Raw genomic sequence first — 69,985 nt, forward strand, 5'->3', positions numbered from 1 at the left:
GTGTGAGAGTTGTTGACTGTAGGAGCAAAATGAGAATCATGCCTGTCCTGAAAAAAAAAGTGTGGCGTATTCTTTGGGCATTGGAAAAGTTTTGACATGCCTTTTTATAAATTATCTAAATGGCACAAAAGTTTTGAGGTATTTTTAAATTTATCCAACCTTTGAAACATAAAGGATTAACATAGAACCATTTTTATTCCTACAGGATATCTTTTATCATCTGCCTCCCATTCAGCGACACGAGGCAATAATGAGTGTACGCATTTGTAGATCTGAACAAGTCACGCGAGATGCATGCAAAACTGTCTGCGAGATCCAAGTGCTTGCTCGTCAGACGGCAGGAGGAGCTCGAGAATCAAGAATTGATTCTTGCCACACAAGCCCGGAATCATGCGTATAACGTGGAATCATGCGTATAACGTGGATCCTCACTATGCTTAGATTTGAATATATATGAGTGCATGGAGATTTAATTCAGTAAATTGTTAGGGCTGTTTAATTTCTGACAAATTATAAGTCGATCTGCCAATATATTAATTAAGCTCGAAATTTAATTTTAGTTAGTGGGATAGACACGAGTCATTTAAGTCCAGCTCCTCCACTTGATAGAGCTATGTTTTGTTCGTCGACGTGAATTGGCCTGAAGGAAAATCAGGGATTCATTTCCTATAGGATAATTCAGATTGTGATGTGGTTGGGACAAAAGTGAATAGGATCTTGAACGTGTGCTCAAGTAGGAAAGCAACTATATCCTTGAATTCGACCTGGGGAGTGGAAGATTGTAAAATGATAGGCATATTTCGATCGTAAGAGGCAAATCTTTCTACATTTTGAATGAGAAATTATATAGTAAAGAAGTGAAATTGCGTAGTAGAGGAGTGAATTACATAGTAATTATTGACTGTTTGATTGATTATCTGATTGACTATCCGATCGACAAATCCAACGTCATTCATGACTATTGTTGAGAACCTACAATTAAAGAGGTATTGACCTCTATGCTCTTGTTTAAGTTTGGCTGAGTTGGGAAGCAACCTACTGGGCGGATCTAAGTGGGTTAGAGAAGAGCATTTGTGTTATCTTAGTATCGAATGTGTACAAGGCTCCGCTTCTATGCTCTATGCTGCTAGCCATTGGTTATTTAAGCTGACGATCTGAAAACGTGGTGGAAAGAATCCCAGAAGATTGTAAAAGCTTTGAAAAAACATCAAAAATTTTCTTCCAGAGCGGGATGGACGTTGGCCTATGCTATTGTGCCACTGGGTTAGTTCTGTCAAGTCACCTATCGAGTACTGTATATACGTGGCACCCATCTAACCGGGAGTTAACCCTAAGGGTTGGGGTATCTTGACGCTACAAATGAATGTGTTGCCACACTTTAAAAGACACACTCTACATTTTCATACCGACTATTCACCTCGCTGTCAGCGAGACAGTGAGCTCACCATGCTGACAGAGAAAACAACACTTCTTCTTAAAAGACCTCCCACAGTAAAACCTAAATATTTTCTACTCATCTATTAATCAAAATATATGTCTAAGGGGAAATTAAGCATGACTTCCAAAGCAAATTGTTTGTAGTTGTTGGATTTGAATTTTGCCAGTCAAAAGCAAGCCACACGTTTCAATTTACCATGTGATAACGCAGATAAGAACGGTACGGTGTTCCAGTAAAAACACGTCCCTGCTCTGTTTTTTTTTTTTTTGCAAATTCAATATGATTTAAATTTTGTAATTATGTAGTCAGTTGCACATAAATTAAATGCGGGTATCTAGTAATGTATATATATATATATATTCTGTAACTCTAATTCTCATCTGTTTCACAAAATCAACATATTATATATATTACCGATATATTATGTTGATCTTGTGAAACAGGTGAGAATTAGAGTTACAGAAAATTAAGAAAATTCTGTGCATATATTTATGAATGCTACTGAGAATTGAGTTTTGTAATATTTTTTTGTTGGTCCAAAGATATGAAAACTGTCAACGCTGCAAACACACTGCTCTTTTGGATTCTGGGAAGATGAGCAATTGACGTGACGAACAGCTTAGAAAACTGTGTAAAGAAGAGAGCATGATTCCATTTCGTGGCCAATGCAGCCACGATTACTGAAAATAATACAAAAATTAGAGGAGTTGTTCAAGCATCAGCATCAATCTGCAGTTCTGACATCAGTCTTAGCTTCAAGTGTCCCTGTGATCAAATTGATTGAAGCATGCTTTTATTGGGCCTGATGATCAGTTTCTGTCAATGTAAAACCGTGGCACTGAAAACCAGGTAAGGGAGATGCAAGCACGATATCCGATCCACTGGAGCTAAATATATCGGTGATAATTGACAGTTATAGGAAAGTGGTAATTAGGCCATAATTAATTATGCTACAGTGAGTAAAGATTCCATGCTAACCTCTATCTCCGAAGAAATAACTAAAAGATATAGTCGACAAATAAAAGCACAAACTGGCGAATGATAATTTACGTCCTTATAATTGTGAGCAAAGGTAGATTAATTTACAAGATGGATGTTCCTATATGATCGCGGTCTGATAAGAAACTAAATAGAATATTGGACGATGTTGAAGGTCCTATAGAAATAGAAGACGTCAAAGATACCTGTAATACTTCGATCAAAATTAAGATGAGTACTAAAAGAGTTCAGTATGATCACTGTGACATTTAAATTAGCATAAGGACTTAGAAAAAGTGCAAACAACATAACAATGGAGGAAGAAAAAGAACATAATCACCTCTCCCTCCTATGTGTTTTCTCCGAGGTTTATATATTTTTCAAAAAGAGTATTCCTATTTCTACAATTCCGAGAGACTAAATTCGGTAATCATTATTTGCTCCTCTATTTATTGCATGTCACGTGTATATAGGAGAGCATTTTGGGATCAAATCTGACATCATATGATTGTTCTTACGTTCATTCATGGTTAAAAATATTCGTAGTAATCGTCAGTAGACCCTTATAGGATGATTAGATTTTAAAGGAGTTGTGAAATCTGAATAATTTAATTAGGAGTAACCGAGTCGGTAAGATAGTCGAGGAGAGGCTATATCCTTTACAATCGATGTGACCTAGTCGGTGAAATAGTTGAGGAGGTTGTGTCATTTGAAATTGGAGTGGCCAAATCGGTGAGATAGTCAAGAAGACTGTATCCTCTAGAGTCGAAGTGGTCGAATCAATGAGGGAGTAGAAAAAGTTGTATCCTCTAAAATCGAGATAGTCAAATCGATGGATGAAAGAGTCAGAGTTCTGATCAGTTTTATTGCCAAACTCGTGCCCGAAGATCTACTTCCTCTAGTGCGTGTTTTTTTTTTCTTAAAAATAAATAAATAAAATGTGTGAATGATAATATACAAATTACTGACATGGATAGATGGCGAAATTTATTAATCACTAGATAGGACGACAATTCAACCGGGTTGACCTTGTAATGTTTAAAGCAACAGGAACACTGATATCAATCACCATAGAGAGGAAAAGCGCTAAGATTTTACATAATATCATTCGTAACATGATTGCAAGCTGTTTCACACGGAACGGAAGGGGAAAAAAAAAGTTAAACAACGAGAAGAAGAAATCTCCATAATGCTCTTATTTTTAACTGGACTCCATGCACTGCGTTAATTACCACACTCTCCGCAAGTAAACTTCACTTTCTGCATCTTTCCCAAACACTGCTCTCTTGGAGTTCAAAGCATCCTGAGCTAGAAAATGCAATCTGCCTCCATTTAACTCATCGAGTGGCTGCCGCCGCCTTGCATCCGCAGAGTGTATAGTCTGATAAGACGACGACGACCTCGATTTGGCCTTGAAGGAGTGCGTGTTGGCCATGTAATTGGGCGAGCACGCTCCACTCAGGCTCCTCGCCGGCGTTGCTGCCCCACTCCGGGATGAACCCCTAACGCACCTAGACGTCGCCGGCGCCCTGCACTTCACGCCGCCGGCTATCCACCAATCGTCGTTCTCCGGGAAGTGGCGACGGTCGGGAAAAGAGATTTGTGTAGGAATTGGTGAGGAAGGAGCTCGAGTCTTTGACCGACACGTGTCGATCTCTATGATCTTGGGGCTTGATCTCTCAAAATACCTCTGGCTTTGGATTGCATGCAACTGCTCGCTTTTGGTATCGGTGTACCTTTCCTGTACTCATCAGAAAAGAAGACCAGTCTAAGCAGAGAAACAATAACAATTTTGAACTTCTTAATCCGAATCCTTCATTTATGATTCTAGAGCGTACAAAGGATCTCCGGGGTCGGACTTCAAGTCGAAAGGTTTCGTCTTTTAAGAGAAGGTTGCGAGCTCTGTGAGCTCGCATGGTGGCCTGAGCTCGGAGGAGAGATTGCATTCTGTGAAGAGCTGAAGCTGCTTGCTCACGGACTAGATAGCCTCTGATGAGAGCTTGCAGTTTCACCAACGATTTCAAAGCACGGCGTGCTTTCCTTGCCTAAATTGTAGATGAATGCAAACCAAATGTGAGCTCAATCAGAACAGATACCAATTAATGCAGAGCATTTATGGATATAGAACGCTGAACAGATCAAATTCGATCGACTTATCGTAACAAATATCAGATTTCATGAATGAGAATGGTATGCCCTCTGCTCAATAAATGGGAGTCACGGGATAAATGAGAATAACATATTCTTTCAGGATTAATAGTCTTTGATACAATTAGTCAACACTAGCAGAAATTCTTCTTACCAAGTAGCCTCTGAACGCCGATTGGATTTTCACCGCCGCCCACCGCTCCACGCCGCTTCCCCTCTGCCGGACGGAGATACGCACCGCCACGGCGGCCGCCTGCACTGCCACCACCGCTGCTTCCGCCGCCACGGCGGTAGCTTCTGCAACGGCAATGGAGTGATTGCTCTGCTCCCTTTCGCTGACTGAGTGGAATGACTTGAACCAGGCCGCCTCGATGGCAGGGGCGGTGGGCGCGTTACCTCCCAGCGGTGGCAGCGACACGTCGGTGGCGCCGGACTCACGAGACTTCCAAAAGCTCCACCTTTTCTTCTCCGCCAGCTCCTGGCCACCGTAACTGGAACAGTAATCCTGCTCTTTCTTCTTCACTTTGCTGCCCCCCCCTACGAGATTCCACAGCCACCGCGCCGCCCGTCCCATGTCCCCTCGGCTGGAAACCTAATTAGATCAATGTTTCCTGCACGAAAACAGAGTGAATTGCACAACGTGAAGCAAGAGGAACAATTAATAGCAGAACCAACGGTGTAGATATTTAAACGATAACAGAGGCAGTAGCCAGTAAGTGTTTGGTTTTTTTTTATTGTTATCTGCTTTCTAAATTGGAAGTGACAATCCATGGCGAGTGAGAAAACAACCGGCTGGTATTTCCGCAAGTATACTTTACGTGACAAGGAGAGAGATCGAAGAAAGAGGATACGAAACAATCTCAAACATGTTCATGAGGTGGGACTTTTTCTTACGATTAATAAGACAAGAAGAAGAGGAGGGATCAAATTTGTCCCTTGCGATCTCTACATTTACACTACGTGACGTAGCCGAAACCGAAAGCATGGAAAGTAAGACAGGATTAATGCACGAAGAACATGGAGCAGCGGAAACCAACCTCGAGAATTCAAAAAGCTCAAATATCTTCAAATCCCCACATATCCCAAATCCATGTATATATAACTACGATCTCCCCATATCATCGACTCGCTTAATTTTTTTCTTTAAAAAAATCTCTCTGTTATATGGTTTTATGCTGCTGACAGTCTCGTGAATCGCCATGAACTCTGCATTTATTACGCATGCAGATTCTCCATTTACTACTTCGTTCATTTGTCCCCAAAAAAAGTGATTTTCTATTTGCTGTCAAGCAAGTATTAAAAGGATGAATACAAGAGTTTAGGGAAGAAGAAAAAGCTCACTTTTTTCTCTGCTTCGTGGTCTGTGGGTAAAATGGCGACGATCGACGAAAGCAGGATTCGTAGAAGAAATTGAAAGATATAGAAGACAATGTTCTTGACAAATGGAGTACAGGTTATATTTTGCAAAGATGAACTATCGTATATATGCACATTGACTGGTTTGTGAATTTTAGAAGTGGAATCTTTTGGATTAATTTGTCATTCAAATTAATTACTTTCCATGATTCGCAGCGAAACGGCTCGATTTGAAATTTACATAAACAGCCCTAAACAGTTGTAAATTTGCAAACCAGACAGCGCGTAGTTAACATAATAAAGTGAGCGCATTTGTAATTTGAAGTGGATTAAATTATTCAAATCGATGTGGCAGGATCAGTGGAATATGTTTTGGAGGATTCAAAACGAGGAATTACTCTAAGAAAACTTGCAATTGGAGATGAATTAGTGATGAAAATTTAATTTTTTAATTAAATTATTGATGAAAATTTAATTCTATTATTAAATTAGTGATCGAATATTAAATTTTTATCGCTAAATTAATGATTTCATAATTTCCTAATCTGATTTTTTTTCCTATCTCATGGATATCGCTCCTCTCTCTTCGATTGTCAGCGTCATCGTCTCCAACAAATAATCTCCTCATTGACACGTAGGGAACCCTCTCCCTCTCGTCTCCCCATTCTCGTCGGTCGCAAGGCTGGGCAGCCAAGCTCGAGGCATTGGCCCTGGCCGCGAGCTTGATCAACCGCAGCTAAGATCATAATCTCAGCTGTTAGCACGAGCTTGGCCGGGTGTGGTCAAGCTAGCCATGGTTGCAAGCTTGGCCGGCCAAAAGTTTGGTATTTGTCAAGCGGGCGTGAAACTTTGATATTTATTGCTGTTTGTGCACATTTCTATATGATTCTTAACTTCATAATGTTGTTTGTGCAAACTTCTCTATTTAGTGTTGTTTGTGTAGGCTTTGGCGTTTTCTTTGGAGACACTTCTTTATGCATTAGTTTTAGGTATATAATGAATGGTTAATTAATGATGGTTATTTAATGATTTACTTATGATTAAGTTTAAATTATATGCATGTTTACGTTTTACACTTTCAATAATATTGTAAATTTATTTTCATTAAATTACAATTTACATGAATAAAATTTGAATGTATAATAAATTAAAAAATTAATTTATCATGGAAGAATATTTTATGGAATTAAAGAGTTTATGAATTTTGCAAAGTATCATCCAAATTATATAAATAATGATCAATTATGTTGTCTTTGTACTCATTACAAATATAAAAATACAACTTTTTGCAATGAAGATATCGTGAAAGTACATCTAAGTAAAAATAATTTTGTTCCAAATTGCTACAACTGGTACTATCATTGAGAGCTTTATTTGTTTAAGTCAGTTGGACCTTCTATTGCTTTATTATCTGACCTTATTGCTCGAAAGAAATCATCATCTAATGATAATGCAATGTAATCAATAGTTTATGACACGATGAATGTGATTAATCATTCAAATATAGATAAAATACTAACATCTGAAGTTCAAAAACTAGCTAGTGAAAGAAAAGTGTGAGAAGATATTCCTCTAGTCTTTGTCATGACTATCAACAGTTTTAAGGCTATTAAACATCAAGCCAGAATATCATTTCTTAAAAATGATAATCCCAGTAGCCACATCTCTGGGGGTGGTCGGCCCGGTCCCACGGAAGTTTCCCACCGACCACTAGGGTAAATCGGGAAGCGCATACGACGGCCAATCCAGATGCCCAGCATCCTTTGATTGCGTTCCCCATTTGGAGAAAAATTCCTGCAAATACGCCGTAGCTAGGGATCGAACCGCGGGTCCCTGAGTTACAATCCGGATGTCCTACCATTGCACCATTGCCCCGGGGACCAGAATATCATTTCTAAGAACAATATTATGATGATATTTGTCAATTGATATTAGAGTTACTCCATGTTAATAATATAATAATTGATAATTTTTACAGTACAAATAAATTGATTAAGGACTTAGGTTTATATTCTACGCGACCCGTGCTGCGCGATCCCGTGAGTGACACAACCGACCTATCGCCATTGCCGCCGCGCCGTCCGGCCACCGCCGACCGCCGACCCGGACGCGATCGACGCGCCACTCACTGCCGCTTCGGCCGAATTGTGGTCGGAATCCGACGCAATTTGGTCGGACTGTAACGACCCGGCCCCTCGGCCCCTTGGGCGGCCCAACTAGCGGCCCAATTGGCGGTCCCTTGGGCGGCCCAACTAGCGGCCCCCTTGGCGACCCCTATGTCGTCAATCGACGACCCTCGGCCATGTCGTTACTCACTAGGACTTTCCACCCCTGGCCAGTGGATTTTTGCCTCCCCCAGGATTCGAACTCTAGACCTCCAGGATAAGTACTAGAGTTTATGAATCCTGGTAGCCAAGTGAGAAGCTTCTCACTTGGCTACCAGGATTCATAAACTCTAGTACTTATCCTAGAGGTCTAGAGTTCGAATCCTGGGGGAGGCAAAAATCCACTGGCCAGGGGTGGAAAGTCCTAGTGAGTAACGACACGACCGAGGGTCGTCGATTGACGACATAGGGGTCGCCAAGGGGGCCGCTAGTTGGGCCGCCCAAGGGACCGCCAATTGGGCCGCCAATTGGGCCGCTAGTTGGGCCGCCCAAGGGGCCGAGGGGCCGGGTCGTTACACGGACCACAGCCGACAATGACACGCGCACGTTTCCGACCAAATCGCAGTCGGATTCCAGCCAAATCGCTGTCGGAGACCGGCCGAGGAAGAACCGACGTCTCGTGGCCAGAGACCGACCGAGAAAGGACCGGCATCGCACGACAGTCCTTCCTCGGTCGGTCTCTGGCCATGATTTGGTTGGAATCCGACTGTGATTTGGTCGGAAACTGACGCACGCCACTGTCGACCGCGTTTTCGATCAAATTGCGTCGGATTCTGATGGGAATCCAATGCCGGCCGACGCGCCCACGAGTGGCACGTCGATCGTGCCCGGGCCGGCGACCGACGGTGGCCGGCGGGGGCAATGGCAGCCGATAACGGCGGGGGTCGAGGCGGAACATTATGTATTCCCACATTTGGACGGTCAGATCTGATGTGCGATGGACAATGGATCGCTCGGCGCTCACGAGCGCACACAAAGGAGTCACACTGAATATTAAAATCGTGTATATATATATATATTTCCGGATGCTTAACCCTCAAGCGTGAGAACAAGCGGTGGGCTTGGGTCTTTATTTTCTTAATATCTAGGTGTCAAGGAGATTCCAGCCCCACATTTCCCTTGGGGCTTAACGCGGATTTTGACGGCACATTCTAGGACGAGTCAATATGGGGCACATCCCGGATGTGAATGTCAAATTATTTACTCAGGCACCATAAACATATACAAAACTTTTCAAGCCACAAAAACAAACGAGCAAACCAATTAATAAATTAAATAGATAAATAAAAGGGAACGAACAATAGAACCGTCTATAGCTCATATTATTTGGACAAGCAGAGTTGAATCGCAATCGTCGACTAATTAACAAAGCATTGAAAGATTATAGCTACAAATTGCACCCATCTTTCAAAGGCTGCCCTTTTCTACTAAAGAAATACCTTGCAATGAACAACGAGCATAATTACAACTGCTGCTGTTGCAGCCTCTTGAGCATCCAATTGATTATGTCTGCTCCAATTTCATCACGCTCTGGTTCAAACAGAAGGTCGTGTAAGAAGCCTTCGTAGAGCTTTATATCCTTGTATTTCGACGAAGCAAGGTTGTACAAATCCTGCGATGCCAATGGATCAGTGACCCTGTCAGCAGTCCCATGCAGCAACAAAAAAGGCAGAGTGATGCACTTGAGATTTTTCATCAGATAAGAGGTTATGCGTAGGATCTCATGGCCGGTCCGAACTCTGATCGGTCCAGTGTAAACTAGAGGATCCGAGTACTTGGCCAACATAGCTGCTGGGTCTCTTGATACTGGGATTCCCTTTTTGTTAGCCCCCTTGAATTGGAATTTCGGTAGTACAATAGAGATGATGGGTGCCATAGCCTACAGCACGTAGAGAACAACCCACATGAGAGCTATTGGGATAAGGGCGTTAAAGAGTACCAAAACTAGTTATGAAATTTCTAAACTAAGTAAACATTTGTCTTTGGATTGTTTAGTACCACAGCTACAGAAAATTCATGGAGATATGGTAACACTGCTTAGCTACTTAAGCAAATGAAATCTTACACCATATATACGTATCAATGGACTCAAAGATAGACAGTAATACTATGCAGCTTACCAAAATAGACTAAACGAAGAAACAATTACCCTAACTATTGGATGAGCAGGCTTTACACGTATAGCTGGAGATGTCAATATGATCCCCTCCACCAAAGCCTCAATATGAGGAAAAGTAGCGGCCTGTCATGCAACCCATGTTATTAGAGAGAGAACTAAAGGAAAAACTAAACTGAAAGGAGCCTTCAGGAAGAAACTGTGGGAAGGTGCCCAAGAAAAGCTGGAAGATCCGGTTGATTTAATCACAACTATTTACTTGCAAACTGCTGGCATTAAAGCAACTCTGGATTGTGCTAAAGGAGATTGACGTTAGTAAGTTGGTATGTAGGCTATTTTTCCACAAATGACTTTACCTTCAGAACCACCGCTCCACCAGTGGAGTGACCAAAAAGGAAACAGGGTATATCAGGATTCTGAGATTTGATATTTTCAAGGAATTTTCCCTAGAATATACAAAGGAAATTCTAATAAGTACGATCCAGCATATGACTGATTCATAAACATGAAAAATAATAATCTCTAACATAAAAAAGTTGACATACTGTGTCTTCAACAACATGATCTAGTGAAGGTACATATCCATGCAATCCATCACTCCCACCATGGCCTGTTGAAGATTCTAAAAGAGTTATGAGAGAATCATGCAGATCATAGAAAAGGAAGGCAACAACTTGATACCATCTGATTTTCCTGCATTTCTTGTAGTAAACTATACATTTTTATTGCAACCTAAGGTTTTTGAACAGTCGGCTCTATTGAGGTAGTAGTGAAAACATCAAATAGAGACTATTATTCTAGATTTAGGATACAAACAAACACACTTTTTTTATAAAAAAAAAAAACTAGAAAGAAAAACTGATGCACCTATCCAATCCATTGCATATACTCCAAAGTTGCATGCCATTAGTTGTTTAGCAAAGTGAGAGTATCTTCCACTGGAAAAAAGACATTTCTGTTATTCAACGATATTCTCAATATAGTGACAAAAAGAAAAATGACAATGTCTATTGACAAGTCATAGGGACCAAAGAAAGGATAGTGTGATAGTAAGATGTAGTAGGGATATGTCGGCAGTATAAACACATCAAGTTGGTGCCATACCTATGTTCATTAAGCCCATGTATTATCAACATTATACCCCTGAAATTGTAAGAAGAAACAAATTCTAATTAGACGCCATGATAATTGACCATGCAACAGCTTGAATAAAAATGTCACGTGTAATCAACCAATCAAGATTCAAGATGCAATTTCATCCATCAAATCTAATCTCAATATGAATTTTTGTTAAAAGTGCCTACAGGGGAAAGGAACCATGTATCTAATAGTACAAATTACGTGACTTTCGCATTAGAGAAGCAGCATATTTGATCTTTAAGCCAGCCTTCTCCTGAATATGTAACTTCTGACATGGTTGAGTCCTGATAATTTTGGTCAGTCTAACTAACTCAAAATTGTGTGTGTGTGAGTGTAGGAGGGAAGAAATCTTATCATATTTATTTGACCTAACAGGATGAAATCCACCAAACGTCAGAAAGATAAAGAGAGAAAAAAAGTAGCCTTTATCTGAATTCTTAGTGACAACTCACTGCCTTAAGCATTACAATGAAGAACAACTAATTGGATCATGGCATACAAAAGAAGATCGGATACATCCAAGTGCTATAGGAAATAGTCAGAAGAAACAAATATAACACAAGCCATGGTAGAAAATTGTTTCTGGATTTGTGACCGTAGTAAAACACAACTAAGATACCATTTCCAGACAAATGAACAAACAACCGAAAACAAAGAATTCAATCAAGAATTCATTTGAAAACTAAGATCTTATTTATTTATTTATAGTAACATAAGGATTAACTGATCTTAGACTAAACGATTAAAATAATCCTAAATTTTAATCACCTAAGATATATATCTATAAATTATAAGATTTAACTCCCCAAATTTTGTTACGTAAAGGTTAAAAAGTTGAAAGCTTGTTAAAGAATTTATTAGGAAGAAGACCAGAAGTTTCATGAATTTGACAATTATAAAACAAGCAATATGGTCTAACTGCACGCTCAAGGAAGATAAAGACCGACATTTTTCTGTATATCCTGCAATCTAAATCTATTGAAATTCACTCAAGCAAAGTAAATCATCAAGCATAGCGCAAGAGTGAATATTCCATTTTGAAAATCACAAACATGGATGATCGACGTAGACAATCCAAAGCCGCTAAATCCATCGGCACCAGAAGAAAAGCCCTAAATTTTGCCCACAGAATCGAATTGAAACCCTCACCTCAAATCTCCCGACATCGGCATCCACGATCGGCAGAAGAGCGCCCTTCTCCTCGTTCCCTCGAACACGGACGTCTCCCCGCGCCACATCATCTCCTCCGACGGGGAAATCATCTCCACCCCCTCGGCGATCTCCCTCCGCCGCCGCACGTCCTCCTCCTCCGCGGCCATCGACCACCGGCCCCTGACCGTCTTCCGCCGAGGAGAACTCGCTGCTGCCGTGCGAGAGGAGATGGGGCTACGGCGGAGAATAAGGAGGAGGAACCACATGGCGAGGGAGTGCAGCAAAAGGACCACGCGTAGGAGCGATGCGGGAGACGGCACGGACCTCCTCATGTTCCTGAAGACGGGGATAATACGGCCGCTGGCGCCGGAAGTCAGTTCCCCCACCCGCACGGCCTTCTCCATGGCTCCTCTTCGCCCTCTCCTCTTCCTTCTTCGCCTCCGGGTTGGCTTTGTCTCTCTCCTCTTTCGATTTTGTTGGGCGGCGTGGAGACCGGTGGACGTATATAGAACGCCTTCGCCGCTATCTGCCTATACTTTTTCATTTAATGGACTATTTAGGCTTTTAACGGTTACGTAAAAAACCGACCCGTTACGTTTCGCGGTAGGTGAATACTAGCGGATTAGTCCATTCGTTCCTCGGATCCTCTACGTAAAAAAGATAAATGAATAATAATCGTACATGAGAAAAAAGTCATATTAGTAGGCTTGTAATCATCAAAAATATCAAATTAATAAAGGAATTGCATTGTGATTGATGTTACATATTTACCCTTGCAGCTACGATGTAACAAAAAATATTTTCATAATTAATCAAATATTTATGGATTAATTATTAATCACAGTATATTGCAAATTAATTTTTTTATAGAAAGACAACTTTGAAATATTAATTACTGAATAATGAATAATGTATATTTTTTGATTTACTCAGGTGATAAATAAATTTTTTTATAGGGTCGAATTCGATTCGTCTGAATTATAAAAAATAAATAAATAAGATCGGAGGAGACGACGCGCATAGGTGGATTTGGGGACAACTGGTCGGTGGGTGGGGATGTGTCATCAGGTGGAGCAGCAGATTCAGAGCCAAACATAAATTGAGGCAGAAAAATTGTGTAGCCAAGAATCCGTTTATTTGTCCAAAAAAATTTACATAGTATAATATATCATGAGAATAAATTAATAAAACAAGTATTTGATATTATTTGACTGTCATGCTAAAATATGCTAACAAGATATATACTTCTTATGCTCGTGCCCGTGAATTTCATGTTAGCTAGCTAGGATTACCAAGTTCACCGTCTGGCCCCCTCAATAGATCCTCTTCTTCGTGACCAACTCTCAAGTTGTTTTTCACATGACTTTCCTAAACAATGCAACTTTAAACAATTGTGCAAAAAGATAATTCATTCACCTCCAAAGCTTCTGTTAGCCAGTCTTAGGATCAACATGGAGGAGATAAATTTAAGATAATTGAGAGATAAGATGGATGAGGGAGTGAGTTATATTAAAGTGTAGAGATTTAGCCTCGCTAGCTATGAGATTGGACTTCTTGTGTTCATTGTGCAAGTATACAAATCCATTTATCATTTCAACTAGTCCATGGGGACTAGAGATTAATTTATATAAAAAAATTATTGAACTTTAAACAAAAGAGAGAGAGAGTGAAGGAATAAAAGTATATGTTGTGCAATGGGCGAATTCGTTTACCCTTAGCTCTTCCGTCAGTCTGCCTCAGATAAATAATCCTATCCTTCACTCGTTGGACGGAATAAAAGTATATATCCGAGAGAGAGTGAGAAGGGAATAAACAATTTGCGAGAGAGAGAGAGAGAGAGAGAGAGAGGAATAAAAGCATATACTCGTTTCGTTAACCAAAACTTGCACGAATCTATCAGAGGATGTCATAGCATTCAGTTGGTAATCTGTTTCGTACTTTTATTCCACGTAATTGAAGATAAGTGTTGCCGAGCCTTTCAAAGACCCACAACCACAAGAAAAACAAAACACTTAATAAATAAATAGCCCAAAACGCAGTCAATGAATGCACCGCCTAATATATCTGCTATAAAAAATATATTAAAGGGGCATTTTTTAAACGTTCGAAAGGATGTTTTTTTTTAATGTAAAAACGAAAATTATCTGATATATTCTATCATAAATATATTAAAGACTAATTTTTTTTAGCTAAAATTAATAAATAACTATTTTAGTTAAATTTTAGATTATTAAAATATGTAGAAATATATATTAGAATTTAGAAATAACTTTAAAACAGTTGATTAATATGAGTTTAGTCTGCTGGTCGATGCCATTGACTGCATTAATTCAATTATGAATTGTGGAGTTGGATTTCGGAGCTAATATTATTATTATTATTATTCCATTACGCGTTATTGTCCGTGTGGCCATGAGTTTAGTCCCATGGTCGGTGCGGCTGACTTCATTTGGTGGTGATGCATGTATGCTGTTTTTTAATTTTAATTTTAATTTTTTAGTTGGTAGAAAGTATTCAATTAATTTTGAGAATTATAAATTTGATCAAAGTACTAAAAAAAATTTATTCGTTGATTCATCAAAAAGTGAAATTCTATCCTTACATATAAGACGTCTTACTGTGCACCATTACCCCTATGGGTGATTAACTATGTATTTGATTTTATGAGCCAATCCAATTAAGTTGCAAGTCGTCATCAGGAAGATGATGGACGTTGAACTTTAAACCCATAATTAATAGGAAGAAAAAAAGACGGTAGTTCCTGGACGAAGGAATTAGTCAGCGTCTCCCTCTCCCTTCTCGTCGCAGCGAGCAGCATCCCCGTTGTGGGCCAATTTATTCGCGAGAGAACATTAAATGCGAGAGAATATTAAATGACGGGAATAAATGATTGCCGTCACGCATTTCACGTGATCTGCTGGCAGATTTGGCATCAGATTTGTTCCACGAATCACGATAAGGGAGAAAGATGAAGACAGAATCAATTCGCGTAATGTTTAGGATAAATAATTAACCCGGAGCTGGCTTGACTTGAGCCCAACGTTGCTTAACCCAACTGATTTCCACGAGAAGGAGAAGCCATCCCTTCTCCAATCCGCCGCTCCACTCAACGCATCTCCTGACCCAACAAAAAGCCCGACTCAACAAATCGATCCCTTATCCATGGAGTCCGTCGCTTCCAACTCGCCCACTTCGCCGCCGCCGGCGCATTCCCTCTCCCTGACCCTCGTCCGCGAGCGCATCCTCCGCGCGTTCGGCCACCCGCTCCGCCTCCTTCACCGCTCTGGCGCTGACTTTTTCGTCCTCGGCTCCACCGGCAACGTCTACCAGGTCACCCTCGCTGGCGCGCCTTCCTGCTCCTGCCCCGACCGCGTCGTCCCCTGCAAGCACATCCTTTTCGTCCTTCTCCGCGCCCTCGGTCTCCCCCTTGACGCCCCCTGCCTCTGGCGCCCCGCCATCCTCCCCGACGAGCTTGCCCGCCTCTTAGCCACGCCCACCGCCGCGGCCGCCGGCGTCTTGGCCGGCGCCCGCGCGCGCGAGCGCTTCCATCAGTTACGAGGCGGAGAGCGGAGCGCGGGTACAGACAAGAGGGCGGAGGTGGAGGAGGAGGAGGGGGCGGTATGCCCCGTGTGCTTGGATGAGATGGGCAAGGGAGATAATCAGGGGTTGGTGAGGTGCGGCAGCTGCGGGAACGCGTTGCACGAGGAGTGCTGGGCGAGGTGGAGGCGGAGCCGGGGGCGGAGGATGGCGATCTGCGTGATGTGCAGGGCGCGGTGGCGGCGGTGGCGGAGGAGGGAGCAGGATGCGTACGTTAACCTGTCGGCGTACATGACCGAGGACGAGTACATGGCGGCGGAGGATGCATCGTGCACTGGATAATACCAATACAATGGGCTTGGGCTTGAGCTTTGTATATATATTAATCAATCAGCTTATATACGTAGTGTAGGATTAATTCAGTCAATCAAAGTTAATTGTAATTATATCAGATCATCAATCAATGTTCAAATAAATAGAATTGATATGATGCCGCCGTATAATATTATATTAACAATCTATTTAAAAAATATCTAAAATAAAATTTATTCAATTTCACAAATATAGTCTAACCAATTGAACTCGATACATTTACTGAACTCAATAAATTTATCTTTTCCTTTTTCCCAACCACCATCCACATTTCCACGAGATTGAATATGCAAATATACAATGAATATTTTTGGTGCAAATATATACAAGGAATGAATATGACTGCGTGAAGTTGTGATTCACTGATTCCATCTCGAGCATTTAAATGAAGAAGAAGAAATTGACAATCTCTAGGAGTGATGAACCAAAAATTTGCCATTTTCTTATCTCCTAGAATCAGTGGGACTTACAGAAGAGTGGCTGCAGCTTTAATTGACTTTTACTTTCCTACCAGTTTTGTCTGCATCACGAGGTAGCTCATGGTCCCATGCCAATGCCCAGTTTGATGTGAGATTCACCGATGCAAAAACTGGTTAACTTATACGAGAAGACTTTGGAGACAAAACACTTCGCATCAAAGTGAGAATGGCAGTGAGAGATATCCCTGCCCATTTGACAAAGAGGTCAATAAATGCCTCAGCAACAGTTAGTTGTTGAGGCATTTAAAAGTTGCAGAGCTCTCTTGTTTCAGTTAAATTGTCACGTCTTCCTCAAAGAAATGACAATTTCTGAAACAACACAAGTTTCTTGCTGCTTAACCCTACAAACCTGCCATGCTTTGTTATCTTTCTAAATATCCTTGTATTATCTAAATTCTCTGCGTTCAAAAGACTCATGGTTGGCTTACGATTCATGTGACGAAGGAAATGATGAGTAAGAACCATAAATACTATTGTTCAATCGAGTTTATTTAGTGCTGCCACACTTTTACTCCCATCATACACATTCTTTGTGCTGCAGCATTAATCATTCAGTAGCAATAATCTTAGATTGTAAAAAAGATTGTTGCAGTTAGCTTGATTCCTGAGGTTCATTTATCTCATCGAGTTAACGTATGCATTCCAGGTGAAGAAAGGAGAATTTTTTTTTTAATTTATTTTTACCAACACGTTGAGAAAATTAGGAGGAAGAAATAATTAAAGGTAAGAAGGGGACGATCACTGTTTTTTAAAATAAACGATGGCTACTATCCGTAGTAGATTAAAAAGGTCAAATCATACAATGGAAGCTAAAGAAGAGCAGGAATTGAAAATTACTAGGAATCAAACTACAGGGTGAGGCGTGGCAAGTGATAACTCCGACGAGACGACCTTGGGAGACGTCACTGGGAACAAAGGCAGCAACCGTGGCGGCTCTATGTCAGCCATAACACGAGGCGAGGGGTGGAAGTAGAATCCCTTTCCAGCAATGGCTCTGTCCTCAGCCCACTTGGCAGCCTCAGAGCTCGGGTGCAGCGACCGGCTGAAAGGACCCGGGATCAGGGGCGTCACCGGGCTCAGCTCCAAGGAGGGAAATTCCAGCATGCTGGGCGAGAGGACCTCTGGTTGCTTCTGCCGAGAGAATCCAACAGAGGCGCCGCCGCCAGGGGAGTTGAGATTCGAGCTCATGAACGTCGGAAGGAGAGGGCTAAGCATCTTGAAGTTCCTGACACTGTTCCGTCGCTCGTAGAGCTTGAAAGCCTGTTTTCTGGGGCCGGTCCTCATAGACGCTGAGGCTGCCGCGACCACCGTCTCGGCAGAGCCCGTGAACATCTGTACCACCTTCTTGAATGAGAATATGTCCGCCTGGACGAAGGTCGTCAGACACGGAGTCGCCTCGCAGGCTTTGCGAACTGTTTTGGGGGTCAGTAGCGGAGCTGGTGGAGGAGAAGGGACGGTTCCACTGGCGCAGCTGTGGTTGCTGCTACTGCTGCTGATGGCTTCAGTTTCCATGCGATCAGCGGGACGAGAAGAAAGGAGGGAGGAGAGGAGGAAGGTAGCAAATGCAAAAGAAACGCTGAAAGTGATGAATAACTAAACTGCAGGTCTGAGTTTTCTTTTTCTATCTCTTTTATGTTTTAATCCCGTGAAATAAAATATTAAAAAAACATAAAATTAGTTCGAAAAATGGGAAAAAAAATTATGAAGAGAAGAGCGATGGCGTTTCAATCTATATTTAATGGTGGAAGTTCACATGGATCTTGGGCTCAGAAACTAAGTGGGCATCGTTGAAACAGGGCTCTCACAATTATATGAATAAGTACGAACTTTAGAGCGTCATAACAAAAGAAAGTTTACATTGGATAAGAAAATTTAAAGGAAATATATACTATAAAACTTTTGAATTTATAATAAGTAAATGGTACCTAAAAGTATTGTTTATATGTAGATAAGAAAATAGTTTTAAAAAAAACTATATATAAACTATATATATATATATAGTTCCTTCCACGGCTGCTCTTCCTCCTTTCGTCAGGTTTTGGGTTTCTTCGCAGCACCAAGACCAAAAATCCTTTCGGAATTCTCAATCTTCCAGCAATCTATTTCAATTTTTAATCAATGGTGGATTTGCTTTTGGAAACCTAACTCGCCTGATCGATTCACTATGATAGGGAGCGAAAATCTCTACTCTGCAACGGGAATTGAGGAATCGAGATCTCCCCCGTCTGCCGCCTCTTCGGATACAGGCATGGAGAATTTCTGGCCTTCGTCGGTGGAGGTTGGATTTTCAATCGACTCGTCGTTATTTTCATTTCCCCTAGTCATATCTCGTTTTGGGACCGAACCAAAGGGAAAATTTTGGTTAGGTTCCACTACTTGGTTTCAGATTGCTCCGTAATCGAGGGGAAGGTGCTTGTGTGAATTGTCTGTTATTTCTAGGAAGATCATTTTTTTCCTGAGGTTTTGATTTCCAGTACATAGAGTTAAATTTCTTCTTTGACATGATAGGATTCGATACTACAATTTAATCTCTCGTTGATTTTTTGCATCCCTTTCTGTTTAGTTGAATGTAACTTTACTTCCAGGAAGATAAGGAGTAGTTGATCATAATCTATTAGATTTCATCATCCAATTGGACTTCTCCTCAACTTTAACTTTTTTATACTGTTTTTTTTGTAATTCCGATCATCATTTTTTTAATTATAGTGTATTAGATTTCAGCTTCCGCATTGCACTCCTCCTCAAGTCTAATTTTTTTTTTCATAATGATTTTTCATTCTGCTCATTTTTTTTTTAACTATGACTTATTGTATTTCAGCTTCCGATTGCACTTCTCCTCGAGCCTAACTTTCTTTTATAATGCCATTTTTGATTCTGTTCATCCCATGTTAATATAAATTAGAATTGTATTGTAGAATTGAATTAAAAAAAACAATAAATTGTGTATTTTTCTCACACAAACTATATATTACCATTTATCTTAGCTTGCTTTCATGCTGCAAAGAGAATTTAGTTGGAAACACATTACACTGAGTTGACAAAAACCACTAGTCAAATACACGAGGAATTGTTTTCTGGTTTTTTATATTCATGATTTCAGCATAATGTCACTTTTGCAAAGATAGAGAACAGCTTGTTGGAAGTTGTATATTAATTTCTGAAATCTTTAATCAGGTATCTGATCAAATAGAGGACATCAACAATGATATCTCTTCACCTAAGAGCGATAAATCTTGCAATCCAGAAGTGCTTCAATCTTCTACTCACAGAATGAACACTACTGAAGATCCTGTAGAAAGGAAATCAGGCAAATATTTCTATTATGATTCGCCGCTTTATGAAGAAACTGGCTTTTGGATACCTGTGTCTGTCCCTCCCATGCTTGAACATGACCATGATGAATGGAGCAAGGGATTTGGTTCCAATGGTGGGTACTTTCCTGAGGAAGAATTCAATTGGGGCCAATTATCAGAAGATAAGGAGATGACCATATGGGATGTGGTTTATGAAATGCTTCATATGGCACGAGGCAAAGTGAGTGCTGTTAGTTCGGGCGACCTTACGAGTCGTAAAGTGCCTTGCATGTCAACAGAACTCTTAGAAGAAACATGGAAAGAAATGGCTAATACTCTCGCAGAGGCTAACTATGGGCACAAAGTGGCGATTTTGGAAACTGAACCACCAAAGTGGTTGCCTGATAGTGCTGCTGCAGCTTGCATGTTGTGCAATGTGCGCTTCCACCCAATAATGTGCTCAAGGCATCACTGCCGGTATTGTGGTGGCATATTTTGCAACGATTGTTCCAAAGGAAGAAGCTTGCTTCCTAGAAAATTCAGAGTACCAGACCCACAACGTGTCTGCGACGTTTGTGGCGTTCGATTGGAGTCAATTCAGGCTTACTTGATGAATCGAATCAGTCATGCCTCACAGCTTCCAACCCATGATTTAACTGACCTCAGCACCTTGCGATCGTGGTTGAACTTTCCATGGGGTCGAACTATGGAGTATGAGATTTACAAAGCAGCAAATATACTTCGCACTTACACTAAGGTAGGCCATTTTTCCTAATGGTTCTGGTATGATCATAACTGGGTAAGTCTTATGTTCCAATTGCATGGAATTCATGTTAACTTATTCACAAACATTTTGCTTACACTAATAAATTCTCCCAACTTTAATGATTGTGATTTACTTCAGAATTTCTCAATGTCAATTACCAGGTCATTTTTCTTTGGATGTTTCAAATTGTTAGTGATCTTGCCAATATCTTGCAATTGCACTTGCATGACTAGGAGAAATTGCCTGATAGACTACTATCTAAAAGCTGGAACAAGTGAGATTCCAATTAAATTCATTTCTAGGACATCTTATGAATTTCAAGGTTACACTTCTAATGCATTTTGAACGCTGCTCATTATGGTTAATTTTAATTACATTTGAAAGATTCAGTGTTTGCATAATACTAGCATCTCTCTTAAATAGAAACGACTGTTGACAAACAACACCATCAACAAGCAGTATTAGTCACAATTATTTAAGTACGGCTACATGCATTTTTATCCCTCGATTGTTCTATATGCAAGACTGTTATTTTGTAATATCAATACCTCTTAAATTACTTTTAATTAAATAGAATTTCAGGCTGTTGTAATTATTGCTAGGTTAGATATTTGAAACCCGAGAAGTCCATCCCTGAAGCTATTCTGAAACAAGCAAAGGGCCTTGCAATCCTAACTGTTGTTTGTGTTGGTATGGTTGTTACTTATAAAATTGGGACTGGTCTTGTTATCTCTAGACGAGAAGATGGCTCCTGGTCTCCACCCTCTGCCATCTCTTCATTTGGTTTTGGATGGGGAGCTCAGGTTAGTTTTGTTTCCTAATAGCCTTATTTGGTATATACTGTCAGTTTGGTGAAGTGAGTATTGAGACCATAAGATACAATAATTAATCCTTTGCACAGGCTGGAGGCGAGCTAACTGACTATATAATTGTGTTGAGGAACAAAGCTGCCATTAAAACTTTTAGTAGCCATGGACATTTATCACTTGGTGCAGGAGTGAGTGCAGCTGCTGGCATTGTTGGACGGACAGCAGAGGCCGACATACGTGCAGGTGATGGTGGTTATGCTGCTTGTTTTACATACAGCTGCAGTAGAGGTATGTCTCTTCCAAATACCAGTGTCCTTATTCATCAGAATAAGGCAGAATTGTGAATTATGCATCAGCTAAATTATGTTCGCTTTAAAATGCTAGACCTCAAGCTTTAAAATGCTAGACATCAAATTCAACAAACACCTCTATATAAATTAGATATCAAATTTTGTTCTTTCTGAGACAGCAAACATTCCAGACCCACGAGAGTAGTAAAAATTTAAGGTTGTAGAGAAATGCCTTGGGTTTTCTCAGTCCTATTCCCTCCCATTATTTGGAATTTGTTGACTTGAATTTGTGCAGCTAAGCAAACATGAGCGCTGCACCACAATTCATTGCTGGTGACTGATATGGGGCTTATTATTTTTGTCGAAGAAAGGTTACTAGGCATATTACACAACCAAAATGAATCCCGACTGAAATTTCAATTTACAAGTATATAGATTCATGAATATGCCTGACCAAATCATAGTTGATTTCTATCATCTGCAAGAATTTGTAATGCACTCACTCAGCTTTTGCTCTGAGCTTGAAACTCAGCTTAGCTGTTCTATCCTGTGCAGGTGCGTTTGTTGGTTGTGCTCTCAATAGCAACATGGTCGGTACTCGTGTGTCTGAAAACTCGCGTTTCTATGGCGCTCCGGTCAAGGCATCCGACCTACTTTTGGGCTCGATGCCGAGGCCACCAGCTGCCGCCATTCTCTACCGTGCTCTTTATGATCTTAATCCTTAAGCCGGAAAGTTATCCCAACCAAAAATATGAACTCCTGATTCCATTCCAGTCTGATTACTAAGGAGGCCATCTATGTTGTTTGGCTCCGCTTCCGGCATTAATTCTTTGGTTTTGTGTACATAATAAAGTAGCAATTCAAAGTGTACAGATGGAAATCATTTAACAAATCCATTAAGAAAATATAATATATATACTTATTGAATTAGTATCGCGCTTGTTTTTTTAGTTTATTGTTTAGATCAAATCTTGCAATCCTAAATGTCTACCTACTTTTTTTATTTTCCCTTCCACTCGGTTAAGTGCACTTTATCTTTGATATGATGACTACCGCATAATGAATTGTTTGAGATGTAATTTGCCTTTAATTTTGGCTTTTTAGGCGTGAATGATTGATTTGTCGAATAACAATGATGGACGCATCTCATCTCGGCCGTCCATTAGTATTTTTAAATAGCGGATGTAATTCAATGGTTGGATTCCCATTAAACCTTGCTGGGCCTTTGTCGACGAGCCTGACACTCATTTAACAGTCCATTGTGTAAAGCTCAAAGCAGTCATGATTGGACAATGTTGGGCCTTCATCTACAACGGCCGCTTATCAGCCCATTTTGTACAACTTCAAATCAAAAGGGGGCTGCCTTTTCTCTTTCCTTTATTCTTCGCTTTCAACGGAGACCATGACACTGCAGCCGGCAGCATCACACTCGCACCGAGCGAACTGCAAGCACGGATTAGTTCCTTTCTGCTTTCCGCGCGATTGTCTGGCTCGCTCCTTCTGAGCTGCGAGATGGATCGATCCGTTCTCCTCCTCTTCGTTGTCTTCCTTATCGTCAGCTCCATCCCTGCTTCTTACGCCGCCGCTTTTCTCGATTCCAAAATGCAAGGTAGGTAGCCCTGTGGGTCGTCGTCTAAGCGATCCCGTTGTGGTTCTATCTATTTTTTGCTCCTTCTCTCATCAGCTTGCGCGGATCACTCCTTTTTCATGATCCTGCAGGTGCCATTGTGAAGCATTTGTCCCATGCTCTCAAATGGACCAAGTCCGCCCCGAAAACAACCCAGCATGGTAGGTGGAGGCTTCTTTCTCTTCGAATTTTCTTCAAAGTTGTTCCTTTGCGGCTCAAGTTGTGTGTCCCAATATGATGGTTGGCAGATGGGGACGTGGTCGACTTCGAGAGTGGGTACTTCGTGGAGACGCTTGTGGAGGGTGGCAAACTTGGAGTGCTGCCACACACCATCCGGGTTTCACCAAAGGGCGAGCTCTTCGCAGTTGACGCCACAAATAATAATATTGTTCGGATCACTCCTCCTCTCTCCCAGTGTAATTCCGCCATCCTTTCACTTGCATGTCTTTTTATTGCAAACTGTCAGTAGAGATCTGAGGTTGTAAGTTCTTTGGAATTATACTTCGGGGCTACGCTATCATTTTTCCCCCTTTATTCTGAGACTTTTGTTGAGACGATCATTTTTGTTTATATTAGTCAAAATGAGACTTGCTCGTATTTTTGGCATTGTAAGTTGGGTTTACAAAAATGGAGTTGCAGATAGCAGAGCAAGACTGGTTGCTGGTTCATTTCAGGGATACTCTGGGCATGTAGATGGGAAACCTTCTGATGCTCGTTTCTGTCATCCAAAAGGTGTCACTATGGATGACAAAGGGAATGTGTATGTTGCTGATACCTCCAATCTGGCTATTCGGAAGATAAGTGAATCAGGTACGACACTTGGACAAAACCTTCTGAATTTGGAGCTGAAGAAATGCAAAATTAAGACAGCAATTTCTGCAAATGTCAAAAAACCTGTTTTTATTTGTCCCTGTTTTCAGGTGTAACTACTATTGCTGGAGGGAAATCAAATATAGCAGGTTATAGAGATGGACCTAGTGAAGATGCTAAGTTTTCTAGTGACTTTGATGTGGTATATGTTGGAAAAACTTGTTCTCTTATAGTTGTAGACAGGGGTAATGCTGCTCTTCGCCAGATTTCTCTTCAGCAAGAGGACTGTGAATACCAAGATACTTCAGTATCAACACCAGGTTACTAAAAACTCTCCAGTGATGTTTCTTCATATATAGTTATTTTTGTAATCTAGAAACATTGAACTATAATACATTTACCAACTTGTGATATGGCATCATTGTTCCAGTATTTTCTCTTCCATCTTCTTGAACTACTGTTAAACATTTGTAAACTTCAAGCTTCATTTCAAGTTGAGCTATACTCTATTGAGAAAATTTGTTAGTGTTATAAATAAAGACTATAGTTTCGTTCTTCTTGAAAATTGGCATAACAAGTTGAAAAACAATGAACTTAGTCATCTAAAATTCACTTTTCAAAATGCAAGGTGATTCTTGTTATGGTTAATTGGCTATATGATATTAGGGAAAGGAATGAACGTATATAAACCAGAAACCACAAGGGCATGATGATGCATATTTGATGGTTATGGTTGCTATTGTGAAGAAGATTCAACTTGTAAAACCGTAATGTAAGAAAGTTTCTAGTAAATTATGTATCTTTGCCCTATTTGTGTTTGTTCATTATTTCCTTAGTGCCTGTTTTCATTTCTGTAATATTTGTTCTTGGGCAAGTTCTTTTTTACACTGTGTGCATCTGATGCCTGGATTGTGACATAAATCACTATCAATTGTCATACACCTGTGATGAATTTTTTCTGCTGCTATGATTCCACCATCCTAAAGGTTAAGATGATAAATTTCAATCTTTTTTTTTTTTTCCTCTTTTGATAAATGACATAAAACACTAAGTCTATGAAGAAGTTTAGAGGAGTCTAACTTGTTCTATGGTATTGAAGTAATAGCTGATTCCTTCTATGTTATTAAAGTAACAGTATTGTGTTCATCCGACATAACTCTTCGTCGTAAATTTACTTGATACTAAATGGATGTCAGTAAAAACTGACAGATAGCTGATGTTTTTCATATTCTTATATCTTACTTGAGTGTATCATGTCTTGTCTCATTTTTTTTCTTTTGAATTTCACATTGAAGTCTGACTATTCTGAGCTGAATAGTAATCTTTATTTATGTGACATAGGTGGACAAAATCACAAGAGAAAACAAAGTAGAGAATTGGTGCCTGTAGTTTACAATAGTATTTTTCTTTCATATAATGTAATGTCCCAAAAATTTAGTGTTGGTATCTCATTTCTTGATTCTTTGTCTGAAATTGTGAATGACTCAATTTGACAGTTTTTTTTTTTCAAAAAAATTATCCTCCTGATCCAAATTACAATTGGTATAACAACTCATTGTTTCTGGTTCTTTTGTGGCAGATATTATTATGGTCATTGGTGCAATATTTGCAGGGTACATCTCATGCCTGTTTCATCATGGATTTGGACCATTTATTTCCCAGAAGGTGATAAACCATACAACTTTATTTTGTCTAGCACTTGTTTATTTTTCTGATGCAATATTTATGCATCAACTATAGATACCACAACAAGCCATGGGTTCCAATGATTTGGGTCAGTCACATGGATCTTACCCCTCTATTTAACTAGAATGAAGACCAACGTATCTAAATCTAGAATGTATTGATTGTCTTTAACATGTTCTTATCACTGTAGCATAATGTCTCTCATCCTATCATCTTTTGCTATACTAACTTTTTGCATTCATTATTCAGAAACCACCCGACACTGACCCATGAAGTATGGCTAGTTATATATTGAACTTTATAAAATATTTGGAATAGCATAAGAGATACACGACAATCGCACTAGGATTCAAAACCCTTCCATTTTAGCAATCACTCTTTATTCTTATTAATATATTCATCAAGCATCTCATTGTTAAATGGTAGGTATAAGATATTTGAACCTGTATGCTGATATTTGTTTCTCATCCATCTTAACTGTTCTCTCTTATCTTTTCTTATTGTCATACTAGAATAATATACACAAAGGATGTTTATCACGAATGTGATTAGGGAATTCATTTAGTGCCAATGTAAAAAATAGAGACTTAATGCTGACATGATGCAAATCTAACATAAAGAACGTTTACTTAACATTAGCAAAGAAATTATTATGTCTCCTTTATTGGATATTAGTCTCTGGCTTATGTTTCTTCAGAACCGAGTCTCTGAAAGTGTACAACACATGCACAAGTCTCATGAGAAACCAGCTCTAGTTGTAGAATCCATTAAGGAAGAGCCTGGAGCTGGATGGCCATCTCTAGGAAGGCTTCTCGTTGATCTATCTAAATTTGCATTTGAAGGGATTGGCAACATGCTTCTCAACCTCTTTCCATTTAATCTCGGACGTAAAATTGGACTCAGTCCTCTGAAAGATCATCTTATAATGCCTGAAGATAAAATTGAGCCACAGCTTGTGCAGAAACAAAAGAGCACCCCACCTATGCCTGAGACACTTCACGAACCAAATGTTACCAGCAATGCTACACCAAAGCTCCAGAAATCTAACAAAATACCTAAATTCAAAGATCCATCACAACCCAGTAAGCACAGATCCTCAAAGAGACCTGATTACTCTAGCTTCTATGGCTCTGCTGAGGACTTTCAGACCTCAAAGGATCGAGCACGTCACCGCCATCGCGACAAGAGTTCGGAAGTTCTTTATGGTTCTGTTGGCACTGAGGCAAAGTCAGTCGATATGAAGTCCATGAACTATAGCGATCCAAAGTATGATCATTACAATATCAGAAGCAAGTATGGCCAGGACAACACTTTCCGCTACTAAAATGTACTTACTAGTATTGCCTTAAGTTACCTAGAATGCTTAACATCTGTATCCTCTAGTATGCTGATGAAGAATTTTTGTAGAAAAGAGCACTTGTGGCCTTTATCTCGTTGTTGGTCGAATTGGAAACCTATTAAGTTTTCAAGGTGGTTAGTGTAGAACTCCTTTGAAGTGATATGGTGGTCTTTTTTGTACCATAACGCATGCAGAGTTATTATGATGGTTACATTCGTATATAGAGGTTTCTTACCAGATTTTTAGATGCTTCTTTGAAACCGGATCAGCCTTCAAATTTTGTTTGGAGTGAGATTGAAATAACACTTGATCGATGGCAGAATAATTTAAATCAGAAGTTACAAAAATGAAGAATTATTCTAGAAGTGAACCCACCCGATAAATCATCTGCAGCTACCAGTCAGCAAACTTCCACTCGTGTTGAAATGAATGGTGCGAAATTGCCTCTCATTGTTGCTTCAGTAGTGATTAAGTTCCATTTATTTTGTGAAACATATTTTCTTTCCAGTTAGTTCGTAGTGTTTGGCAAGATAAAGAAGTTACTGTCACTAAAAAAAATATAATCATCTTAGGAAAAAAGACTCAAAACTTGCTTGAAATGAGGAGACTGTTTTTTACCTTCCCATTTGAGTCATCTGCATTGCCCCTCCATCACGCCCTGCAACCCTCCGGTAGCTCCCTTCACCCCTTGGTTGGTGGTAGCCCTCCAACACTCCTCTAGTCAGGCAGGCGTCCCGGCCGGCTATTTCATGAATTGAGTTGCACTTTCACTTGATCCAGGAAAGCTGCTTTGAGTCAGAGTTCCCAACACCTTCTCGCAAGCTTCCTCAAAGCAAAGTAGATGAAATTTGAGACCATCTGATAATTGAGACTATGCTTGATCCAATAGAGCAGGCACATATCAAGCAAGCAAAACTCAATGGTTTAGGTGGAGCTCGATTTGATAGATCAATCTTTTCCTTGTCTTGCAGTCAAATAAAAAAATGCAGACAAATCAGAACATGCTCTCTTCATAGATTAACCAATTGTAATACTATTGTATCTTCGTAGTCACACACCCCCCACAAATTGGGTGAAAGATAAGCTAGCAACTCATTCCTCTCATATGTTCATTCAACGCATTTAGCATCATGAACATGTTCTCCCACTCCGGATGTTGCGCTCTATCCTTTGCAACAAATGAATGCACATTCTTGTTCACCTCTATCCAACTGCACCCTGCACCCTTCTTCACTTCTTTACCTGTCATCGCCTCCCGGATCTTCTCCACCTCTTTCCACCTCCCAAAATTCGCCAATATGTTCGAAAGCAATACATAGTACCCCGAATTCCCACTCCCTGACTCGATGATCTGATTCGCAGTGTAGATGCCCATCTCCAAGTTAGAGTGTATCTTGCATGCTCCAAGCAGTGCTCCCCAAACTTCCAAGTTTGGTTTCATCGGCATTGTTGCTATGAGATCGAGAGCGTCTTGCAATCTTCCTGCCCGTGCCAATAAGTCCACCATCAAAGCGTAGTGCCCCTCTCTAGGTCTCACTTCCATATCCTTCATGCTGTGAAATAATTTGATCCCTTCTTTGACTTTTCCTCCATGGCTACACGCTGACAATGCTGCAATGAAGCTCACTTGATCGGGCTCGTCCACCATGCAAAAAACCTCAAGCGCATCCTCTGCCAATCCGTGCACAGCATAACCACCGATCATCGCATTGTAAGTGACCAAACTCTTGTCTTCTATCATTAAGTCAAACACCTTTCTCGAGTCGTTCAACCTTCCACACTTGGCATACATGTCCACGAGAGCACTTCCGACAAATGACTGATCGTCGACGGAGTTCTTCACTGCCCATGAATGCATCTCTTTCCCTTGCCTCAACCAGGCAACACCCGCACAAGCTGAAAGAACACTGGTGACTGTAAGGGGGTTCGGCTTTGTTCCTGCCATCATCATCTGCCGAAATGTATCCAAAGCTTCCACAAAATAATGGTTTTGAGCATAACCCATGATCATTGAACTCCAGGATATCACATCTGGATCTGGGATGACCCTGAAAACTAGTTCAGCACATTGCACAAGTCCAAATTTGCTATAAACTGATACCAAAGCATTTCGGATTCGGCGATCGGACTCCAAGCACTGTCTGAAAGAGTAAGCATGAATTTCCTTGCAGCAAGCAGAGAGCTGCAAACCTGAAATGGCCGGTAATACACTTGCAATAGCTACAACATCTGGCTTCAACCCCGCATTCACTAATTCCTCGAAGACCTCCATTGCCTCATCGAAGAGATCATTCTGAGAAAAGGAAGACACCATGCCACTGTAAGTTATGACGTCAAGATCGCATCCAGAATACTTCATCTTCCTGAGAAGCTGCATGCTTTCTTGGAAAAGCCCATTCTGAGCATAACCGCAGATCAAGGAGTTCCAAGTGACTCTATTAACTTGGGAACATCTCTCGAACACCTTCCGTGCTTCCTCTACCCTACCGCACTTGCCATAAGCTGATATAAGCGAATTCTGCAGCATCGGCGTCAGCTCAAACCCACTTCTCAAGACGTAGCCATGTACTTCTCGAACGACAGTCGCATCGGTGGCCATCGAAAGGATTGCAAGGACGGTGACTTGGTCCAGCTTTAATCCGCTTTCGATCATCTGCCTCATCTTCTCCACAGCTTCTCCCTTGTGACCGTTGATCGCGTAGGCCGAAATGATCGAGGTCCACGATACGGTGTCCTGTTGCGGCATCCCTTCGAACACCTCGAGCGCTTCCTCCATCCTCCCGCATCTCGCGTACATGCACATCAGCGAGTTGGCCACAAACACATCGGAGTGGAGGCCTCTCTCGGAGGCAAGGCCGTGCAGTTCCTTCCCTCGTTCGAGATCGGAAATCGAGGCGCAGGCCTTGACGGCGCAGGAGAAGGTGTAGGAATCCGGCCGCACGCCGTCATGCCTCTTCCGATGGAAGAGGTCGATGGCTTCCCGGTGCAGGCCGTGGGAGGAGTACGCTCTGATCATGGAGTTGAGTACGAAGGCGTCACGGTGAGGAGCGCGGCTGAAGACAGCATCGGCCTTGTGGAGTTGGCCGGAGATGGAGTAGAAGGCGATGAGCTTGACACAGAGGAAGGAGTCGCAGTCGAGGCCGGCGACAATGATCTTGGAGTGGACTCGTGCGGCGGGAGCTGGGTTCTTGTGGAGGATGCATAGGTCGAGCAAGTGGGCGTAGTGATATTTTACAGAGCGCAAGGCTTCGGAGAGGCAAGGTCTCATAGCACGCACGCACGAAACGAATAGTTGCAGTTAGCAGAAGCAGTTCCATGCATTCATCTGCATAAATGTTATTGCATATTTGCCATTGTAAATTTATGTTTGCAAAACTTATGATAAACAGAAAAATTACAGCAGTACCTATTAAATAAAAAACAGTATATAATTACAGCATTACCTATTAAATAAAAAACAATATATATATATATATATATATATATTACACAAATATTGATTTGCAGTTAAAATCAATGCACAACTTATTTCTAAAGTTGATGAATATTTTCGAATCTACAAACCTCACTCCAACCACAATCAGAACTGCTTTAGGTCCAGCTAGCCATCTCAAAGGAAGTGAGTCGGAGGACTGACCGACCGACCGACTACCTTCAATTCGTTCTGAATTGTATTAGACTCGGATTGGATGAGCTCAATCATCCCGCTACCGATCAGGCAGAATTCAACTTTCTTATACTCATTTTGGCTACAATTCCAAATTAATGTCCGAGATAACTCAATTCAACTGATACTTACTTCTACAATCTATTATAAAAATCTACTAGTTGCGTTTTCAATAATTAAAGCGGGTGTCTTCGTGATAGATTGATTCAATGCATGGAAAGATCAAACACAGACTTTACAAGAAAAAATGGAGTGGCCCTGACTAATAGACCAAGAGAAGAGATCAAAGGAAACATGCATGGAATAGAATATGAAATAGCAGATTCAGACTTGCTTAAGTGGGTGAGTTCTCATGAAAATTTATGGCCACTTGATGCAAAATTAGCAACAGAGAAATGGATGAAGATTGATTTTCTCTTCTCTTCCAAGCAGCACAAAATTGGACCTGTAGTCATCCTGGCTATGCCCCAGCCACTTGGGCAGCGTTAAGCCCACACTGTCGCCTGGCAGGCTCAGGTACGTACCAGCTTGTTGATAAGCTCAGGCGAAGCACGCACGAGCTGCAAACATACAAATGATGACGCTTATTTTTCATTGCAGCAATGTGAGAAAATCCTCAGGGAAGCAGTGCAGAGCTTCTCTTTTTATCGAAAACCTACTTCTTGCTTACTGAAGTTGAAAAGTGGAGGAAATGGGCGACCATTAGGTAGTCGTGCATTAGGCTGGTGGAGCTCGTCAAAGAAGGGATGGATGCATGCCTCAAGCTGCACAAAGCAGACTATGTTAAACTCGTTAAGAGGAACATCTGCAAATTTGCTTAATAGTGTGTGTGTGAGAGAGAGAGAGAATAATTGTGTTTTCTCTTGACATGGAAATTAAATCCTATGACATCAATGAAAAATGATCAAAGCTTGCTTTAAAACTTAGAATGCTTAAATTTAGTGTGATAATTTTCTTATGTAACAGAAGAGCAGTATTCTGCTGGCGGAAACCAAAAACAGAAAAGAAATCTCACAGCAGTGCAGCGAAGATTTGGTGAATACTGAAGGAGACGTGATGCAAGATCTATTGCTTCTGGAGGCATTCGTTTGTGAAAAACCTGCAAAATTGTTATAATGGATTGTCAAATGTCTAGTGTTGGAATCATATATTCAATTTGAAAAGCAAAATAATTTCAAAGATTACTATTTATCAGGTATCACAAACAAAATCTATGTAGCAGAATAATGAAATAAATTCCATAACTTTTCCCCAAATTATAGTCCTTCGTTTTTGCCCCATTTCCTTGAGATATTAATGACAAACCAACTTAGGTATCTTCTTTCATCCAAATATAACTGAAATAGCAACACAATAGATCACAAAGTAACTAAGAAAGGAATAATTTAGACTAGTTCATTCCTTCATCTGATGGATTGGATTAGCAATCAATATGTTCATCCATTGTCTATGGTTCTAGACGTCAACAAAATTGTAAATGACTGAAGACATATGCTTTACTGATATTTTATCAAAATGATGTTCACCTTGTGCCAAGGATGGGTCTTTATCTGTGGAAATCTAAACTCTGTGTAGTTGGGATTCATGCATCGTATTTCCTCTCGAGTAGGAGTACCAAGAACCTACAAGTTTATATCAAACACTAACATTGCAAACAAATAATAACAGATTAACTGAGAAGCTTAACTGATTTATTACCTTGATTATCTCAACGAGCTGATCAACAGCACTCTCTCCCGGAAACAGTGGCTTATGATAGTAATATGGTAAGAAAGCAAAAGATTAAAGCCTCATACACACACACACACACACACATTCTATTGAAGATATTATGAGAAGAAGTTGATTTCTCGAAGCACACATATGATAATTACCTGACCAAGAAGTAATTCAGCAAGAACACAACCTGCTGACCAAATATCAATTGATGTTGTGTATTCTACAGCGCCAAATATGAGCTCTGGTGCGCGATAATAGCGTGAACAAATATAAGATATGTTCGGCTCACCCTTGATCTGTTTTTGGAATGCAGAAACCACTATTCATTGGATGAGTAGTACACACACATGGAGGAATAGCAAGTGGAAAGTATGAAACCTCTAACAAATGATCATGCTGTCATGTTAAATCTACTGAAGGAGAATAACTAAAGATGAAAGTTCTATTGAAATTATCAACTAAATTTCAATTCCTCTTCAGGGAAAGCAACACAAGTTATAGATTATGATGTAATCTGTTTAGAATAGATTCATTTATCATCACGTTTGTTCATATAACTCACTTTGTAACACAATTTATCCATTAATTGAATAGCAACTGGCCTTGTTCTGTTAATACATGGTCTGAAGAGTCAACTGGGCAATGCTGTTATCTCAAATCAGACATGTTATCATATGAACATCTATTCCTTATAACATTGGCCTATTAATTTAACAGCCCTGAATGAGGTAGCTCAAATAGTTGTCTATATCAATAATAATAATAAACTCATGTAGATCTTAAAAACCTCCTCAAAAGGCACACAATTTCAAAAGCCAGATTAGATTATGGTGTCATGTCAACATTTTGGAAAATGAGGCTTCAGATTTAACTACAATTATAGGTTTTGAAAGTGCCAAACAGTCAATAAATGCAGATAGAAATATTGAATAAACTTGCTGTGTTTAGAAAATTCCAACAAACTTGAGTCTTTAATTTGATAAATTAACTAAAAAAGGAATGAAGATTTCTTTCGGGTGGTAATTATCAGCTGGGTATCTTGAATGAAATTTACAAGAGCTAATAAATTGCCTCCGTGAGAAAACTTGTGATACAACTAAGTGTATATATGTGTGTGTATATGCATAACGTTATCATCATCTTCCAATTCCCTAATTGTTTGTTAATATCATAGTTTGCTGGTCAAGTTATTGCTAATAATAAAGATAAAAAGAGAAGTGGCACTCTGAACTATTAATATACCAAAACTTTGGCACTTCCAAAGTCACAAAGCTTCACTTGATGAGTAAGAGGATCAACCTGCATAATTCAAAGTATGTAAGAAACAAAAAGTGAAAAGCTTAAAACAAAGTATTTAAGGCTATGAGAACATTAAAAAAACATACCAGAAGATTTTGAGGCTTCAGATCTCGATGACAAATTCTCAAAATATTATGGATATACGCCAGCCCTCTAAATATCTGTGCAGAAAATCCAGGTCATCACTTGGGTAGTATTCCAAGTTAACAGGAGCACTAGAAAGAAATATGTCAAACAAACCTGATACATGTAAAGCTTTACATAGATGAGTGGCATCCTCTGGTTCACGTTGCTATAATGCTTTAAGACACGGAATATTGTTTCTGGTACAAACTCCATGACCAGGTTAAGGAACAGTTCATCCTTGTTCGTTGTGGAGAAGAAACAGTGCCTGAGTGATATCACATTGGGATGATCCATCGAACGCATTAATTGAAGCTCACGATTTTTGTATCTTCTATCCTGCAAAACCTTCTTTATAGCGACAGTCTCCCCAGTCTCCAAGCATTTAGCCTGGTCACAAGTAATTAGACGAATAAAACTGGAAACCTAAAATGCATTATGCGTGTAGACTAAGATCCCGGCCACACCTGAAAGACAATACCAAATGATCCACTGCCCACTACACGTTCTGCCATGTAGCTGACGGTCTAAACCAGAGACAATAAAGTAACAAGTCAAGATTCTAAGCGAATAACCTCTATTTGACACATGGGTGTTCGATAACTTGCCTGCTTCGGCTCGCCATTATTTCCTCCAACTGTGGTCGATATAATGTGTCCAGTGACTGCCTCATTTCCCTCAATTACTGAAGCTAGTTCCTGCTGCAATGCCACTCAAAAACACCACCTTAAAGGCTTTAGGAATGACAAACAAGCAAGAAATATAGTAGACGGAAAACCATGGAAGCACCACATCAACTAATAAACAAAAATTGCAAAAGTAGTAACATTAGGGGCTTTGGCAAACCGTTACAGACGAAAAAGAAAATTCATTCAAACAAAACAATAGTGTCAGTAAATCCATGCAGAACAATGTCCAAAAGTAAACTGTGCGAAAAATCAAGCACTGGAGCGCTGAAGGAAACAGCAGCTTCGTAAAGATCTGCCTTTCCAAAATGCAACAAATTACGACCAGTTCAAGAGCTTCGGAACAACGAAAAAAAGGAGCATTTTATAGAGAATAAGGAAATATTAATAAAAAAGACTCGAACAGTAACAGATCACTATTAAATCAACAAAAGAAAACGAAACCACAGCCCGATTAGGGAAGAAAGTGAGGCATGAAATCTTTCAACCGGCATTTGAATGAGTCACGATCCACCCAAATTACTAGAAAAAAATTTTCAAACGCACACCTAAAAACAGGAAAGGGAAAAGATGGGCGAGCTAATAAATTACCTTGTCTGCGTCCATCATCTCGGCGCGGGAGGAATCCGTCATCTCCGCCTCGTGATCCGGCGGCTGGTGTGGTCCCGCCGGCAATGAGGCCATTTGAACAGCCGACGGGACCTCTTTTCTCCTTGCTTCCGCTTCTCCACGGCTGCATCACGGAGATCCCCTTCCCAAATAAATATAAAAATACGGAAAAATCCAACGAAATTTTAAAAAATTATATTCTTCCTTTAACCATTAAAAGTTTGGCGTCCCAAGCAATTCACCACGAAATCTACATTCTCGCGATTCCCCTTACTGGACCCCACTGGGAACCACTGGGTAAATTCAGTTGGGGAAACTTCCCCTGACACATATTAAAGAAAACACGAACAGAGTACACGTGGCGACATGTAACTCCCACAGCGACGTTGATTGGCTGCTAACGCAATAAAACAACGACGATCCACGTGGGACCTTGTTCGGTAACGACACCGATTCGGTTTTGTAGACGATAAGATTGTGACTGTACGATGACAATCGTAGGGTGGATATACAAGGAGAGGATGTTCATTGATGCCGTAATGGTGATGGAAAAAGTCAAAGCTGGAGCCACACGGTAGCAAATTGTTGTTGGTAGTGATTTTGTGTTTTTCCTCCGCTGGCCCCTTAGCTTGTCTTTTCCTGGAATTCCCATTTCCCACTACGTATAGCAATCCACCACTGAAGGGCCAAAACGGGCTTGCAAATGGTTGAAACATTTTGAGCTTTATCAGTAACTAACTATTCGAATGTGCCCCTGATATTATATAAGAAATCTGCAAATTTATTTCTATATTCAAATGTGAGATCGAGTACGTATAATACACTCGTACGTACAGAAGTTATCTCAATCCTTTCTGACGGCACCAAAATGAAAAAACCAATTGCATTCTAGCTCAGCATCCTAATTTTTTTACGATAGTCAAGTTAGACGAAGTTTAATCGAGCTAGCTAGATTAGATCAAATGAAACTTGCAGGAGCTAGCTGTTTAGAGGTTAATTTATTTAAGTTCTATTATAGCATAATGAAAGATGAGACTGTACAATGATACAATGGAGCTTAATGGAGTAAAAGGTTGATTGGAATATATATGTTAGAATTTGCAGTGAGGTTAAACACAATGGTCGGAGTCTCTTCCCTTCCCTTCAAAAGGCAGTATAAATTATGAGTACCCATCCAATGATTCACTCTGAAATTTTTAGAGCTGTGGGTCGTGATCCAACAAGTGATCATGTCTTTTTATTCAATTGTTTGCACCACAAAATGATATATTTTCCACTTTGACGATAGCTGGTACAGAGGTGTAAGGATACGAAGAGACTACAATTAACTTTTTAGTTGATGGATAAAAATTTATTAATGTATTACAGCATTAATTAATTATTGGGGAAGTTTCTTTTCTTTTGGCTGTTCAAAGGTTTAACATGGTGTTCATATAGAGTACATCACCATATCACCCTTGAAGAGCTGATGATCTGTCCCAAGGAAGTAATGAATGTTGGTAAATTGATGTCTGTAATTAGTTAGTACTTAATATTGTTTTCCTTGCATATCCCTAAAATGTAAAGTTCCACAAATTAAACCAATAGATTCACAGCCATCTGTGCATCATAGCTGCTAGCTAAGATGTTCTTTTAAACAAAATTGATTAATTGTTCAATTCTTCTCTGATGTTAAGTTGATACTAAATGGTGCATATATATTTTTCAAGCGAAATCATTAATTGCTAAGATGTTCTTTATGTGCCTTGGGACAAAACTGATTAATTTGTTGAGTTTGACTACTTCTTTAATGTTAAGTTTGGAAAAAAAAAAAAAAAACTTTGTCAATAGCGCATACTCGTATTCTCAAATAACTGCAAAGTTATCAGGGTTGACCTCCTGTTCCAAAGTTGTCAATCCACCTAGCTATAGGGCCGCCGTTTTGCTTGCAAGGAAACTTGGAGATCGGCTGGGCAAATTACAGATTCAATCTTCTAAAAGCTAGCTAGCAAAAGGACCCAGAAGAATGCTGTTCACACTCCTCGTAAGATTTCCAGAGTTTGCGATGCGGAATCAGATTCAGTGGTTCTATAAAACAAGGCACCGAGTCGGCATGAGCAGCACCTGCAGTGTTTGTGCCTCAACTTCACCGTTGCCTCCGTAAAGGACTTCCAGCTGGTGGCAACTTAATTAAAGATACCCACCAAGCTTTGGGCGTCGGCGAAGATGAGACAGTACTGCTGCTACAGTTTGGGAAAGTAGGGGCAGCGACATTTTCACGATGGACCACAGAAAGCCATCGTCAGCTAGCCTTCCAGGCGTTTGCCATTTTACTCACCAGCTTCGGCCCAAAGTTCGCTAACTAGTGAATAACGACCCTCTTTCTCTAGCTAGCTAGTTGTCAAACACACTGTGTGCATGCTACTACTATTACTACTACTGAATAATTCTAATTCGCATGTCACTTGACCCATACTGGAACGGACTGGATGAGATTGAAATGGCTGATTCAGATGAGCAAAAGGTTGCCCTTTCACATCGTTCATGTGGCTAACTAGAGAGCAAACTAAACTTACAGAGCTAGGTAGCAAAGCATTTTTGGAGAAACTCGAAGAAAACCGAGCAGCTTCCTGTGTGTTTCGCGCAATTAATTAAATTAAAAGGGAGGGAGTCCTGGCATATATTGGGATGGGGAATCGTACTGTGGAGTGGGGAGAAGTATTGCACGCAGATTCATGATGAGAATTGAAATGCGACGTGGTGGTGGCGGTCTCCAGGAAGGTGCCTGAGTTTGCGGCGGTTCTTCAGCCACGGCATGAGAGTTGCAGTCGTAGGCATCAGCTAGCATTCGAGTACAAACGATCGAGCAGAGGCACGTGACGAGTAGAGAAGACGACAGAGTCACACTGGATGCTTAGAAACTACCAGACCTGCAATTGCTCTGTTGTAGCAGGAAGGAAATAAACCCACCGATTTAAATAACAAAAATGAAATTTGAAGAATTTATATATATAATACATGCAAGTGAAGGCTTTCCTGATCTTTTTGCAGTACTGTACACATGTTTTTTTCCCTTTATCTCTGCAGGTTCTGTCGTCTTGAACTATATTCTCAAGGAAGGAATGACTTTAATTAATTTCAAGAGGAAAAAGTTTTGAAAATTAAAAAAGGAAAAAAAAAAACTAATTTGCCTCGCTCGATCGTATAATTAACATTCGGAGTGTACTGTGTATATGTATGTTTTCATAAAAAGCAAAAGCTGAAGTTGCAGAGAGAGAGAGTGAACTGAGAAAAATCATATCCTACTAGATCTGATCAATAATTTACTATATATTTTCACAAGGACCTTCTAATTAAGTCAATTGCAAATTGGCCATTCTTTGTAACCAATTTCCATTGTTTAGACCAAAGTGTCAATACGTATACCTAGAGAAATTAATGTATGTATTGTGTGAATGGTGGTTTAACTAAATAATAACAAATATGATCACTCAAACTGTTAAGATCCTAGCCTCTTCCATATATATGATATTAATATAAACGATGAACAGTGAATTACTGTAATACTTGACGCAATTAGTACTTTCTTAACTTCTATAATTTGCCCACTTCTTGTTGTATTAATTAATTAATTCTTGACGCAATTAGTACTTTCTTAACTTCTATAATTTGCCCACTTTTTGTTATATTAATTAATTAATTCAACAAATGATTATGTCATCATTTTGACTTTCGTGCAAATATGATCATATTTCCATTGCATATTTGTGACTAATTATCAGGATACACAACTAATTATTTTGTTTAAATTAATTATTTACTTATCTAATTAAGGGCTATTGTACCATTTAAACTTTGATGGATCTACCGATCGCCCATAGGCATTTTAAATAGGCATTTTATTTTATTTGTACCACAAACTTTTATTTAATCCTCGAAAAATGCATAGCATATATATATATGTCAAAAAATAATGGACAAAACCAAAATGTTCTCTACTACTAAATTAAGTTGGCGAAGGTGGATCGACTGTTCTCCACCCAAAAAATCATAACAAATAATTAAATATTTATCATAAAACAAAGCCAATGCTCACCTCATCCTATGCCTCATCATGCAAGTAACAAGTCCCTATTTAACTTGTCCTATATCCATATATTAATAAAAGGGCTCTATTTCCCAGTACAAATAAATCATAATTTAATTAATAAAAACAAATAAATTTTTAAAAAAAGGAAATAATTTATGATCTGCTTCTCCCAGAGGCTGTGCCCGCCTTTGTATAATATACTCAGTTAATCGAGAAAGGTGGCATGGCATGCAGAAAGTAAATATTTGGAGGATTGGGGAAAACGCTAAAGAAAACAAATTAATTAATATCCAAGGGAATTATAATTAATGAGAGGTTTAATTAGGGACAAACCTTCCCTTAATTCTTTTGTCTTCCCAACCATTCCCTTGTTTTCCTTTTTTAATTTCTCGGCATCTTCTCCCAAGTATTCTCTCTTGTTTGTTTAATTAATTTCCCTCCTAACTCCACAATAAACTTATATATGGCCACTCATTCAATTAAATTTAATCCTGTCATTGTCTCATTTTATGAGCTTAATTAATTTCATCAATATTCTCTAACATCAATTAATTCATATATATATATATATATATGAAGGACCACATCCACATATATATGAAACATATTAATACTTGATTAAATCATAATTAGAACTTTAAGAAAACACATAATTCAAATACTGAAATCGAATTGGAAACTCGATTGCTTTGTAAATACACAAAATATATGGGACAAAAGTGAACTTTCATATTAATTAAATTACGTGGAAAATACCATGTTGGTTTAATGTTGTGTACTTACTCAACTTTCGTGAGAGCACTGATAAAAGTTTAATTATAATTTCAATAACTTGATGGTATTGATGATCCAAATATCGAGATAGGCGTGCATGATATCTATTCAAGTCGTTAGGAGGCAAGTAATTCATTTTTTCCTTAAATAATTAAATTGACCAAAGTGATGATACTTTAAAATGTTGCCATTCACTTGTCATGTAAAATGTCCAAACAATCTTTTTGGAAAGAATAAATATAGCCTTTAATTGCTAATATCACATGGAATATTAATTTCAACACACAACATGAGCCAATTTCTATTGAACAAAATATAGTGTTGCTTTAGACACACAAAAAATGATAGTGTTATTCGGCAACCTTTCTATGACAAAGTCAAAATTAACAAGAACTATCAATTAGCTGATCAAGTCGGTATCAAATGGCACGGGTGGATGGATCACTTTCTATCCTAACGCATGAATCTCATGAAGCTGATCAAATTAAAGTTTTGTTCCCACCTTAATTAATGCCTCAACTATTTTTTCAAATTTTATTTTTTAAAATTATTCCATATACATGATACGTTAATTATACATGTTCTATTATTAATTATATTCACAAGACATATATATATTAAAAAGCATAGGTCTAGGTCTAACTAGCATGGAACACCCTGACTTAATTGAACAAGAAATATAATTAAACCATCGTCATATATTGCAGTTAAACTAAATCTTGCCCTTTCAACTTAATTAGATATTACATATATATATATATATATATATGTATATATATACTGCAGCAAGATTAACTATTTAATTAATTCTCAACATGTAATAATAATGATAATAATAATATTACTGCCTAGTAGGCATAGCTACATATAAGGGCTGGATTAGGCATGCATTGATGTCGACTTAATTATTTTGAAAGAGAAAATACAGAAATTAAATCCTCGTGGAATGTCAAAGCAAGTTCCTCATCCACATAAAACAACAAATTTGCAAGCAGAAGGTGACGCCAAGGCAGAATAAATTTTATCCCACGTATGTCCTTTAGCTCTTTAGTTTTAGGTGTAGGGACAAACCGAGGTCAACTAAGTGAGCAGGCAAATCACGGATGCATGGCCCATGCACGCACTTTAATTATTTCATTTCATTTTAATATATATGTAAATGTATAATTATACATATATAATAGCAATATATATATATATATATATATTCCTGCCTGCAGCACCACAACCTAATTAGCTGTCACCAAATTTAAAGAAAGGAGCCAAAGGCTCACATGGAATTTTTCCAGCCTGATCTGATGTGCCAAAGCATGAGCTATAGCTGATACTCTCATGCACGCTGTTGAAACCCTAATTAAGATGCCAATTACATGGCCCGTGACACTCTCCTCCTCTTTTTTACCTTTAAGTGGTTGGAAGAAGAGCCTTTACTTACATCTCCCCCCTCCTCTCATCTCCTCTCCTCTCCTCTCCATCTTTAATTTAATTTATGCCACTGCTCGTGCAAATATTATTAATCAACTATATATAAATTATATATCAAGAAGAAACTATATATATACTCGTGGATATATACTGCAGTGTGAATCTGTATATGATCTGCAGCCATGCATGTGATAACCAGCTACTGGTGCAACTCTGTATTGTTAGGGCATGCATGAGGGTTCAAGATTCACGAACAATCTTATTTTAATGCAGTGTAAGTGCGAATTTTGTGGATCATGCTTCGCGAAAAGCATTTGAGTGAATTATGCCATTCACAAGTTAAACAAATTAAACTATCAGTAATAATTTATGTGGTCATCTCTGCATATATATGTTTGCACAAATTAAATTAAACCCGACTTAATTTAAACGAAGCATGCTTAATTTTCATTTTCTATAAACAAACTGATTAATAATATAATTGATTAGGTTAGGATTTAGCAATTCATTTCATATCAAATTAAAAATTGCAATATCTTTTTTGAATTTCAACTGAAATTTTGACAAAAGTGTGATGGATCGGCCATGCTCATTTTTGGGTTAAAGAGGCGACACTAAGAGATTAAAAACCACCCATAAGTACCTAATGCATACTATATTTTCCAAAAGTACACAAGTTGATTAAGTCTTATCAGGATTTGGTTTAACAACACTGACCACTGACAATATAGGCATATATTATCATTTTATATCAATCATGTGGATGGTACATTCCTAGCCAATGTGTTGAAGACGTCTTCACACGTACAATTTTTTTCCTTAAAACAATTTACGCATATATATTGTGTGTGTGTGTATATATCCTAGCTAAAATCTCTAGTAGTCATGGGAGAAAACCTTATAATTGTTATTAAGAAAGGTTAATAACAAAGGTACACAAGCTAAAATTTTGTATTTTTTGTAAATTAAACCGGCCCATATATATATATCATTTAATTAGTTTAAAAGTTTGGATCAATATATATAATACTAACAGTTGGATCAATTTAACTAGCTAGCTAGTTTGAGTCATTCGGTATTGGTTGGCTAGCTAGCAAGTTATATAAAATACCAAGCCATCTCTTGTCTCCTCCTCCAGTAATGCTCCATCCATAGAGACTCACGGTGTATAATATTCCCCATTTCTTTTTTGTCCCTACACGATAGAGAAAACAATTGTAGTAGAAAGAAAACAGTCAACGTAGGGAATACTTTCCCATGTCTCCTTGCATACTGTGCCATTATTCTATCCAATTTTCCCACAATATCTCTTCTTCCTTCTTTCATACAAATAACATTATATTTGTAGCCCCAATTCCTCTTCTCTTTCCTTCTTAATTTCTCCATCCATCCATCCATCAATTAGGGCAAATGATCACCATACCCTAATTCATTTTAAGAAGAAGATCTCTCCGAGAGTTAGTTAATTCAGATATGGAAAGGGGAGGGGGAGATCGTGAGGGAGAGTTTAATCAAGATCATGCCGAGGAAATTCCGCGATCTACTCAAAATAGAAAGAGGAGACTGCTTCATGAGCATGAGCTCGAGCTCAAGCTGGATCTTAATGAGGACGTGTATGTAGCTGAAGAAGAAGAAGAACAAGAAGACGATAATGATGATGAAGATAAGGGGAGCAACACGGAGGTGGTCGGAGAAAGGAGTTGCAGCAGCAACAACAACAACGGTGATGATGGCAACGACGAGGAAGATGAAGAGGAAGAGAATAGCATGAGGAGAGTAGAGAGCGGTAACACGAATGGCGAGGGGAGCAGCGAGAGAGTGCCTTCGGTGAGGCAGTACAACAGATCCAAGACGCCGAGGTTGCGGTGGACTCCCGACCTCCATCTTTCATTTGTTCATGCAGTGGAGAGACTTGGTGGCCAAGACAGTAAGTTATACACATATGATTTACCTTTCTTGAACTAATTTCATGTATAATTATTGTTAATTAACATTACTGTGAGATTGATCTTAATTGGCTTCTTTGGGTTGCAGGAGCCACTCCAAAGTTGGTCCTTCAGATGATGAATGTGAGAGGGTTGAGCATAGCTCATGTAAAGAGTCATTTGCAGGTAACAATTTATTTCTTCGAATTCTCTCTTTAATTTGTTGATTTTCCCTTCCCTTCTGTTTTTGGCGACTTTAATTTCGATTCTTATGCATGAATCAGATGTACAGAAGCAAGAAACTAGATGATTCCGGGAAAGAGAAAATAATCTCTTCAGGTCAATTAATTTCCTAATTAATCCTGTGATTTAACTAATTAACTAAATATGTTGCTTTTATTTTCTCTCCTTTTTGAGAAATTAAGTTTTCCATTGTATTGTAGTTTTATCTCCAATGGATTTGCACCTGAGAAGAGGTGATCATAGGTTTCATGAGACGCTATACCACAGAGCAGCATCGTACCAACCCTTCAGATTAATGGAAAATGGCGGCGGCGGCGGCGGCGGCGGCTATTTCCCCAGCAGGAGTATGATCCATGAGTACTCTAATTTCAGCCTTAATCTCCAACCATCACTAAATTACCAGCACTCACTGGATTTAAGCACCAGAAAATTAGGGTAAGAACAACTGAATGGCCTTTAATTCTCTCTTGAAGTCAAGTTGAAACTCTAGCTAGTCTGCAATTTAAAGATCTCAATTCATCAAACAGGCTTCAAGGATGGGCATTTAACCAGCAAACACCAACACCGACACGAGGTGGATTATACTTGAAGGAGCATGGCATTAACGAAAAGTTTGGATCTTTCTATGACAAATTCTTCAACAAGGAAGCCAAAGCATTCGCTACTCCACCACATGTGCTCAACCAGAGAAGCGAGGTCGAGCAGTCGCCAGCAGAAGAAAAAATGACAATGGAGAGGAATCTGAACAAGATCAACGGCAGCTTTAATTGGATCAGTAGTAGCATGCTACCAGTAGCCTCCACTAGTTCTGGTTCTATGTTAGAATGCAAAAGCAGTAGCCATGCTGAGAGTAGCATCAAGTATCAGTTCGATGACCTATTTAGACTTGAGGTAACTTAATCATATATATATATTCGACACTATATATAGCTACATATATATATATATATATATATAATTAAGCTAGGTAACTCGATCGATCGACTCTATTGATCTGGATTTATGTTTATATGATGATCTTAATTAATGAATTTATGGTGCAGTTACATAAGCAAGAATTTGCAAGAAGAGAGCAAGAAGCGAAGAAGAAGATGAGGCTGAGTAATAGTGCAGCCCCGGAGTGGAGTCATCACAACTTGCAACTAAGTTTGAGGCCGAGCGCGGGGCATCATGTGGATGGTGGAGTGGGAGACAAGAAGAAGTGTGAAGAAACTGATAATAAGACTAGTAATGTGCTCTCACTTTCACTTTCGCTTTCGGTTTCGCCCTCTACGTCTTCGATGCTGCAAGAAGATCAAGGCGGAGATAGCAAACTTGAAATGATGCAGAGAGGAGGGCTAGGTAAGAAGGGTGGTTTGGGGCCGAGTACTTTAGATCTGACCATGTCTATTAAAGCAGCGGAGTGAGATCTTTCAAGTACTTGCATGTCTCAAATATTTAATTAAGGCCCCTAGCTAGGTTAATTAATTAATTATCCATTAAGCTATATAAGTGTGACAATTAAGTTTGATGCATGAAAGGAAAGGAAAGGAAGAATAAAGGGTGGGTTTAATTAACTAGCTAGCTAGCTAGCTAGTGGTTTAATTTGATTTGGTTGTTATATAGGAGCTGAGGAAGCCTGGATTAATCCTATCCTATAATGTGCTAACTGTTATATATCATCGCAAATCAAATTAATTTAAGTACTGTTCCTGCAGTCGATCGGAGATATGTTTTAATTTAATTAATTGGGCAAATGTGTTTTTAATTAATTAATTTGATTTCTTTGAGTTGTTTTTCTTTTTGAAAGAAGAAAAAGGAATATGGATAAGTACTTCTTCACCTCAATTATACGTTAATTAAGCTACATAGAAAGAAAGAAATAAATAAAACTTGCTTACATACGGCCGGGCAATATATCGCAACAATTATTAAATGAGTTAATTGTAAAGGTGATTATAGATTTAGCTAGGGAGTTTTCAGTTTAAATAAGAATGAAGGGACAGAAGTGTGACTTATAGGTGCGAAGCCTAGAACTCAATTCCCTCCCTCTGACTGTGATCAGTATTGCGCGTCAAAGACAAGACTGAGAATGAGAATGAGCTTCTCAGCAAATGTACGTATGTAGTGAAAGGAAGATATCCTTTGACTCTACCCTTATAGTGGGAAAGAGACCTTATGGAAGAGCTAATCTAGACCCTTACTGGCCCAAAGACCCTAACTTTAAAGCGAGCTCAATTCTCCTATCGAGCTATTTTAAGACTGATCATTCGCTTCTCTAGCTACTGTGTACCATTTACTCTTTCCTGACGGTCTAGCCTATCTTAGTCTGCTATCTCCCTTATGGTCTCTCCCTCCTTAAAGTAGGCCCTCCTTAGTCGTCAGTCGAGCTCCTCTCGCATGCGCTCTCGCGTGTCATTCTCATTCGCTCCTCAGCGTCAGTCTAACATGGCATATAGCCTTCCACTCGTAAGCAAGAGGTTCTACTATGGTGTACCATTGACATAATTACTTACTTGGTTTTTGGGGCAGTCGAGCACTTTCTATACTAGTCCCTTTCATTCGATCGATCCTCTGAGCCTGATCTTAGTAGAGTAGTGGGTCGGCCACTGAAGTTCTCGCGAACGGAGTCACTATTCGAAAAGCTACTTTCTCCCCCGTGTTATAACTCCTATCTAACGGTTGAACCGGGGAGTTGGGTCCAGCAAGATGTTTAGATAAAATGCACTAACAAGTGCTGCACACCCCAAAAATCTAGTAAGTAGTTCTCTTTCCTAACTATAAAACGTACTTACAACTTATATTATAGAAGATTAGTCGTAAATAGCCCCGAGAAGATAAATAGCCCCAAGAAGATAAATAGCCCCAAAGGCGTAGACTAATCAGCCTGTATATAATATAAGATAAGTACCTCGGCTACGCAGAGGCATATAAATAGCCAAAGGGGCTATTTACGACTAAGTAGACTAACTGTATATAATATAAGAGTTGTACCTCTGCTACGCCTCTTTGAGTCGAAAATAGACCCTTTGGCTAAGGAGATAAATAGCCCCAAGAAGTAAATAGCACCAAAGGCGTAGACTAATCTGCCTGTATATAATATAAAGACCTCAGCTATGCTGAGTAGAAGAAATAGCCTTTGGGGCTATTTACGACTAAGTAGACTAATCCTACTAAATATAAGATAAGTACCTCTGCCACAACTTACTATATTTTTGGGGCATATAAATAGCCTTTGGGTCTATTTTCGACTCAATAGGGGCTTCCCAAACCAGTAAGTTATAGCAGAGGTCTTTCTATTTTAGTAAGATGGTTTATTCTACTTAGTCGTAAATAGCCCCAAAGGCTAAGGAGATAAATAGCCCCAAAGGCGTAGACTAACTGTATATAATATAAGATAAGTACCTCTGCCACGCAGAGGCATATAAATAGCCTTTGGGTCTATTTTCGACTCACAAAGAGGCATAGCAGAGGTACTTATCTTATATTATATACAGTTAGTCTACTTAGTCGTAAATAGCCCCTTTGGCTAAGGAGATAAATAGCCCCAAAGGCGTAGAATAAACCATCTTACTAAAATAGAAATATCTCTGCTATGCAGAGAAGATAAATAGCCTTTGGGTCTATTTTCGACTCAAAGAGGCGTAGCAGAGGTACTTATCTTATATTATATACAGTTAGTCTACGCCAAAGGGGCTATTTATCTTCTTGGGGCTATTTATCTTCTTGGGGCTATTTATCTCCTTTCATGAATCTTTCTTTCGGAATAGGGAATATACGTGTTAGGGATAGAAGTTGGAGAAGAACTCGCCCCTAGGTTCAGTCTCTCTCATCTCTATCATCTGTAGTTGAAGTCATTTTATGGTCAGTTCATGACTTATGTTTATTTGATTCATCTGATGTCCTCCGGTCAAAGTGTAGGAAACTCACTCTATCTGCTCCCTATTTCCCTATGTGGTCTGTCTCTATCTGTCTCATCTGTTCTGTAGTTTCACTTATTTTATTTAGTTGCAACTTAACCAATCATGACACCCTTTCTTTAGAGGAAGACCAAAGCCGATGAAGAAGGCATCCTACACTAAAGCGACCCTAACCCTACACTTAAATCACTATCTGCAGCGTAATTCAACTAACTTGAAATAAAAGAGCTCGCTCTATCATCTCAGTTTCAACCTAGGGCTAGTGGACTTAAGATGGATAGGACACTCTGGCATTCGTTCTCTCGATATTCTATTCCGAACCTATAGGTATATTCCGAACCGAAGGTGCTATAGGAGTTAGATTTGACATTTGAATTTGAAGATTTGAGTTAAGGTACCTCACTAGTCGAAAGCTAAAGTCTGTCTAGTGCCCTCATCTAGCACTTCTTCTAATCCGACTCTTCTCGCGCGATACGCGATATCTAATCAATAGAACAGCATAGTGCGGATAATCAATAGAACAGCATAGTGCGTGGTTGGAACAGATATCTATCCGGGATACCGTCTAGCCATTTGATGTGAACGTACGCTTTCTTACTGAACCGTCAGAAGAATGAAATGATTGCTGAACCGTCAGAAGAATGAAATGATTGGTTTTGAATGCAGGAAAGCACTAGGAGATTATACAATTCAACAAAAAGCAGGAATAGGAGATTATACAATTCAACAAAAAGCACTAGGAGATTATACAATTCAAATTCTAAGGTCTCTCCTGGTATATCCGCTGGAAGTTTTTGTACTCTGGTATAGGAGCTGGAAGTTTTTGTACTTATGATGAGGACGGGTTTACTTGTGCTTACTCTTTCTAGAGAGGTTTACTTGTGCTTACTCTTTCTAGACGGGTTTACTTGTGCTTACTCTTTCTAATTCTATATTGAATCTTTCTAATTCTATTTATTCAAACAAAAGCAATATGCATATATAGCAATATGCAATTCTGACCGAAGGGGAGGAGGATCCTACCAACCAAGTTTCTTGTTTCTGAGGAGTGAATATGCGAGGAAGAGTATGTGAATATGCTATAATCCTATGCTATGCTGTGGGAGGAGCATATCGGATGGTTGAAGCAGCGCCTGTAAGTGTAAGGCAGATGAATCAAGAAGAAGTGGTTCCCAATGTCTGCACCAGAAGAGTCAGAGCCAGTTCTTATCTAGAGTCAGAGCCAGTTCTTATCTAATGGGACACTCCTGAGCCCTTAGTAGTTGATGTTCTACCTGAAGTAGTGATTGAGACTTCCACCCGAAAAAGAGCACCCTTGCGATTAATCAAGGAGGGCGAAAGAGATACCAAGACACATCTCAATTCTATATGAGTATGAGTTACTGCTCTGAATAGCGTTACTGCTCTTCATAGCTCAGTTGTTCGTCGGACATGAATCTACTGCGGGGCTCACAATAGAGATTGCTATGCCGGTCTAGCCCTCTAGCAATTGGATCGTTCGAACCCGAAAAGCCCTTTCTTTATTCCGCGCATCCCTTTCTTATTTATATAGTTGATCTGTTATTCTTGAATTTCCGAATGGTAAGTAAATAGAGTGAAGTGAAGATATGAATAGATCATTCCTATACTGTAATAGAGAAGACACTACATGAGAAGACCATGTTCTTGAATGAAAGCGAATTCGTCAAGTCAGGGAGATAAGGAAAGTCAAGACTCTGCGTCAGGGAGATAAGGAAAGATCAGTTCATGCTGAATGCTACTCGAACTGAATAATAGAATTGTTTTAAAAACTTCACTATGGGTCAAAACTGAACTATGAAACTCTCGGGTCCCGAAACTCTTTCCCCTTCAGGACAGATAACGAAATGAACAGTAAGGGCATCTTTCAAAAATGAACTGTAAGGCATGAGGAAAGTTGAGCTCATATAGGTGCGGAACCAGTCTCACTCTACAAGGAAGTGAATTTGACCGTGCGGAACCAGTCTCACTCTACAAGGAAGTGAATTTGACCATTGTTTTGATCTCATCTAGGCCTAAAACCAGTTCCGCTCTACGCTCTAGAGGTGGGTGATTTGAACTGAAAAAGTAGTCCGGCCCAAAACCACTAGACTTGGTTTGGTCCCTAGAACCTGGGAACAAATTACTGCTACTCTTACTTCAAGTCCCATTCCTAACTGCTACTCTTATCTGACTTTATCTTACTTCAAGTCCCATTCCAACTATAGTCCCAGCGAGTCGAGTGAGACTCTAACTCCTCATTCCAGCTCAGCCCAGGAGCCTAACTCACGCCTCGCATCGCACCCGGGGCACCTGTCAGTCATCTAACTCCGTAGGTCGCCATTCCATCTGCTCTTCGCGGTAGATCAAGAGTAGCTAAAAGCGATTGAAAGCGTCAATTGGTTTGTTCTTTCATCGGCACGTAGATCAATCGTCGTTTTGAATAGCCATACTGGTGCTGCGGTAAACTTATGTTCTCCTATAGCAAGTGGCAGTGGTCGAACTGATATCTGATCAATAGTGATCTTTCAGTCCGGAACCAATCAATCTATCTAATTAGAATAAGGGTTCCTCCCGCGTTTAGGTTATTAGGTGTTAGGCCCGAAAGTCCACTTTTCACTGCCCGCATCACTTCAGCATCACTTTCATTCTGTACTCCTTACTTGAACTGGCAAAAGCATCGCTTGCTCCACTCATTAATGTAATGCTGTAATGCCAGCTATGACAAATAGAGCTAGTCCTTGAAAGACAAGCTAAGCTAGTCCTTTAATTATCAAGCCAAGCTTCATCCCATTGAGTTGAATGCACTACTGCCAAGCTTCATCCCATTGAGTTGAATGCACTACATCAACGGAGCAAGAAGATCACATACTAAGCAAGCACTATAAAGAAGATCACATACTAATACTCAGAATTCAAAGTAAAAAAAGAATAGCCAGACAGACCAAAGAAGTCATATAGATAGAGATAGAGATGGAAAGGGCTCCGAGTAGAACAGATAGAGAAAAAGGAAGTATAGGAAGATGGAAAGGGCTCCGAGTAGAACAGATAGAGAAAGAAGTATAGGATGAAGTATGAAGTATAGGATCCGCTCAGCTAACAGCTAAAGCATACGATTCTAGATAGCTAGGGAAGTAGACCATTCCTCTTCAACTAAAATACGATTCTAGGGACCATTCCTCTTCAATGGATTGGGCCTATAATATAAGTTCCAACGGAGAAGAGAAAGAAAACACACAAGACTGGAAACTATATATGCACTTCTGACTCTTTCGGAAACTTGAACTATATATGTACTTCTGACTCCTCGCCCCTTATTTTAGGTAACACATATATTTTCATACCAAATCATTTATTATCTATTCTATTTGTGTCTTGATATATATATGAATGAATTAACATTTAAATCTAAATGATTTAATATTTTATCAAGTAGACAAAATTATATAGTTTAAGATGCATGCCTTCCTTTGATACTCTTTTAAGGGCAATTTAAGAAATTTGTTTAGAAAATAAGTATTTTTGATGATACAAAAACGAATTGCCATGTTGGGTGTTTTGGTAACTACCGCAGCAAGTTTTTGTTCTTAAGAAGCAATTAATTTTCAATTTCGCCTTATTTCCCATGTAACCATGCATGATCTTGATCTATAATATAAAAAATAATAGGTTATTCCATTGAGTTTATGCTTTGATTAAATATCCCAATGTAGTAGCAAAGGGAAAATATATATCTTATTATCAATATTATTCTATATAGATGAATATTATTAAAATATTATATGATCTTACTCTCAACTGTTTAATTAAAATTTTCTCCAATATCTATTACTTTTAATAAAATTTTGTGATCTTTGTAGGCCTGTTACATGGTGATGATGATGATTTGAAATGAAGTGTTGGCCTTTTAGTCAAGGAGGATATATATAGTGCATTTAGTGTTTCAAATTATATTGTTGGGTTCTTTAGTTGCTTCGATATGTATCTAAATTTGCTTATGATTCCAAGATAGTTAATTGAACATCTTGTTTTAAAATTTGATCATCTATATATCTAACTGTATTTCATCATGAAGCATTTTCATTTCATATAATGTTATTGTTTTAGTTTTGTTTGATATCACCATTTGATTGATCATATTAATTACTGAAAATGACATGGTTTGATTTATCATTTACTTTATTGTATGGTTTGGATAAGTTTAATTGGAAGTTCTTAGCTTTTCGTTAACTTATTGCTTATATATGTTTACAAAAATTTGCCTAGTAATTTTAGCTTATCGACAATATATTTCATCCGATAAAAATTTATTTGTATTTACCGTGGGTTTTCGATAAATTTATAAATTCTAATTTTGCAACCCTACTCGTGACATGTAGCAATCTAGGGTTGTCAACGTCCAATGAACATCATAGATGCACACATCGATGCAAGATAAGGCATACACGGCCGTAACAACTAACATCACATGCACAATGTCCACAATAAGCAAAATCGATGTAACGGAAAACATCGTAAATCTGGAATACGAATACCGCGAATACAAATTCAACACAAATACAGTCTACGTCCACATTACAAGTCCCAAAATGGAATACAACTATAACCATACAATCCAACAAAACATATAAACTCTCTGGTGTGAGATAACACCAGCCGACTAAACTCCAAGCTCCAAGTAACCTATCTGATACCTGGGGATAAAACAAAATAACCTCAGGGTCTGGGTAGTGAGCATTAGATACTCAGTGGGTACAGGAATAAAGTGCATATAAGATAAACAATAGAAATAATAAAATAGTACGAGCTAAAGTAACATGTACAGAAGAAATGAATAACATGTACATGGTATCAGGTATCAACAATGTATCATGTATCAATGTATAGAACATGGTATAATAACTGATTCCACTAAGGAAGAACCATACATTGCAACAGGTATCATAATCATAGCATGTAATCATGTATGTAATGGCACGCAGTGCAACAATCATAGCAACCAAGTGCAACAACCACAATCATATGAATAAAGTAAACTATGTAATAGTCCTACCAACAAATGCATGTAATATGCATCAATCAACGCAATCAAAATATCCGTCACTATCCGCACTCTACACTCCCTAGTCACCTCCTAGAGCAGTGAACTGAGGGGCCAAATAGGACATACTGCACAGCTCCGACAACTGACCACTAAAGATAAGTGGGGAGGGGCAGTGTGGCAGGAGGGCAATGTAGCCAGTCCTGGTCGCACCCAACTGTAGTGCAACCTCTTACCTATGTGGCACCACAACACGGTGCAGGTAAGATCCAACAACAACAACACCTACAACTATTATGGATGTATGATGATCATCCCAACATGTAATAGCTAAAGTTAATTAGCATGTTCAACAGAATCAACAGAGGTCAATATATGTCCATGATACCATAGTTAAGACTAATCTAACCATGGATAGATCAAATAAAGATCATACAACAATGTATCAAGCAACGAGTCATACGAGTATCAACATGATGAATGATACAGATAACAAGAGTATCAAACATGGCATCAGTAGATCATCATAAGGTCAACAACAGGTATCAAGCAATGATTATCAAAAGTATCAACTAGATACTATCTCAAACAGCATGGATATCAACAGGATAACAAGATAATAACAACACATGCACTGGAATAGAAAACCTGTATTGACCAAGTACAGGGTACCCACCTGATCAGACGATCGTCAACAAATCGAACCCTAGAAAATAATCAACTCTGTGTAATAGGACCAATCAATCAAGGTCCTACAACAAACGACAATACAACACTTACTATCACACTAAACACATTATCCTATTAGATTTACAACATAATAAATCCTAACCCAACATTTTTAGCCGAATCAATTCGTATTTAACCCTATTAGATTAATAAATCATAATCTTTATTTCAACCCATCCAACTAATCAATTACCAACCACAATAAGCTACTCAAATCAACATACAACTCCCAACCTCACCGCACAGAATATCATCAGTCCCACATCCAACAACCTTTGTAAAACAATCCACACTAATCTAAATCTAATCATTAATTAGATTACAATCAGGAAGGAAACTTACCCCAACTACCCTAGATTAGCCTTTGATCTCCCTTCCTTCTTCACTGCCTGTTGGGATCGGTGCGTTCGCTAGAGGGGGGTGAATAGCATTTTTTGACTTTTCTCCTGCAAAAATATTAGCGGAAGCAAAGAAACAAAGAAGAAAAGATCACAACGCTAACCCGTTCGATTTACTTGGTATCCACCTCTACGAGGTGACTAATCCAAGGATCCACACACACAGCCGACGATTCCACTATGAGAAAAATCTCCTTCTCGAATCACACTTCGAAGGCGGAGAAACCTTCACAACACGATGTCTTCCTCGTACAAGATCTTTAATGAAGTATGAGAGGAAGAGAAGAGCTTTTACAATCTCAGAGAGCAGTAAAGAAGATGTCAGAATGTTGTTCTTTTTCTCTGCGACGTTGACCGCTCTTTTTATGAAATTCAGTGCACCAGTCGACTGCTCCTAGGGCCAGTCGACTGATGGGCTTCAACGGGAATTAAATATGCATTTAATTCGCCAGTTGTCACCCCAACGGCAGTATATCAGTCGACTGCTCCATGGCCAGTCGACTGGTCCCAGTCGACTGTCCACTCGACTGATTTTTCTGTGCTTGTCTGTGTGTGCTCCGGATCAACCCCAGTCGACTGCTGGCAGGGCCAGTCGACTGCCAGAGCTGAAAACTTCCCCTTTCAGCTTCTCTTCACCCCTTAGCCTTGATGCAAGCCTTCAAACGTCTTCCACAAGCCTCGTGCTCTTCCTTGCACTAGCTTGAGACATTTCCCTCGACTTCATCGTGCTAAGACATCCTTGCCAAGAGGCCTCGCCTCCGGGACTTCACCTTTGCCAAGAGGCCGCGCCTCCGGGACTTCACCTTTGCCAAGAGGCCGCGCCTCCGGGACTTCACCAATTGCCAGGTCTCCACTCCTGGGCTTTCCTGTGGACTCAGACCACACATGTTAGATAAACAAACATTGCCTAACTTAACTGATTTAGCCAAACATTAAAATCCAATCACTTGGGGCACGATTGCACCAACAATCTCCCCCTTTTTGATGTTTGGCAAAAATCATTTAAGTTAGGTCTTTAAATACAACATGTATAATATCACCATGCATAATCATGCTTTAATCAGATTTAATCAAGTAAGCATAAACATTTAGCATGAATAAATAATCATTAAAGCCTAACTTTCCATTTCATTCTCCCCCTTTTTGACATACAGCAAAAAGAAATAGGGAATATCAGAGCAAATAATGGATAAGTATTCAATCATTTCAAGAGGAATGAATTATGACAGATGTTATAATTTTCTCCCCCTGAATCCTTACTTCTCCTTTGTTCACGCACTAAAAACATAAAATGAAACACACAAGCACATCAGTGAACAAGGAGTATATTAAATATTGCAAGATGGAATCAAAGATTCATTGAAAAATCAGCATAATACAGGAAACAGAGAGATCAGTCGACTGCCATTATCACCAGTCGACTGATGCCTGATAAACTGATTAACAGTGCCAACTTCGAAAAGCCATAACAAATTCATATTAATTCAGAAAAATATGAGATTTGACAATGTGGTTTAATGACCCATAAATAATTTTTGAAAAATGGTTTCAACATATTTTCAATCCCAAAGATATCATTTTGATACTATGTGCCAAAAGATTTCAATTGTTTAAGAGACTTGCATTAGTATTAAAATATTTTTGGGTATTAAAATGTTGTTTGTACCAATCCTTTGGACTAGTAGAGTGAATTTAGAGCATACATCAAGTATTTGATGTCAAGATATGGTCAATTTCCTATAAATCAGGTCAAAATTACAGTGTCACAGAGATATCAGTCGACTGATATCTGTCGCAGTCGACTGATGGCTGAAAGTTCTGATTTTTCAGCCCAACTTTAGAAATTCATATTTAATTCAATTTTTGTCCAAAAATTCTAAAATTTGACAATGTAATTTCTTAGCCCATTATCTGTGAGAGAAAATTAGTTTCAAAATTTTTGCATCACTAAAACATCGTTTTGATACCAAGTATCAAAAACATGAAACTTTGAGTTTTAGAGAGTTAAGTATCAACATTTGGAATGAGTAAATATTTACACCCTTTGATGGTTCTAGGATGTTTGACTCCATAATAGAAATAGTATGGAGTGTTGAATTCTTGATTTTCAAAGCATTGTTTTAATTTATCTATATCCTAACGAATAATTTTAATCCAATATGCTCCCCCTAAATATATTGGTTTTGACAATCCATTTAAAATTCCAAGCTCCCCCTAAATCCATGCAATATATATATGAGTTAAACATATAACAAAATTATGAATCAAAGAAATATCCATAAAACCTTAAGCACATCCAAAATATCCAACACATTTATACAAAATATTGTTAAGCATTACAAAACAAGAGAACTTAAAATCATCATTGGCAAAAAGGATTCAAAGTACCACATAGTCAAATAAAAACATCACAAAAACACCCAAAGTATCCAACACAATCACAAGCAAGGGTTTAAGGTTTACAACACAAGTCATAAAATATCAAGTTTCTAACTACATGTCAACGTCATCATCTCCGGGAGGAGGAGGAGGTGGAGCCTGGAATGACATTTGCATCCTCTGCATCATGTCAAACATCTGCTGCTGCTGCTGATGAAGGCCTCGAACCTCCTGAAAGTATGAGTCGACGTGGTCATAATACCCCTTAATACGTCCCTCAAGATCATCAAATCTTTTGTCCATTCGTTCTTCAATATGTAGTAGCCGTTCATCTAAACTAGTGGAAGAAGAAGCAGTGGCAGCTGCAGGCTCAGGAGGTGCATCGTCACCCTCCTCATGTGCAGGAGCCTCAGCAGGCTGTGCAGCACCTCGCTCAATGTCATGCTTCCATGCTAGAGTTGCACCATGAGGTTCAATCTTCGCTAGCTTTAGATGTTTGGCTCCTAACTGATCATTCTGATCCGCGTCTCAATCGCTTCGCGCAGATTGTCACCGGGAACTGCCTCACCGGCATCAGCATCGCCTGGTGGAAGCGAAACCACAATGCCCATCATATTGCCTGCAATAGCCTCAACTATGACCCCGATCTCCAGCACATGCCATTCTTCGTTGTCTCCTCCAAACTCTTCGCCTCGTTGACCTCTTGCTACTATGACAGGAAGATGAACTTCGATGCGGTCACGAGGTTCCTAGTCAGCTATCAGCACTGGACGTTCTACCCCGTGATGGGCTTTGCAAGGATCAACCTTTTTGCCCAATCCATTCTCCTTCTCGTCTCCAAGATGAAGGTACCCAACAGATGGCAGGAGATCCTCGGCGTCTCTGTCTTCTGGATCTGGTACCCTTTGCCAATTTTTCAAACTATATGTCCCTTCTCTATCTATGTAATAGTTCAGAAACCGTTGCCCTTAGTCTAAGAAGTCGATTTTTTTTCTTCGAATTTTAGATTCAAAATTGATCTTTCCTTGTCAACGACAAGCTGCTGAAAGAAAAAAATTTGTCTCCTTTTCATTTCTCTAACTCCAGCATAAAATAACTGCTTTTATTTTCTGCCATTAGGAAAGTTTGCATAAACTGTTTTTTTTTCTCCTAATGATCAAAGCCTCATTTTGTGATCTACTAATGCAGTTAAGCTTATCAATGTCTTTAAATGAAATTGAATTATTCTCTTACCTCACTTAGTTGATACCTTGGAGTTTGAATCATAAAGCTTGATTTATTAAGCATACTCTCAGGCACAAAAATATCTTGCTGATTTGAAGTTTCTCATGTGTCTGATTTCCTTGGCAGGTGGGCTGTTATAAATGTTGAGACTCTGGTCCACATCTTAGGAGAGTTTGTGAAACATGTTAAAGAGATCTTGGTAATGCTGTCCTCTCAATCTTGGTTAGTATAAAGTGTACAACCTGAGCAGTTAAAATTACCTAATGACAGCAGAAGGAAAAAAGGAGCTTATAGGTTTGTAATATGTACCTAAATATTAGTTTTGATTTCTCAGAATATTTCATGGAAATGGAATTTATTTAGTTCCGGATACTGCAGTAATAAATTCCCTCATATATTGCACAATAAAAATATAGAGATTGTTGATGACTTTTTTTGTTTTGTTTTTTGCAATTCAGAAAAGATAGGATGTGTAGAATATTCGTGATTGATTAGGTAAACTTTAGCTCTATGATCTTCTGCATTAGGTTATGATGCTGGTCTCAACTTCAGTGTGACTAATAGGACTACTTGAAAAGCATGCGGATTGCTGAAGAAAAAATTCTCAAACTCCTGCAAACTAATGAAGCCAGTCTGGTAAGTCTGACCTTGTTACCACTCCATAAACTAATCATCATTCTGGTTATTAAACTCTGATTTCATTTGAATCATATTTGCTTGAGCATATCCTAAGAAATCACCATTATAATTGCTTTCTCATTTTCTCTGTGGATTTTCCAAATGCTTTTCTTCTTTGGTTGCTTGAATGTCTATGTTTCTGCTTCCTGTTCTATTGTGCTTGGTGTCGGTCTGTTATGCATTTTGCGACTGCCATATCCCCACTAGGATTTGTTTGGTCTAGTGGGCCTACATCTCATCAGCAAGACATGGAGTATGGATGCTGATCTCTTTCACCCTTCTTAGCCTGTCCAAAGGAGCCATTTTGGCCAATTGTGCTTAGAAGAATTGTGAACGGGTGATAGCAGGAGAAGTTAGAAGTTGAGAAGGTCAATACTAATATCTTTTTTAGTTTACTAGAAATTGAACATGCTTAGGTCGTGTCTGTTCCATGATTGAAGCATTTGTCAGTCAGACGCATGTTTATGCTCAGATGATTAAATTTTATGCCTGTGATCGTCTTTTGTCTAACTATTAGCGGTAAACAACAAGAAAGATGTTAATAAGTTGGTTTAAGTAACCTCTTCTTAATCTTAACATGATAGAAGTTTTGAAAGAAGCTTGCTCAAGTGCCTATTATAGATAACATCACACTTTTAGCAGAACCAGTTCATCGAGATGCCTATTAATGCAGTACAATACAATGTTTTAATCACTGTTATTGAAAGGTTAAACTCACTATGTCTGTAATCCAGGGGATTGACATTAAAGAAATGCTTGTTAGTGCATCATTGATGGATGAAGCAACTCGCTCACCAGTGGTATATTACATCTTACTCTGATTAGAATCATGGAACATATGCTAATTTCATAATTGGTATCAAGTATCATATTAGTTGTATTATCAGGTAGTTTTATTTCACACTGTTTTATCCATGTCAAGAATAATCTAGCAGCATTACTTGCTTTATGTTGGTATTGGGCTTCTGATGGAGTTGGATCTAAGGTTTGCAAATTGATCTATGAAAATGTACAATACTCTGCAATTGTTGTTTTATCTAATGTATTATTACCATCTCCTACCTACAGGATATGGTTGTACTTCCTTACAAGGATAGCTTATTGCTCTTTAGTAGGTATCTGCAGTAGTTAGTCATGGAATCCCTTGGAAAGGAATTTGATCTCAATGGAAATCGGGTTTGTAGCATTAGCTTTGAATGGTTTCTTTATGTCGAGACCATGATCTGGATACGTCTGAAAATCTAATTAAATATTGCATATGATTTCACCAACTGCATAGCATGGCATTATATAAGCTTTACTGTGACTTCATTTCAGTACTTGATAGTCTCATATTTGCTCTGCTTTAAGCAAATTAAAATCACCTACTTGATAGTCCAAATTAAATTAGTAGCTAGATTGCATCTTAGCTTAGGTATGTTTTACTATTTACCTTTGCTTATGAGAAGTGTTTTACTATTTAATTGGTACACATTACTTTTGGAGATTTTTTGCAAAGAAAATTTACATAGTTATGCCTTTTTACAAGTTCATGTTGCTGTAGAGTTTTTTATTGTTGACATATTTGTTTGTTCTTAGTAGTGTCAACGGAATGTCCATAATTTTGTGATAAACAATAGCATTCATTTCAGTGATCTTTAGGTTATAGTTTGTCTCTTCTAATTTTTTTTTGTACTTGTGCAGGCATGACTACTTTACAAGTTTGAAGAGCTCTCCAAAGATGACTACTTTTCAAAAAGCAACGAAGGAAAAGCGAGGGATCTATTTCTAGGATTTGACATCTGAGAAAGCTAGAGAGATTTCTCAGTTTTTTTGTAACCAAACAAAGTTTCAATTTTTTTGTAACCTAAATTCACTGTATTTGACATCTGACAACTTTGATATCTATGTGTAATGACTCATATTTGTTTACTAGTTTTGCAAGACATTAATGCAAGTAAAATTTTCTATTTATTACAATTTTTGGTTTAATTTTTCTATTTATTTATAAAAATCGCAGGCTGAAAATTCTGTAATTGCACACTCAAAGCTTAAACTGCCGGAAAATTATTTTGCGGCAGTTTTAACAAACCGCCGGGAAACCATTTCGCGGCGGTTTTGGAAAACCGCCGGATCCTTGGAGAGTGGACGAATGGTACCTAGTGATGTGTCAATGCCCTTGGATGCAATGAATTGAGTGATGATGTTTCCAAAAGGCATATATAGCTTGCCTTTTGAAACACCAGAATGATGGATAATGACTGCAAAGACATGAAGAGCAATGTCGATGTCTAAATGATGTTCTAATGCATACATCATAATGAGATGAGGAATTCTAACTTTTGACCGACCTCGGGTTACTAGTGGAAGGATGCAATCCAGAACTATCCTATACCAGGTATAATGAATTGCAGACATATCACTTCCCTGAAAGATTCGTATGAAGGGATTTCTTGGAATACCAAAGTAATGTTGATGGATTTGGTTGACTGTGATGTTTGAGAAAGTACCGGTGATAGGTCCAGGAACATCAGGAAAGCATACAAAGGGGTTTGTTGATTCACGAAGACGTAGAAAAGATCGTAAAACTTCAGGATTAAAATCAAAAGATCTTCCTGCCACAGTGGTTTTGTAGTTGTTTGCATTTGCATTAATAGGACGAAGGTTTACAAAGAATTCCTTACACATGTCTAGATTTACATTGCAATTGCAGTAAACAAGGGATTCCAACTGATAAAAAGTGATGAGTTCGTAACAACCCAGGTGCATATGATTGAAAGAAGGATTTGTTTAAAAACCTAACATCCATAAGATGAAAATCAGTTGTTTCAAAGAGATTTTTGGCCGCCCGGAGAGTAAAATCTAGGTTCAGGAGTGTTTTGGAAGTAAGCAGGATTTGGATATTGAGGTGCAACTTCAGTTTGTTGAGGAATTGGAATCCTAGGGCGTTTATGTGCTACATGTTTGGTCCTAACTCTAAATGTAATGCAATATATGATGCAAGGACATGAAAACATAAGCAAGTTAGGCCAAAAATTAGATTTTAAATGAATAGAATCAAAGAAGAGTTGTTTTCAGAGGTTTACCTTCTTCCACTTGGTTGGTCCTGCCATGAAACCCTAGTTTTAGCTTGAAAAGATGAGTAGAGGTTGTAGGAAGGAGAAATGAGGAAGTTTTAGGGCTCTAGAAGGCTGGAGGAAGGCTTGGAGAGACGAAGAACGGCCGGGACGACGCAACCCTAGGGTTAGCAGTCGACCGCCGTTTATGATTGCTTATATAGAAATCGCGGCGTCAGTCGACTGATGGGTTGCCAGTCGACTGATATCAGTCGACTGAGCCATTTGCAGTCGACTGATGCCCTTTGTGAAAACTTACAGAAAGATCAGTCGAGTGAAGCAGTCGACTGCAGTCGACTGATGCTTTTTGTGAAAACTCACAGAAAGATCAGTCGAGTGCACCAGTCGACTGGCAGTCGACTGATGCCTTTAGTACTGTTTGCCGAGTTGCACCAGTCGACTGATATTCTGTGTCAGTCGACTGATGGTCTGAAAATCAGCCCATGCATATTCTGATACGAACTTCAGAAATGCGACAAAAATTCCACAAAATTCAGAAAAATCTGAAATTTTGCAGACATGTTTGTTTTGATATTCTCTACTTAGGAAAAATATAGTTTTGTGAAAAATGTTCTTGTTTCCATGGTTTGATACGAACTTGGAATTTTGGCACAAATGCATCCATTTTGTATCAAGTTTAGGATTTGTTATGATTTCAAATCTGGTCTCTTGTCTCCCTATCCTTGGTTAATTATTGAAATGGTGTTAAATTCTTTAAAATGTCCAACTATGATCTATGAGCAAGATGTCCATTAATTAGACATTTGTCTTTCCCATAGTTAGTCTAAAAATAATAGATTGATACAATTTATGTTTCATCTAAATGCTAAAGAGCACAAGTGAAACATGAGTATCGTCCTAGCATCTCACACTTAGTTCAATCAAGCCAATGCACATCAAGAGTCACCCTATGGTCTTGTGAGATGTAAAGTATTTTTCATAGGATCATGCAAAACTAGCAATCATCAATCAACAAAGCACATTCCTAAACCCCGTCTTAGATTTGTGAATTCAGCTTCGGGTAGTGGTTTAGTGAATATATCAGCAAGATTAGATTTAGAGTCAATATAATTTAATTCAATGTCTCCTCTTGCATGCACGGCCGTGCCATCAAACAGAAGGAAGACAAGTCTGGACCGTGCCTAATAGGCACGGCCGTGCCCCAGATCCGAGACCTCACAGCTTCAGGCCGTGCCAACAAGGCACGGCCGTGCCTTCTCCTTTGCCCGAAGCCAACACAAGGCCGTGCCTCCCAGGCACGGCCGTGTGCACGGGGGCGTGCTGCTTCCGAACCCTGCACTATAAATAGGTCTCTAATGAGACCTAGGAGGGGGGGAGACTTTGGAGAGCCACCGGAGTTGTTCTAGAGCCGCCGACGCCTATTTCGGAGGGAGATTCGACGATCCATCACCGATCCGACTGCTCCAGACCATCTTCATCTCATCTACGCAGAGATTTCACTCCGAGGAAGAAGATAAGTCTAGTTTCCTGCATTTCTTTGTATATCTTTGGGAACAAGATGTATTCTCTTCTTTCCTTTGGATTGTATTCTCCACGCTATGGAGTAGATTTCCCTAGATTCTAGGATGTAGGATAAATGATCCCTAATAAAGTGATGTTTTATTTCGATGTGTTTAGTTCTTGAATGATGAACAGGATTTTTAGTTAGATTAATTGTGCTTATGTTATCACATAAAACTTGAACCTTGGAGTAGTGAAGCTCATAGTCCTCGAGTGTATGCATCATCCATAACAATTGAGCTACACATCCTCCTAAGGCTACATATTCTGCTTCAGTGGTAGACAAAGCAACACAATGTTGCTTCCTACTACTCCAACACACTAGGGAGGATCCAAGAAATTGGCATCCACCACTAGTGCTCTTTCTATCTAGTTTGCACCCTGCATAATCTGAGTCGGTATACCCTATTAGATCAAAATTTTGGTTTCGAGGGTACCAAAGGCCTACATTTAAGGTTCCTTTAATGTATCTCAAAATTCTCTTAACTATGGCAAGGTGAGACTCTTTGGCACATGATTGATACCTTGCACACATCCCTACCGCAAATAAAATATCGGGTCTACTAGCGGTTAGGTAAAGCAAACTACCAATCATACTTCTATACTGTTTGGAATCTACTAATTTTCCTTCAACATCATTGTCTAATTTGACATTTGTTCCTATAGGAGTTGAGATTGATTTTGCATTTTCCATTCCAAATTTCTTTATCATTTCTTTAGCATATTTCGTTTGAAATACATGAGTTCCTTCATTTGTTTGTTTTACTTGAAGTCCTAAGAAGAAGGTCAACTCTCCAACTAAACTCATCTCAAACTCGTTTTCCATGTGTTTAATGAACTCATGGAGGAAATCATCATTTGTTGACCCAAAGATGATATCGTCTACATAGACTTGGGCAACAAAGATGTTGTTATCCTTTGATTTTATAAACAAGGTTTGATCTATTGCTCCTCTCCTAAATCCTTTAGAGATTAAGAATGTTGATAGCCTCTCATACCAAGCTCTAGGAGCTTGTTTCAACCCATATAAAGCTTTCTTAAGCTTGTATACGTGATTTGGGTATTCTAAGCTCTCAAATCCAGGAGGTTGCTCTACATACACTTCCTCCTTAATGAAACCATTTAGGAATGCCGATTTTACATCCATTTGATATAGTTTAAAACCCATATAGGCGGCATATCCTAGTAAGATGCGTATGGACTCTAATCTAGCTACTGGGGCATAGGTCTCATCATAGTCAAGCCCTTCAACTTGGTTAAAACCCCTAGCTACTAGTCTAGCCTTATTCCTAGTGACATTGCCTTGGTCATCTAGTTTGTTTCTAAAGACCCATTTTGTTGTAATTATTGTGTTATCACTAGGTCTTGGAACTAACTCCCACACTTCACTCCTCTCAAATTGATTTAGCTCTTCTTGCATAGCTAATATCCAATCCGTATCACCTAGAGCCTCATCAATTGTTTTAGGTTCAAATTGTGAGATTAAAGCAATTTGACTAGATTGATTTCTAACTTGAGATCTAGTTCTCACTCCATGTTCAATGTCTCCTACAATTTGATCGATGGGGTGATTTTGATGATGTCTAAGATTTCTAGGTCTTGTAGGCTCCTCACTCTCATTATTTTCATGTGGAGGCTCATCATCTTTTCCTCCCCCTACATTGTTGCTCTCTAATTGCAAATTCTTAAGTTCGTTTGTAATTTCTTGTGTTCTTTCATTTATGTCATCATCAATAGGTGATTTTCTGGGGTAGGTGATGGTTGATTCATCAAACTCAACATTTGAAGACTCTTCAATTGTTTGAGTTCTTTTATTATAAACCCTATAACCCTTGCTAGTGGATGAGTAGCCAACTAGGATTCCTTCATCCGCTTTTGCCTCGAATTTTCGTAGGTCATCCTTAGTGTTCAAGATATAGACTTTGCATCCAAATACTCTAAAGTAGTGGATTTTGGGTATTTTTCCACTCCATAGCTCAAATGGAGTTTTACCCAAGAACCGATGAACTACTACCCTATTTTGTATGTAGCAAGCGGTGTTAACCGCTTCTGCCCATAGATAGGTGGGTAGTGAATATGCATTTAGCATCGTTCTAGCTGCTTCTTGCAAAGCTCTATTTCTCCTTTCAACAATCCCATTTTGTTGAGGAGTCCTTGGGCATGAAAATTCATGCTTGTACCCATTTTCTAGACAGAATTTAGAGAAGTTTGAGTTTTCAAACTCTCCACCATGATCACTCCTAATCCTATTGATTTTCAAGGTTCGTTCGTTCTCTACCCTTTTACTAAACCCAACAAACAATTCTAGGGTATCATCCTTATGTTTCATGAAATACACCCAAGTGAACCTAGAGTAATCATCTACAATAACCAAGCAATATTTGTTACCATTTAATGAAGGTGTACTATGGCAATCAAATAAATCCAAATGCAAAAGTTCTAGTGGTAAGGAAGTACTAGTTAGAGTTTTACCTTTGTGTGATGATTTAAATTGCTTACCCTCTTGGCATGCATCACACATTTTGTCCTTGACAAACTTGATCTTTGGTAGTCCCTTCACAAGCTCCATTTTTGCTACTCTTGCTATGTTCTTCATGTTGGTATGTCCAAGTCTTCTGTGCCATAGCCAACTTTCCTCTTCTTTTGACATGAAACACTTAACAGAAGGGTTAGTAGCACAAGATAAATCCATAAAGTAAAGATTTTGATTTCTATACCCTTCTAGGATAACATTTTTCAAGTCAATTTTCCTAACCAAGCATTTATTGGAGTGGAACTCAACTTGATAGCCTGAATCACATAGTTGACTCACACTAAGCAAATTGAACTCCATACCTTTGACTAAGAGCACCTTGTGAATGGTAATTGTGGATGAAACCTCAATTGTTCCTCTTCCTATAATTTTGAGTTTCCCACTATTTCCAAAAGACACCTTTCCTCTCTTCATGTATTTCAACTTTGTAAATTTACTTACATCCCCCGTCATGTGGCTTGAACACCCGCTGTCCATAATCCACATGTTTGTGTCCTTCTTTTCTCTCACCTAGACAACATAAAACACATCACTTTTAGGTACCCAAAAGCTAGATTCACTAATATTTTCTAAGTATTTCTTGGGAACCCAAGCTAGTCTAGATTTGCCCTTTGATGTTTGTTGACTAAGTGGCCCTTGCCTTCCAACTAGAGAAATGTAAGAAGCTTCCTTAGGTTTATATCCTATTCCTGCCTTGTTATACACTGCCCTTTGACTGTGTAGCACCATATCAAGATTTTTTGATCCTAGTGTGAATTTTTCTAAGCATTTCCTCAAGTCAACAATCTCATTTTTCAGTTTTTCATTTTCATCTCCTAGGTCAACATGATCACAAATATTCCTTGTGTTCCTAAGTGCTTCTTTTAGTGCCTTGACCTTTGTCTTTGACTTAACTAGCGCATTCTTAAGATAAGCAATAGTGCGATAAAGAAATCTTTGTTTTACCTTGTCCATTACCTCTTCCTCGCTAGATGAGGATTCATCGTCACTTGAATGCTCTTCCTCACTTGATGTATCATTGTCACTTCCTTTTGCCATAAGAGCCATGTGTCGGGTTATGTGGCACAATTCCTCCTCGTCATCGGATGACTCGCTACTTGAGGAATCCCACGAAGCTTGAGCCACCATGACTTCCTTCTTCTTCTTATCCTTCTTCTTGAACTCCTCCTTCTTCTTTAGCTTTGGGCAATTTGGCTTGATGTGCCCCTTTTTGTTGCACTCAAAACAAGTCACGTTAGGATTGAAATTAGAACTTTGACTTTTACCTTGGGATGGTGGAGTGAACATCTTTTTCACATTCCTTTGTGTGAACCTTCTTGATCTTCCCATCATCTTTTTCACATAATGTGCCACTTGCTTGGGAGACATCTCCTCATCACTATCAGATGTCTCTTGTTCGGATTCGGATGAGGACTCCTTCTCCTTCTTCTTCTTTTTCTCCTTCTTTTCTACAAATAAAGCAATACCTTTCTCCTTCGAAGACAAGTTAGCTTGTTCATGAAGTTCAAATTCGCAAAACAATTCATCTAGCTTTACAACTGAAAGATCCCTCGATACTTTATAAGCATCGACCATTGATGCCCATAAAGTGGTTCGGGGGAAGGCTTGTAGCACGTACCTCACTAAGTCCCGGTTGTCCAATTTCTCACCTATCACATGTAGACCGTTTACTTGGAGTTGTCCAACTAGAAGATCCTTCTTTGCTCTTCTAGATTCACTTGAACCCTCGTTGAGTTCAATGAGTTTCTCCCAGAGTTCCTTGGCCGAATTGAAAGGTCCAACCTTGCTCAGTTGATCTTTGGAGAGTCCACATTGCAAGGTGGTTGTGGCCTTTGCATTTGCTTGAGCCTTTTTGCATATCTCCTTTGTCCAATCTATCTCTTCATTCATTGCTTGCAACCACTTAGAATCCCTTACAGCTTCATAATAAGAAGAAGGTATAACATGGTTTGATAACTGTAAAACAAAGGCATGATATGAAGAAGACAAATGAGAGTAAGAAACGTGATTGGAGATAGGATGTCGAGTACATGATCTGACCCCCTTCCTAACAGCAACCGGAAGGTTCAGCTCATTCATATTTAATGACTGCTCCAAGGAATCAGGAGCCAGAGCATCAGATTTAGATAGCCGGTCAGTAGTAGGTCCTTGCTTATGTCTTCGTCTCTTGTAAGTGATAATTTCTTGTGAAGACTGCGAGCCCAGTAATGGAACATCGTTTCTATTTTCCATGGCATCCAGTGGAATAGGAGATGGGGCCACTTGAGGTACATAAGGAGATACAGAAGAGGTAATATTCTCCCCCTGAGAATGAGATTGAAGAGAATAATAAGACTCAGACTCAAAAAGGGTAACATCCTTCAAGACATATCTCGTCCTAGTAATAGGATCAAAGCACTTGTAGCCTTTCTGGCAAGTGGAATATCCTAGGAAAACTCCCCGTATAAAATGAGGATCAAGTTTGGAAGACTTGGGACCAAGAACATGAATAAAACAGAGAGAGCCAAAAACCTGAGGTGTAAGGGAGAACGTGGTGCCACGACGAAGAATAGTGAGAGGGCACCGATACTCGAGACCTTTAGATGACAATCTATTGATGATATAGGCAGCGGTAAGGACAGCATCAGCCCAGAAATATTTGGATAAGTGACGTTGAAATAATAGTGCACGGGCTGTTTCAAGAATATGACGATTTTTTCTTTTAGCCACTCCATTCTGTTGTGATGTGTAGGGACAAGATGACTCATGAAGAATTCCTGAATCCTTAAGGAAAGTATTTAGAGACTGAGCAAAGTACTCACGGGCATTATCAGAATGTAAAGTCTTTACTCTTGTATGAAATTAAGTTTCTACCATTCGACAATAAGTTTGAATGAGTCAAGGAACTTCTTTCCTGCTTTTCATCAAATAAAGTCATGTACAGTGGACGTATATCATCAATAAAAGAGAGAAAGTATCGATTGTCATCCAAAGAAGTCACAAGAGAGAGCCCCCACACATCAGAATGAACAAGATCAAATGGAGAAGAACTTTTTTTTATGGACTCAGAAAATTGAGTTCTACAATGTTTTGATAACTGACAGACTTCACACAGAAGTGACTCAAAAGAAACTGAAGAGAAAAGACAAGGAAATAAGACTTTCAAAGACTTAAAGGATAAATGTCCTCAGGAAAAAAAGTTACTGAGCAGTGAAGTTGTTTTGTAATGCTACTAACAGAAAGTAAATTAAGAGAAATAGAAGGGACATGAAGGGCAGAGGATAGGATAAAATGATCTGCCAGTTGTATGGAACCTTTGCCAGCAATAGTGGCTTTGGTTCCATTTGCAATGGTCGCTTTATCTTGCCCAGAGGACAAAGAGTAGGAAATGAAGGAGTTAGCAACGTTTGTCATATGATCCGTAGCTCCTGAGTCAATGACCTAGGGGCTATAAGAGCTTAAACCAACAACACTCAATCCCAAGCCACGGGTACCTGTGTGCGCTTGAGATGGAGTGGTAGAGGCAGAAGATGAAGTCTGAAGTCGCGAGAGAAGGTGCTGAAGGTTGGCAATGTCAGTAAAGGACAATCCAACAGGAGAAGACACAAAGGAACCAGCAGTCTCCTCCTCCACTAATTTCTTGACAGCAACATTCCCATGACTAGGAGCCTTCTTGTCACCGTGTTTGAATTTGTTAGGTTTCTTTTCCAAATATTTCTCCCAACAAAAATCTGAATCATGATTAGTCCTCTTGCAGTGCCGACAAAATTTATCACCTTTTCCTTTAGTTCCCCTAGGCCTGGACATGTTTGCAGAACTGATAAGAGCAGAAGTCTCCCCAATTGGAGTGCTGGTAGCAGAAATACCCTTGTTGTTCATGGTCCTTTTCCTGCCCTCCTCACTGAGAACTTTGTAGTAAACTTGTTCTAGAGAGGGAGTAGGATCAAGACTAAGAATTTGTCCTTTTAAACTCGCAAACTCTGCATTAAGCCCATTTAGAAACTTAATAATTCTATCATTCTCTAGAAGCTTTAGATATCTCTGGTGATCATCAGTAGAACTCCAATCCTCCATCCTGTAATAGTCAAACTCATCCCACAGACCCTTCAGAGTAACAAAATAATTGGTGACAGACATAGATCCTTGGTCAAGTTTAAAGATTTGACTACTTAGCTGATAAGTACACAACATATTATGCTTGCGTCCGTACATTTGCTCCAGTGTCGTCCACATGTCAAAAGATGTTTTGTTATGAAGAATGACCTGTTTGATGCCAGAACTGACGGAATTGAGTATCCAAGTCATCAACTGAATATTGTCACGCCTCCAACTACGAAAGTTTGGGTCCTTTTCATCTGGTTTCACTTTACTACCATGAAGAACATCAAGTTTATCATGGCCTTCAGCATAAAATTCAACAGCAACTGTCCAAGAAGCATAATTTGTCTCTGTCAATTTCTCCGAGGTTATCT

General features: G+C 39.1%; 9 protein-coding genes and 1 pseudogene across 11 annotated transcripts; 4 read left to right on the forward strand and 6 right to left on the reverse strand.

Moving 5' to 3' along the window:
* Positions 1–3,644: 3,644 nt before the first annotated feature.
* On the reverse strand, positions 3,645–5,138 carry LOC141826044 (protein IQ-domain 26-like). Its single transcript, XM_074713297.1, has 3 exons — positions 4,719–5,138; positions 4,255–4,461; positions 3,645–4,157 (listed from the first exon to the last, which is right to left on the reverse strand). The coding sequence occupies exons 1-3, from the start codon at positions 5,136–5,138 to the stop codon at positions 3,645–3,647; spliced, it is 1,140 nt and encodes a 379-aa protein (XP_074569398.1).
* Positions 5,139–9,381: 4,243 nt separating this feature from the next.
* LOC141827909 (uncharacterized) lies at positions 9,382–13,007 on the reverse strand. 2 transcript variants are annotated; one of them, XM_074715250.1, is made up of 8 exons: positions 12,491–13,007; positions 11,306–11,344; positions 11,069–11,139; positions 10,747–10,811; positions 10,558–10,647; positions 10,235–10,327; positions 9,768–9,964; positions 9,382–9,697 (listed from the first exon to the last, which is right to left on the reverse strand). In XM_074715250.1, the coding sequence occupies exons 1-8, from the start codon at positions 12,895–12,897 to the stop codon at positions 9,658–9,660; spliced, it is 1,002 nt and encodes a 333-aa protein (XP_074571351.1). In that variant the 5' UTR covers positions 12,898–13,007; the 3' UTR covers positions 9,382–9,657. The 2 variants fall into 2 exon arrangements, with proteins under 2 accessions (XP_074571351.1, XP_074571350.1); XM_074715249.1 differs by having other exon boundaries at positions 9,382–9,964.
* Positions 13,008–15,539: 2,532 nt separating this feature from the next.
* Positions 15,540–16,478, forward strand: LOC141825905 (uncharacterized). The gene has a single exon (XM_074713173.1). The coding sequence runs from the start codon at positions 15,656–15,658 to the stop codon at positions 16,370–16,372; it is 717 nt and encodes a 238-aa protein (XP_074569274.1). The 5' UTR covers positions 15,540–15,655; the 3' UTR covers positions 16,373–16,478.
* A 1,246-nt stretch (positions 16,479–17,724) lies between these two features.
* Positions 17,725–18,393, reverse strand: LOC141828332 (VQ motif-containing protein 4-like). The gene has a single exon (XM_074715749.1). The coding sequence runs from the start codon at positions 18,391–18,393 to the stop codon at positions 17,725–17,727; it is 669 nt and encodes a 222-aa protein (XP_074571850.1).
* A 526-nt stretch (positions 18,394–18,919) lies between these two features.
* LOC141826735 (uncharacterized) lies at positions 18,920–23,233 on the forward strand. Of its 2 annotated transcripts, none has more exons than XM_074714026.1 (5): positions 18,920–19,159; positions 20,056–20,931; positions 21,543–21,743; positions 21,842–22,037; positions 23,144–23,233. In XM_074714026.1, exons 1-5 carry the CDS (start codon positions 19,046–19,048, stop codon positions 23,155–23,157), a joined length of 1,401 nt encoding a protein of 466 aa, XP_074570127.1. In that variant the 5' UTR covers positions 18,920–19,045; the 3' UTR covers positions 23,158–23,233. The 2 variants fall into 2 exon arrangements, with proteins under 2 accessions (XP_074570127.1, XP_074570126.1); XM_074714025.1 differs by lacking the exon at positions 23,144–23,233 and adding an exon at positions 22,595–22,926.
* Positions 23,234–23,391: 158 nt separating this feature from the next.
* Positions 23,392–27,661, forward strand: LOC141826736 (uncharacterized). Its single transcript, XM_074714027.1, has 7 exons — positions 23,392–23,648; positions 23,759–23,827; positions 23,915–24,082; positions 24,306–24,476; positions 24,587–24,796; positions 26,056–26,141; positions 26,860–27,661. The coding sequence occupies exons 1-7, from the start codon at positions 23,552–23,554 to the stop codon at positions 27,484–27,486; spliced, it is 1,428 nt and encodes a 475-aa protein (XP_074570128.1). The 5' UTR covers positions 23,392–23,551; the 3' UTR covers positions 27,487–27,661.
* Positions 27,662–28,544: 883 nt separating this feature from the next.
* On the reverse strand, positions 28,545–30,769 carry LOC141827141 (pentatricopeptide repeat-containing protein At5g16860-like). The gene has a single exon (XM_074714396.1). It carries the CDS (start codon positions 30,767–30,769, stop codon positions 28,586–28,588), a length of 2,184 nt encoding a protein of 727 aa, XP_074570497.1. The 3' UTR covers positions 28,545–28,585.
* Positions 30,770–31,334: 565 nt separating this feature from the next.
* On the reverse strand, positions 31,335–35,716 carry LOC141826737 (shaggy-related protein kinase eta-like; annotated as a pseudogene).
* Positions 35,717–43,345: 7,629 nt separating this feature from the next.
* LOC141826065 (uncharacterized) lies at positions 43,346–45,446 on the forward strand. Its single transcript, XM_074713319.1, has 6 exons — positions 43,346–43,799; positions 43,907–43,983; positions 44,082–44,136; positions 44,241–44,475; positions 44,568–44,931; positions 45,084–45,446. The coding sequence occupies exons 1-6, from the start codon at positions 43,346–43,348 to the stop codon at positions 45,444–45,446; spliced, it is 1,548 nt and encodes a 515-aa protein (XP_074569420.1).
* A 23,314-nt stretch (positions 45,447–68,760) lies between these two features.
* LOC141827142 (uncharacterized) lies at positions 68,761–69,650 on the reverse strand. The gene is made up of 2 exons (XM_074714397.1): positions 69,005–69,650; positions 68,761–68,873 (listed from the first exon to the last, which is right to left on the reverse strand). Exons 1-2 carry the CDS (start codon positions 69,648–69,650, stop codon positions 68,761–68,763), a joined length of 759 nt encoding a protein of 252 aa, XP_074570498.1.
* Positions 69,651–69,985: the final 335 nt, after the last annotated feature.

Source organism: Curcuma longa, chromosome 4 (assembly GCF_044706935.1).
Source record: "Curcuma longa cultivar G26 ecotype Majalengka, Jawa Barat chromosome 4, ITB_CL_G26_1.1, whole genome shotgun sequence".
Classification (NCBI taxonomy): Eukaryota; Viridiplantae; Streptophyta; class Magnoliopsida; order Zingiberales; family Zingiberaceae; genus Curcuma; species Curcuma longa.

Excerpts from the sequence above, each read along its gene's own strand:
- LOC141825905 (XM_074713173.1), top strand. The coding sequence starts at position 15,656 with ATGGAGTCCGTCGCTTCCAACTCGCCCACTTCGCCGCCGCCGGCGCAT.
- LOC141827141 (XM_074714396.1), bottom strand. The coding sequence starts at position 30,769 with ATGAGACCTTGCCTCTCCGAAGCCTTGCGCTCTGTAAAATATCACTAC.
- LOC141826065 (XM_074713319.1), top strand. The coding sequence starts at position 43,346 with ATGGAAAGGGGAGGGGGAGATCGTGAGGGAGAGTTTAATCAAGATCAT. Across the intron at positions 44,137-44,240 it reads AGAGAAAATAATCTCTTCAG|TTTTATCTCCAATGGATTTG; the intron begins GTCAATTAATTT and ends ATTGTATTGTAG. Across the intron at positions 44,932-45,083 it reads ATGACCTATTTAGACTTGAG|TTACATAAGCAAGAATTTGC; the intron begins GTAACTTAATCA and ends TTTATGGTGCAG.
- LOC141827142 (XM_074714397.1), bottom strand. The coding sequence starts at position 69,650 with ATGTCTGTCACCAATTATTTTGTTACTCTGAAGGGTCTGTGGGATGAG. Across the intron at positions 68,874-69,004 it reads ATCTCAAGCGCACACAGGTA|AAAGCGACCATTGCAAATGG; the intron begins CCCGTGGCTTGG and ends TCTGGGCAAGAT.
- LOC141828332 (XM_074715749.1), bottom strand. The coding sequence starts at position 18,393 with ATGGAAACTGAAGCCATCAGCAGCAGTAGCAGCAACCACAGCTGCGCC.
- LOC141826735 (XM_074714025.1), top strand. The coding sequence starts at position 19,046 with ATGATAGGGAGCGAAAATCTCTACTCTGCAACGGGAATTGAGGAATCG. Across the intron at positions 19,160-20,055 it reads TCTGGCCTTCGTCGGTGGAG|GTATCTGATCAAATAGAGGA; the intron begins GTTGGATTTTCA and ends ATCTTTAATCAG. Across the intron at positions 20,932-21,542 it reads TACTTCGCACTTACACTAAG|GTTAGATATTTGAAACCCGA; the intron begins GTAGGCCATTTT and ends AATTATTGCTAG.
- LOC141826736 (XM_074714027.1), top strand. The coding sequence starts at position 23,552 with ATGGATCGATCCGTTCTCCTCCTCTTCGTTGTCTTCCTTATCGTCAGC. Across the intron at positions 23,828-23,914 it reads CCCGAAAACAACCCAGCATG|ATGGGGACGTGGTCGACTTC; the intron begins GTAGGTGGAGGC and ends GATGGTTGGCAG. Across the intron at positions 26,142-26,859 it reads GACCATTTATTTCCCAGAAG|AACCGAGTCTCTGAAAGTGT; the intron begins GTGATAAACCAT and ends ATGTTTCTTCAG.
- LOC141827909 (XM_074715249.1), bottom strand. The coding sequence starts at position 12,897 with ATGGAGAAGGCCGTGCGGGTGGGGGAACTGACTTCCGGCGCCAGCGGC. Across the intron at positions 10,328-10,557 it reads GTGGAGCGGTGGTTCTGAAG|GCCGCTACTTTTCCTCATAT; the intron begins GTAAAGTCATTT and ends GTTGCATGACAG. Across the intron at positions 9,965-10,234 it reads CTGCTCATCCAATAGTTAGG|GCTATGGCACCCATCATCTC; the intron begins GTAATTGTTTCT and ends TACGTGCTGTAG.
- LOC141826044 (XM_074713297.1), bottom strand. The coding sequence starts at position 5,138 with ATGGGACGGGCGGCGCGGTGGCTGTGGAATCTCGTAGGGGGGGGCAGC. Across the intron at positions 4,462-4,718 it reads CGGCGTTCAGAGGCTACTTG|GCAAGGAAAGCACGCCGTGC; the intron begins GTAAGAAGAATT and ends TCTACAATTTAG. Across the intron at positions 4,158-4,254 it reads TCCGACCCCGGAGATCCTTT|GAAAGGTACACCGATACCAA; the intron begins GTACGCTCTAGA and ends TGATGAGTACAG.